The sequence below is a fragment of the Pleurodeles waltl genome, chromosome 8 (assembly GCF_031143425.1).
Source record: "Pleurodeles waltl isolate 20211129_DDA chromosome 8, aPleWal1.hap1.20221129, whole genome shotgun sequence".
In the NCBI taxonomy this organism is placed as follows: Eukaryota; Metazoa; Chordata; class Amphibia; order Caudata; family Salamandridae; genus Pleurodeles; species Pleurodeles waltl.
The window spans coordinates 191,684,257-191,756,345 of record NC_090447.1 but is presented as its reverse complement, the minus strand read 5'-3'; the positions used below and the strand labels follow the sequence as shown (position 1 = coordinate 191,756,345).

At 47.1% G+C, this 72,089-nt stretch overlaps 1 long non-coding RNA gene across 1 annotated transcript; it reads right to left on the bottom strand.

Annotated features, from left to right (window-relative positions):
- Nucleotides 1–18,097: 18,097 nt before the first annotated feature.
- Nucleotides 18,098–46,674, bottom strand: LOC138249079 (uncharacterized). Its single transcript, XR_011194701.1, has 3 exons — nucleotides 46,496–46,674; nucleotides 18,704–18,736; nucleotides 18,098–18,197 (listed from the first exon to the last, which is right to left on the bottom strand). It is a non-coding gene; the product is annotated as an uncharacterized lncRNA (long non-coding RNA).
- Nucleotides 46,675–72,089: the final 25,415 nt, after the last annotated feature.

Here is a 72,089-nt window from a genome sequence, read left to right as displayed (position 1 = left end):
CGGATGCGCGATTCCGGGAAAACAATTCTTTAGTCAATTGTAATATCCTGTCAACAAACTCTAGGTGCTCCAACATCCTTCTATCCATTGTCCACCTCCTTTCTACCCATACCTGCTTCTGCAGAATTTTTAGAATTAAGGCTGCATGGTCCGATAAATGGATGGGCATGTATTCTAATTCAATAACACTCTCCATCTGTTTATTCTCAATAAGGAAGTAATCCAACATAGAATAGTGGCCATTCTTCTTGCTGTAAAAGGAGTACTCCCTACTATCCCCTCAAAATTATCCATCATATCTAGGAGGTAAGCTCTCATTTTTGGAGAATTCATTTGTATTCTTTCAGAGGATCTATCCAAGGCATTATTTAGCAATACATTAAAGTCCCCTCCTAGGATAATCAGGGCTTTAAAAGCAAGCAAATAGTCAAACAGCTGAGATATTGCAGAAATATCATCCACATTTGGCCCATAATAACTTACCAACGTACATACTGCATCAAAAACCTTTATTTCTGCTATTATCCAATGCCCTTCCATATCAGCCTTAAATCTTACTAAGCTTACCCCAGAGTTTGTTTTCAGAACCAGAGTCACTCCTTTAGAACAATATGTTTGATCCGTTGCTAATATAGTTCCCACCCACCTTTGCCTAGAAAAGAGATCTTTACATTCCTGTCTTAATAAGTGAGTCTCCTGCAGCATCAATACCGGAGCTTTACTATCCTTTAAATATTGTAAGACCACATGTCGCCTTTTGGCATCCCGAAGACAATTTACATTCCAACAAAGGATCGACCAAGACTTTGTTGTGTTTCCCTCGCCCAGAGCCATCTTTTCCAGACTGATTCCTACTACGTCCTAACATAGCTGGGCTGGTTAGGGTTTCCTTCCATCTCCTAGTCACCATACTGGTTGTTTTAACAGACCACTTAGCTATGATTGAGGACCTTGATTTTTTTCTTCTTTTTTTCCAACTGCTCCCCACCACAAGTGCCCTTCTCCTAGGAACCGTCCCATCTATAACTAGGCATGTCCATAGCCAGTGGAAAAGCCAACACCGCTTCATTATGCTAACTACTGCTGGGATCCCCCCCCTTCATTATCCGAGAGATAAAAATATCCAAATCCGCTGGTTCCATGAGTTATACATCTTGTTTCGCCACATGACCTTCATGATGGAGGAAAACCTCAGTTGGGCGGTAACACCCAACTTCCATAACTCCTCCAGCCTCTTCCCCAACTCCCATTGAGACATCAGATCTAATCCTAAATAAGGCTCCTAGTGCTTGTAGTAACCCAGATTTTGAAGCTAAGCTCAACATCTTCTCCTTCACAGAGTATGGGAGAAAATTAACCAGAATCTTGTGGGGACTCTTCCGCCCCGAATGTTGTTTAACCGGGTCGCTATGCACTCACTGAATTTCTCCTTCTAAATTGTCCATCCAGTTGTCCTGCGGAAAAGAATTTCTCAGCAGATTGTTCACAAATGTTTTAATATCCATCACTTTCAGGCCCTCTTTCACCCCTAGGATCCTAATGTTGTTCCGTCCAGAATTATTTTCAAGTCTTACAAGTTTGATTTAAGAAGTGATACCTCTTGGGCATTTTCCTGCACCACTACTTGAAGCACCTGTAATCCCTCCTCTAAATCCTGTGTACGTTGGGCTAAATTCTCAACTTTAGCTTCTAAGCTAGAGCAGGTGGCCTGAATCCCAGTCTGATTAGACTCCGAAATTGCAAAACGTTTTTTAATTTCTTGGGACAGCTGGGCCTGGGTTCATGATCCTGTTTACCCATATTCTCTAATTCTCTGGCCTCTTGGGATCCTAGCTGCTCTCTGCTCCCTCCACCATACATCTCCCTCTCAAGGACATCAGGAGCAACCGTCCCCAAACCTGCGGAACTTTGATGAGTAGTTGACACTACTAATGTTGAAGGAGGGTTAATAATAGAAGTTTCTGTGGAAACCACCCCTTCAATGTCCATCCCTCTTGGTTTGTGACTTTGTTCAATTGAAGCTAAATGTTCCCTCTTATCCACTATCAGGCGGTCACTTGCGTCAGACCGAATGTTGAAATAGGACTTTAAAGAGGGCATAATTCTCTTAGGGTTCCTATATAGCACTCTTGGGTCCTCAGATAGGGTTTTTCCTACTACTGCTCTCATTTTAGAAGAATTTTTAGAGTAGGGGGACTTAATTAGAGGGTTCTTAAAGCAGGATTTATCTGTTCTTGCTGAAGCACTTTCTTCCATCTGTTCAGAATCAATATTAGAATTATTGCTGCCCTTCCGGATATTATGAGGTCTAATTGACCTCAAAGAGTATCTTGCCGCACAGCCCTTCTTCATTAGGTCCCGCAGTCTCTCCCTGCCCATTGAACCAACTCACCACCTAAATTTTGTCCAGCATTCTCCATTGACCACCTACCCCATTCATCTCCCTCATTCCGCCGCTCTCAGCGTTTTCCCTCGTTACTACGTTTAACTCTGCTAAGAGTCGTCACTTCCTTCTTCTGCTGACTCAGCCCCTCTTGCTCCCGACAAGGTCTCCACCTAGCAACACACTGCCCCCAGGACGCACTCGCCGCAGAGCTCCAGGCAAAAATCTCCGGGGCCACCATGGACAACAGCACACCAAAAACAAAGGTAAGAAGAGGGGAAACCCTACCTTACCCTGCCGCTTGCCAAAAAAGCTAGCGGCGTGCATTACTTCGTGGTGCGATGGACTTTTCCGGGGCGGGCATTCTGACCCCGCGTTAGCCGGCTGCCATGTTCCCGATCAGTACTTTCAATATTGTTTGACACCTCTCCAAGCTTGAGGAGGGTGGAAAATGATCTTGCATTTGTTCCACTAACATCTGTTACAACAAACAAGATCAGTACTTTCAATATTGTTTGTTGTAACAGATGTTAGTGAAACTAATGCAAGATCATTTTCCACCCTACCCAAGCTCGGAGAGGTGTCAGCGTTGCTGCTCAAAACTTGTAGAGGGACTTCTTGACCGGTAGTGAGAGGGATTCGGGAACTACTGGCTGCTCCTCTTGGTCTGCTGTGCAGGATCGGCCACATGGTGTAACTTGACATTGTCGATAGATACAAAACTGTTTTCTTTAGCACCAGCCAACGGTGGTAGAATGACAATTCTGGTACCGTGTATTCCCAAGGCTGGGACCAATGCACAATAAGAAGGACCAAATTCCTTTTTCACAATTACCTTTTCCCCTACTAGATCCCCAACATAAGGAATCCAGCCGGTAGGTGTTACTGGTACATCCTTAATTCCTGTGGAGGCAGCACTGGCAGAAGTGTTGTCGGAATGGAACTGTTGTAATTCCTGCAAGTCAGTGACAAGTTCATTTATGCCAAAAGGTGTTTCTGCCGCCTTCATGCCAGGACCATCAAGATCTGGAACATACATTTGAGTTCCAAACAGGCACTCATATGAAGTACGACCCCCCCCAAGGACCTTCAAGGCAGATTATTAAGTGCTCTCTGGACTCCATACAGGTGGTAAAGCCAACTATGATCCGTACCTAAGACTTTGGCTGGTAAGGACTGCTTTAAATCATGGTTTTGCTGCTCCATAACACTATTTACCTCTGTATGGAATGGAAACGAGTAATGGAGTTGGACCCCCAACGAAGCCATGGCGTCCCTGAATGCCCGTGAGGCGAAAGCAGGGTCCTGGTCCGAGTAGAAAGCCGCAACTGCATATGTACTGATAAAGACTCATAAATCTTTATTAACAGTCCGAGCGTCAGCTGAGCATTGTGGCCACACCCATAGAAATCTGGAGCATGAGTCAACAGTGACTAAAATGTATTTTTATGCACTATCCGGTGTTAGGGACCACAAATGTCCAAGTACACACATTGGAAAGGTTTGTTGGAAATTAGGAGGGGTGTCTGCAGTCGGCATTTGACGGTGGAACCCTTAATTTGTTGGCAGATGTCACAACAAAGGACATACTACTTGGCCTGTTTGTATAGACCTGGCCCCAATAACGTGCTTGCAACAATTATATTGTAGTTGCTACACCAGCATGGGCATATGCAACCCTCTCATGTGCTGCTTTAATCAACTCTGATCTTATGTCTTTGTTGAGAATTACTCAAACCCCTACGCCTGGTATTTTTACTTCGTCGTCTAGGCAGCCTCCCATTTGGTAGGAATATTTAGCAGGAAATGCTTTTGGATAGGGCGTGCCTTCAGCCGGGGCTTTCACAGCAGCCCATGTGTCATTGTCCGGTTTCGTTCCAGAACGGGTTACTGCAGCAACAGCAGCCGTACCTACTGCTGATTTGGCGGCTTCATTAGCCAGTGTATTTCCGGCAATGTGTATTCCAACGCGCTGGTGTCCAAGTGTATGTACAACATGGACGTTTGGTAGCCTTTCCTTCAGATCCGCTACTTTCCCCCAGAGAAGTCTGTGTGTTGATGGTGTTGCCTTAAGAATCTCTGAACCCATTCTGGCGCCAGTAATGCAGGGATTCATTGAAGGACTGGAGGCAGTAGTACGAATCACAAACAATAAGTGTTAACTGTGCAGGATCCGTATGTTCCAGTGCCATCACCAGAGCCTTTAGCTCTGCTAATTGGGCTGTGCAATCCCCTAGGGTTTACATGAATGTATGCTGGGGACAAAATGTATTATCCTCCATGTAGCCCCTTAGTATTGACGTTTTGTGCCTATTGCAGGTTGTGCTGAGCCATCGGTGTACATGACTCTTTGGTATTGATCAATAGGCAGTGTATTTGCTGGAAGTGGGTATTCTAATTCATATTGCAAAAATTCTTGAGCTTGTAATTTTAGGTCAAATATGTAGTCCACATCAGTGACTGTCAAAGATGTTGCCCATTGAATCCAACGTGGATGTAATGCTTTGGAGTTAGGAACGCTTGGTCCTTATTCCCCTAGCCCACAATCAACTTTTATCTGGTACATGTAATAAATAAATCCGCTATCTTTAAGCACCAGGCATTTTGCCCCCCACTAAATACATCCCTGTTTCTCCAGCGGGGAACTTTGTATTTCCAGTAATCGAGTGTAAGGTGAAGGGAAAATGGTAAGGCCACATTCACTTTGGCTTTATGTCTAAGGAGAATATTATCATTCTGTTATTCCCTCATGCACATCACTGGTGATTCAATTCAAACTTTGTTTCTCTAAATCCCACCATATCCTCTTGGTCGCCAGACCACCTGGCCCAAAGTTTCCACTTATTATAGCAGTGTTCCTTCTAAGTAAATTTTCTACTATTCAATAAATGTTTCTTTGAGATTTTAAGGTACAGGCAGACAATCTGTGTAAAGTGCACCTTCCAACTCCTGTCATTCATACTGGCTTAATCCCATTTATTTTCACTTCTTCTCGGAGGTCTAATCCTCTTATGAATATCAATACCAGGACATCTTGCAAACACCTAGTCATTAATATACTCTTCATTTTATTCTTCCCTGAATCTAAATAGGAATGTATCAGCTCACTGAGACTCTTTGACTATCTTAATGATAAAATACATACAATTTAGACATATTAGCCCCCAAAGTAGTGGAAGCACATCCCTAGAATACTTCTCTAATGTGTCTTACACCTGCATTAAAAAAGGGAAGGCTTAAAGGGCTCTAAACAATGAAGTTATGAGCACCCCTGTCGCTTAGGCTCTCATTATTCTAATGAGACTACTGGATTTGAACGGCAGAATCGCCTGCGGTGTGGGGGACTGAGTCTGAACCCACTACAGGTGACACCTGTCGGCCTAATCTGGCATTGCCTCATCTCTACCCTAGAGCAGGGATGATTGGGCAGCTGAGCGCATGACACAAATGAGTCCTCAGGGAAATCGTGGTCACTCAGATTGCATCCATTTCTCTCAGTTACATTAGTCTCACGTATATACAAGGACAATCAGAGGCAGTATGTTTCAATAAGGTTTTTAATTGCATGCATCTTAGATACCAAAGCATGTACTGCAATAACCAGGATGATGAATCATGACAGAATTAAAATTGTGACAAGGAGAGTAAAGCATAAAAATAACACTACCATATTGTCACTAGAGTCAGTAGACTCATTCCTAACTAGGCTATGTTAGAGCACAGCATGTTAAGCTCTAGTTCTGCCCTTCAGGTTCCCCTGGGAAGACATCATCCCTCATACCTGAGCAAGAGGCCTGAATTCTGCATAAGCAGCTGTAGCGAAGCGTTCAGCAATCAGCAAACAGTTGTGATCATCTGGATGGAATCTCCCTCTAACGTGTATGAGACAGAGAAGTGTTTTTATAATTAAACAGCTGATGTTGTAAGAAAATGTCCCTTAGTAAGGATGTGTATGTTTCTATGAATACCAGAGACAAACGTTACCACGTTTACCGGCAACCTATCTTACTGCAGCCTTGAGAAAAGCACAGAGTGAAAGAAATGTCTTGTTTAAGAACGCAGTGCTGGCCTAGGCAAAGAACAGCTAGACAGAGAAAAATAAAACAAGACTGCAAATGTGGCTATGGTTAAAATGATAAACGAAGCTGAATAAAATATATCTAGGTTAAAGTGCACAGCGGCAGGCCTAGTGTGCTAAAATAACGTGCATGGAGCTACAACTAAAATGGCTACACAACACCCCTACCTGTGAAATCCCAAAACAGATATTTCCAACATCTAACATACATCAAAATTATGCAGTGCTAACATAAAATCAGCCTATAAGGATTACAATTTCTGAAAAGTCTTTGAAGGTCGAAATTTGAAAGAACAATTGTTCCAAAATGTCTCGGGCTGATTTATATTGATGGACGTTAACAGAATGTCCGGCAAATATTGCCACTGTCTGTTAAGTGCACCAAAACAGGTGTGCAAAACTGAAATTGTACAGCAGTCAGCTGATCTAATAATCCAGGCCCTCTAATATACCTCCGTAAAAAAAATTGTCCAGAGATTTTCATTTTTGATTTGTGTCATTAGAGAAGTAATTTGGCTTGGGTAGACGTTGCTGATGTGGGTTGAATTTTTCTGGATGACATTTGTAAAACTGGCAGCTGTGTTGCAGTGATGATGTATTATTTCAGGAACTATGGGACCTGTATACCTAATTTTGGTGTCGAATCAGAAGTTTTGGAGGTCAAGTATTCCATCATTTTCCAAAATGGCAGCTATAATGGAGGAAGAAGAGACAGTTATAGAAATGAAACAAATAATAATGGTTTTTAATCCTTTTATGTATACACCAAACAATGTTTCTGATTTGAATATGTAAAATAATGTTTATCACTCCTGTTTTAGACACATTTTCATAGTTCACTTCATTCATTTGTTTCATCAATCATTCTTGGTACATTTGCAGACTGTTGACTATTTAAGAACAGGGACATCTTTTAGTAGCACACATTTTGCAAGTACATGTACGTGTAAGTTCTATGAATAGAGGATTTAGAAATGTCATAGGTTTTAGCATCCCATTACTACTTTCCCAATCAAATTCACAACAATCTTTCTCTACATATGCATGATCCAAAACATTTACACATCTTCTGATCAAGTTGAACGCTCTTTTAATGTGTCCACTCACAGAATGTGATGTTGGTAGAAGGTCACTAAGCTGGACTGATCTCTTGAACTCACTGTACTGAAGATTGTCAAATGTGTGGCAGTCAGAACTCGTTTTCCACAAACGCACAAGGTATTTTTCTACGTCTTTAAAGTCACATTCTTCTTCTGTCTCAGCACATCCTTTTAGAAACTTCCCAGGTCCAGCAGTTAAAGCTCCAGGCTTTGTTCCAATTTTGCTTATAGTGTCATCACCCGTAAGAATATGTTCTTTGATAAGAACACTGGGCATCTCCGGGTCAAGTTTCTTGTACAGAATATGAAGCAGGATCAAGTGTCTTTTCTTGACTGTTCCATAATGTATCCATAACTCTGACAATCCTTGACTTATGAGAATTGCAACAAATCTAAGTGTCATTTGACAGTACAATAACTCAAGTGGAACCATTGCGAACAGCCCACTTAACATGGGGCACAACACGAAGGTCAGCTTCCTCCAATTTGCTGTTAAGTTCTTGAACAATATGGCTGTACCTTTTTAATATATCTCTGCAGGCACTAACTCCTCATCGGCAATCATTCCACTCGCAATAATTGGAAATTCAGTGTTTACTGAAGCATCAGCCCTATTTTGGCAAGTTAACATCTCCACGTTCATCTTGTTCGATGTTGATGACCAGAATATTATCAAGTTGCACAGGTATAGGTTTCGAATTTTTGATGCAGGCAAGATCAATTGTCCACTTGTAGACATTTGTCTGATTGTCTCATATTCTTTGACAGATAGTTCAAGATAACTGTCAAAGACAGTGTGAAGTTCTTGCGAGGTGCACATTGACTTTGATATCTGTAGAACAGTCTGAATGACCTCTTTGAAGTTTTTAATGGATTAAATCTTGACCATTCACATTTGTGACATATAGGCCCTCATTCCAACCGCGGCGGGCGGCGGTCGCCGCCCGCCTGGCTGGAACCGCCATATGGCCGCTCCGCGGTCGAAAGACCGCTGGGGCCATTCTGACTTTCCCGCTGGGCCAGCGGGCGCTAGCCAAAATAGCGCCCGCCGGCCCAGTGGGAAAGAGGCCTGCAACACTGAAGCCGGCTCCGAATGGAGCCGGCGGTGTTGCAGGTGTGCGACGGGTGCAGTTGCACCCGTCACGCTTTTCACTGTCTGCTAGGCAGACAGTGAAAAGCATACTGGGGCCCTGTTAGGGGGCCCCTGCACTGCCCATGCCAGTGGCATGGGCAGTGCAGGGGCCCCCAGGACACCCGTTCCCGCCAGCCTGTTCCTGGCGGTAAAAACCGCCAGAAACAGGCTGGCAGGAAGGGGGTCAGAATCCCCAGGGCAGCGCCGCCATGGAGGATTCGCCCAGCCAGGGGAAATCCGGCGGGAAACCGCCGGACCCGGTTTTCCGACCGCAGCTTTACAGCCGCGGTCGGAATGGGCAATGAAGCACCGCCAGCCTGTTGGCGGTGCTTCAGTCGTCCGTGGCCCTGGCGGTGTTGGACCGCCAGGGTCAGAATGACCCCCATAGTCCACAATGACAGCAGTTTTTGATGATGACACTTTTTCGGATTGAAAGTCTTTAGGTGAAGCCTTTTTTGAGCTCTTGTACAAGTTTGTGCTTCACTGGTTTGTTTCCAGAATCTCCATCAAATAATGCGTTTGTTGGAAAAAGATCATGCAACAGAATGTCCTTGTTAAATTCACCTCTTCCTCTTGTTACATCCATCTCTATATGTGTTTGAGAAAGTTGTTTTTTGCCACCTTTTTTGTAGTGGCAGAGTGGACAAAACTCTTAGTATGGCAGCTAAAGTTTAACTTTAGTGAATATGTCAAACAGCTTTTTCTCTTTCAATACAAATCTCTCCTGCTTCAGTACTGCTTATAGTTTGATCCATGTTCCAGCACATCTAGTTGACGTGCCTTTATATCGTTATCCACATATTGCTTGGTCACAAAGTTGTGTAGTCTCACAGGCTCAGTAATTTCAAAGGAGTTTCTTTTTTGCTGCATAAAATGAAGAAGGCTGTCAACATGCTCATCAGAACGTTCCCTTCTCTTTCCCACAAGTTCATGGTGAGGAACAGTTTCATGATGGTCCATTAATTTTGAATTTGTAATCTCGCTGAAAACATTGCAAATAGAAAGGACTTTGTGGTAATATAGCTGCCAGTGAGCAGCATATTCACTATCAAGTGTCTGACCAACAATTCCTTGGAGCTTTTCAGTGATCTTTGGATCATCTGTTCCAGTTTCATGTCTGGAGCTACAGCATTGAACTTTCCCTCTCTATCTTTCACCACAAAATGCATTTGAATGAATTTTCTGTATGGTTTTTGCACCTCTGGCTTTTTCACTCTTTCTAAATACCAGGACCCATATCTCAGGTAGTTTATGCAATCAAGTTTGCAAAACACAGTAATCAGTGACTCAACAATCTTCAGGTGCAGCTCCCAATCACCTTTCCGATCAGCATGTACCACGTTTTTCACTAGAGCTATCATGTGTAAGATATTTTCCCAGTACTTGAATAAATTCATATTTTTCTTCACATTCTTTGACAAACTTGGTTTTCAAGTTTGCTGATTTTGAACTGAGTGTATTAAACATTGCCTGGCTTTGCATTATGTCTTTTGAATGAAGTGCGCCCTGTGCCTTTGTCACTTTTGACATAAGATATGCAAAACCTAATTTGTAATTCTTGTTCCAGAAAGAATTCCAATGCAATGTTTCTATGGCCTCATCTATGATGAGCATACCTTGTAACAAATTAGCACATTGAGTTCCACTCAATACTGACTGGACAGCTTTGCTTCCAAAGATTTCAGCCTCAATAGGAGCATTGTCTATGTCACATCACTGAGATAACTTCCTGCACACCGCAATGCAACTTTTGTCAAGTGGAAAACGCCCATCATTAGTTTAAGATCATCAAATTCTACTGGATTGCTAAAATAAAATGTCAGCTACAATACGGAAAACACCATCACTGTGGAAAATGGGCAGGATAGGCTGGTCTTCAGCATGCACATTTTGGAATTTTTTTAGAGCTGTGTGTACTGTTGCGTAGTTTGTGACTGGAGATGGTATTACTGGTAAAAACCAAACATACTTCAATGGGCTGGTATACTGAGAGATCAGAGAATGAATTCCAGTCCACAGAGGAACTGGCTTTCCTTCATCCTTCAGTCCACACCGAAAAAGCGATATGATAAATTCAGTTAAATCAGCTTTGCAGACCACAGCATCAGATAGAAGAAGATCCATGTCCTCAGCTGCTTTGAAACTTTCTGGTAGACTGGGACTTGTTGATGGCTTGTAGAGATTTTGCACATGGTGGCAAAACAGTTGGGTTATACGTTTGCAGCTGTTTATGCCTACGGCTGACACAGCTCGTTGTCCAGCATCTACTTCATTGGTACAGTCTTGAAAAAGCACCATGGCAGTATCATGTGTACTGGATGTTCCAGACAAAGAAGTGTTGTCTTCAAAATCAAAATTACAAAGAGCAGCAATTGTAAATTATTTCCCGGTAAAGTGACTTGGAAGTGGTGTGCTGTTGGATTGACAAGATGTTACAGCATGAGCTGCTAACAAGTTCCTGCTCCATACTATGTAATTATAAGTTGTTGACACAGCAGTCCTATTCATTGAAGTGATTAGCTCTCTTCTTTTGCACTTCTCATAGATTGGTTGCTCAGTCATCATGTGTAGTGGAGCTTTTTTTTTGCTGTGATGTAATTCATAAAACATTATTTGGAAAAGCATAAGTCAGTTCATGGGATTGTCTTCCACTTCTTCGCTTATATCTTCAAAGGCATCATTAATGTTGTCGACTTCTGTTCCAAACTCAAGAAATGTAGTTTGTAACAGTTTTGCTTTGCTGATATTAAACAATGATGTAAAAAAAGTTAAGACAACATCAGTCTTTTTGACTCCCATGACTTGCGGACCTCTGGGGCATCACAAAATTTGTAATTAAGTCTAAAACCTAAATCTTTCAGGATGTTTCTTAAAATGGTTCCTGCTGATTTTACTGCATTCTGTGATCCTATTTTAGCAGACGGAACACCATAAGTGGTTAATTCTTTTTGTTAGACTGTCAAAAACTAATTCTGCCATTGTTCATTCTCACCAGAAAAATCTTAATTTTTTTATTATGGATCAACACAGTTTCATCAATGTTGACCAATATTTATCTGATCTCACTGGGTGTGAGTCTGTAGCTAGCACTCAAGAATGGCTTTTAAACTTAATTTGCTTTTTTAAAGAGTGTAACTTAATTGAAGGCTGGTGGTGACGTTGCTGCTAGGAGATCATTGTACATTCATATTTTCGCATGTATGCACACATGCAGTTCGGGTGGGCATACAAATCCGCTGCAAATATATTCCCCTCACTGTTTAGATCAGCTACTCAGCTGAAAACCTAATCTTGGAAGAAATTAGCTGCAGATATCATATGTTTGCCCTTTGAGATTCACATACTCTGTACTTTGTTCTTCTGTCAGTCTCTTTCAACTATGTTCTGGCTAAACCATAGATAACACATTGAAGATCCTCTGTTTTCTGATCAGTTGTTAAGGGTGGACGAGGGGTAGCCATCGATCTTCTAAGTGGATGGGCACTGGGCTTGGCTGTATTTGTTTTCTCAGAAGACTTGGATTTCTGCACACTGCCCAAGCCGGCCAACATGTGCAGCTTCAAACAGAAAGTAAAAAAGAGCAGCATAAACCACAATTGATACGCAGCAACCCAAACATGATATATTTGTGAACAGCACATGAGAGAATCTCAAGGCAATGCAGATTGTAGCACACACACATCAAAATTGGTGCCATCAGACTATGGCCCTGATTCTAAGCTTGGCGGGCGGCTACAGGAACCGCCAGAAGACCGTACCGGCGGCGGTCATTCTGGGTTTCCCACTGGGCTGGCGGGCGACCGCCGAAAGTCCGCCCGCCAGCCCAGCGGGAAACACCCTTCCCACGAGGACGCCGGCTCAGAATGGAGCCGGCGGAGTGGGAAGGTGAGACGGGTGCAGTTGCACCCGTCGCGAATTTCAGTGTCTGCAAAGCAGACACTGAAATTCTTTGTGGGGTCCTCTTACGGGGGCCCATGCCACTGGCATGGGCACTGCAGGGGCCCCCAGGGGCCCCACGGCACCCCATACCGCCATCCTGTTCCTGGCGGGCGAACCGCCAGGAACAGGATGGCGGTATGGGGTGTCAGAATCCCCATGGCGGCGCAGCAAGCTGCGCCGCCATGGCGGATTCCCATGGGCAGCGAAAAGTCGGCGGTACACCGCCGGCTTTCCGCTTCTGGCCGCGGCTGTACCGCTGCGGTCAGAATGCCCGGCGGAGCACCACCAGCCTGTTGGCGGTGCTACCGCCAACCTCCGCCCTGGCGGTATTTACCGCCAGGGTCAGAATGACCCCCTATATATTATGCAAAAGATAATGAAAGACAAAAGTATTGGGAGAAGCCCAAGTAGCTGCCTGAAAAATCTCAGCAATGAAAATCCCATAAAATTCCACCCAAGAGGCCAATATCCCATGAGTGGAATACCCCTAAACCCCATGGGGAGGTGGGAACCCAGACAAAGAGTAAGCCATAGAGATCACCTGCTTAATCCAGTGACTAAGGGACAATAAAGAAGTCTTTTCACCCCCAATGGAGGAACCAAATGAAGCAAAAAGAGAGTCAAAAAGATGAAAGGATTTGGATTGAGACACATAAATCTAAAGAGCCTTCCTTACATCCAACTGCTGCCACTGAAAATCTCCCAGAGAGTCAGTTACCGTTAAAGCAGGCGCAACATTCTCCTGAGTCCTGTGAAATTGTGGGGAAACCTTTGGCGAAAAAGAAGACTCCAAACGCAGCACAACACCATTGTCACAAAAAGGGATCATCAGTGTCATCCCTGAATGCTCTAATAGCAGCCCACTGCACCCTAAAATTAGACACAAAAAGCTTTTTCTCAAACCCATCTAAAAAAACTGAAGTATATAGTTCAAAGGATAGTCCAATGGAGAAAGATTCAAAGATGAACACCACCGCTGAAAAGTACCCCAATATCTGCCATATGACTTCAGGGTAGAAGCTTTGTAGACTCCAGAATGGCAGTAGCTAGATGCCTAGGCAATCCTCTATTCTGTAAACCCCTTCTCCCAACCTCCACAGTGAGAGGCAGAGCCTTCAAAGCAAGAGAACATGGGACAGCCGCAGAGGAGAGGGGATTAGAGAAAGGATCCAAGTGACCTGAACCACAAGGGACTGGAGATGAGGGAACCATGACCGACAAGGCCAAAAGAAGTCCACCACAATCATGTTGTTGGATTCCCCCAGCAACCTCGCAAGGAGTTTGGGAACAGAGGAATGGGGAGGAAGGCATACAGAAGATATCGAGGCCAGGGCGACAGCAAAGCATTCACCCTCAGGCCCCCTCCTGAGGAACCCTGGCACAAAAGTGCTGAACTTGGGTGTTCAAGCGTGAGGCAAACAGATCGAGACTTGGCTTTTCAAACCTGGCACAAATTCGGAGGAAGGCTCCCCTGGAAAGGGAAATTTCCTGACATGACGGCAAAACCCTGAATCAGGGACTGGGACCTGGACTCCCTGTTTGTTGAGATATGCCATAACTGCCATATTTTCTGTCTGGACCACCAGTTTGCATCCTTCCAGAATGTGATGAAACCCCAAGAGAGCCTGAAAAACTGCCAGGAACTATTTCCCGTTGGAGGAGCGCCAGCTGTCTCGGAGGGACCACCTGGCCTGAAGAGACCTCCCCTCCAGAGTAGTCCCCACTAACCAAATGAGCAAGCATCTGTCATCAACATTTTGGGGGAATCCAGCTGCAGCCAAACCCCCTTTTCCAGAAAGGATGAGTCAATCCACCACCGAAGGTCCTGCTGAATGTCCAGAGTCACCAGAACCTGCACCTTAAAATATGTTGAGGCAGGATGCCACTAAGCATGTAGATGAATCCAAAACAGACAGAGGGGAAACCAGGGCCACGGGACCGTAAACACTGCTGAAGCCATATACTCCATGAACTTCAACCAAGCCTGCATTGATCGTGACTGGGTGCTAAAGGTTTGGAGAGCCAGGGACTGCAAGACCAACACCGTGTTCAGGTCTGTACAAAATCTGGTCCCAATGAAACAGAGATCCTGCAAGGGGACCAAGCTGCACTTCCTCAGATTGAGGATGTCTCTAGACATCCCTGGAAACTACCTCAAGTTCCTGACACAACTGAGCTTGGGAAGGAGCATGGAGAGGTCAGTCAGCCTGATAGGGGTAGATGCAAATCCCCTGAAGGTGGAACAAAGCAATGATGGGAGCCACTACCTTGGTGAAAACTTGTGTTGCCATCTTGGGCCAAAGGGCAGGACCTGAAACTGAAAATGCTGGTTCTGAATACAGAATCTCAGGTACTTCTGACCACTGGGCTGGATAGGCACATGATAGTATGCGTCCTGGAGATCCAGCGTACACATGAAATGGTTCTTGATGACCAGAGGAATCACTTGCTATCAGGAATCCCCCAGGTGCCTCCTGCGTTATCTGTCGGCATCCCCAGGGATGAGGGTTAAATCATATCTCTGTTCTTGGTTAAACCTTCATGTTTCTAAGTAAACATAATGTGCTGTGTTACACAATTGGTTTTATCAATGCTTGTTTTACCAATGCTTGTTTGTTATTGCGACCAGGTGTAGACATGTGCTTCTAATTGGGTGTGGTGTAGACATGTGCTTCTAATTGGGTGTGGTGACTCATCCACATGTGGAAACTCAACTACTTTTCTGATTGGCTATAAATAGGAGTGAAGCATGCTTTCCTGGTTGGCTTTGTTTTGCTTCCTGGTCTCAGCATCTGATTTGGCAGTCCAGCCCCTGCTGTCATCCTCCTATTCAGGACTTTTGAGGCAATTATTTTCTTCGTTCCTGTACCAGCTGACACCAAGCATTCCTCCAGCACTCCGGAAAAGACTACAGCTAAGTGAGTAGTATTCTCCAGGGAGGTTGTTCTTTGAGCGCCGTGCTTTCCTAGAACAGCTGGTGTATTTCAGATCTTGTATTTTGGCAGAGTGCTTATCTTGAAGAGACAAATGCATTTCTGAACATTCTACATTATTATTGTAGTTACTTGCCTAAATGTGCTTCAGGAAATCTGCTTGAGCTCAAGTACTACAAAAAGTGACAGAGCAATTTTAAAAGAGCATTTACGTGACTTTTCTTTCTCTAATAGCATAACTCTTGGATTTAAATTGTGTCATTTATGCCTGTGTTTCAGGTTTGAGGAATTTACTTTTGAAGGGTTTTCCACACACACAGTGAAACCAAACCACACCGTGCCACCCTAACTGTTTAAACCCAGAGTGGACATTTTTATTTCTTAGATTGTTTTTTGTTCCTTTTAGTGTAACGATATGCATGCGGGAAAATTATACGTGATATAATTAATGCCCTTGTTTGTCTTTCTTGTGCATGATAAGTGCAACCACAGTTCTAATTGTAGTGTGCAACAGTGAATCTCTGTGAAGCCAGCCCTAGTGTTGCAGTACTTATTGTTATGGTACTCAGTTTGGGTTTTTGGCAATGCAGTGTTTGTAATTGTGCCAAGAATTATTATTATCCAAGAAAAGTGCTGGAGCATCCCGGTGTTCTTCCACCGTTCCCTTGCCCATATCAGAAAGAGAGATTCAGTTTCAAGGAAGTTGAGTGCACTGACTCTACAATAACTCTGTCAACAACAACCTGCCCCCCCAAAGATACAGGGTGCCTGGCTGGACCAGCAAGACGTGGCAGTGTTTTGTCTCATTTTCTCCCACTCCCCCTTTCCTTTTGGGACACCTGCTGGCGATTCTGTGTCCACCAGGAAGTGCTGAGAGGTGTTCCAGGAGGTCAGGGTGCATACCATCGCCCCTGCAGACATCCTGCTTTTTTAAGGTGAGTGGCCCCGTCTCCACACTTGCTGTGAAGTCTCCATCTTGAAAAGAAAAGTCTGAATGAACTTGTTCAGAGACCTCAGATTCAATATTTTCTGAGATCCTTCCATCGATTTCTCCTCCAGAAAGACACCAACTAATATCCTGACCCTGCTCAGCCAGAGGCACCCTCACAACTGCTAGTTGCAGGAGCTAGGATTCCACAGCCTGAGCTAAAGCCAGTTGCTTCTTTTTCCAGCCTGGGCCTGGGAGTTGGCCTCCTTCTGGAATGGCAAGGGGACCCACAAACTCAATATTGTAACCCTCTAAGATGGTGCGAAGAACCCATTAGCTGGAAGAAGTTTCCTGCCACACCTCACTGAAGAGAATAAGTCTGCCTCCAACCGCACACCACAATAAAATGTTCATATAGTCCAGGATGCTTCGTGGGGACAGCTTCTTCTTCTGTCCACCCTTCCTAGGCTATTACATCCTCTGCGGGGTACGCTGCTGCTGATGAAGAGAGGGTTGGGGTAACAAGGTGGGCTTCTGAGGGATCACCTTGTCCGAACTCAACTGCCTTGGTGAAGAAAAATGTTTCTTTTCTTTGAACAATTTATGCAGGCAATCCTTCAACTCTGACCCAAACATCTGAGAACCCTGAAAAGGCAGTCTCAAGGCAGAAGACTTTTGGGTAGCATCGGTACGCTAATCCTTCAGGAATAGATTATACCTTGCAGCAGTACAAGCATCCCCAGTACAAACAGATGCCCACACCACATCAAACACAATGTCGGACATGAGCTCAGCTTGTTTCTCTGCATCATCCAGCAAAGAGGAACAATCAGAAAAGTCATCAACAGCACTGAGCAACTTCTTAATAATATCAGTCAACAAGGATTGAGAGACATAAGAACCATACATGCCAGCTCTCAGCACCAAATGAGAGCTCAAATAACCTTGAGGGCTGAATCAACCTTCTTATCTATCACGTCCTTAATAATGGCGTCCTTCGTTAAAGAGGTCCTGCCTGCCAAGCTAGCCATAAAGAAACCAACAGAAATAGAATCCTGTAAGATGCCAGATATCTCTTTCAGAAGGAATGACTTCAACATGAAGCAAGGTAACATACTCTTGTCTGGGTCCTTCCACTCCCTCTTCAGGACCTCCCAAATGAAAGGATGAACTGGAAAATCCAACTCTGAGGCACTGTAGAACTGCATCAACAAAAAAGATGTAGTGTCATGCACCACCTCCTCCTAAAACCCCATATGAGTCAATGATTCAGGCATGATAACCTTGCCTACATACTTCCCCTTTTGTTCATCTGGGCCACAGGTCTGTTCATCTGACACTGAGGACCCAGCAAATAGAACTCAAAATGACACTTCCTTTCTTCACTGGAGACAAGTCCAGTAAAGTCTCTCTAATTAAGCACTTCAGGTGCTCATCTGAACCAGGAAGAAGAGGAGTTTGAAGAAGAAGAAACTACTTGATTCCTTTTCTACAAGTGCTTCCCTTATTTAGTAGTCAATATGTACTGACCAGGCACTGAAAAAAATATGGCCCACAACGATCTACAGGAATCACCAGCAGATTTATTCCACTATGTGGACTTACCTGTAACTTCTGCCTTTAAAGCTCCTGCCGGCAATACTGGAGCCCGAAAGCAGCATCCCAATGCCCAAGAATGAACTCCCATTCTTGCCCAAGTGCAGTCTGTAACCCAGAAGAATAGTTACTCTTTACCGTCCGACGCCACAAACCTCAGATACCGAGGGCACCCAGCTACCCTCCAATCACACGGAGAGTGAAGCAATGTCAAACAGCTACAAAATACTGAGAATTGAGAGCATCTAGCTGCCCTGAATCCCCTCAACAAAGATGCATCTCTCTTGCCAAAGCCCATCAGTGCAGAAGAAATGCCAGAATATCACCAAGTCTGCCATGGACCAGGTACCTTTTATCTTCCTGAAATACACATCAGTGGTCCAAGCCATGCAGACTCCACCTTCACCTTATCCCTCTCTGCAAGACAGAAAAAACAGGAGGAATGCTGGGTGACTATAGCCTTATAGGCTACCGCCTGGGGGGAGGGGAATATACTTGGCATTCTTCTTGTTTTTTTCTGTCTTGTGAGACAGAAACACCTCATTAGTGACAAATGGCAAAAGGACAAGGTGAACCTGGGGTAATAAGCTGCCTATAACTCTAGAAATACTTACCAGCTGCTTTGAAGGACACGGGCAAGAGTAGCTCTGAAAAGAGGGGGAAAGAAAACATTGTTGAGTATGCTCTGGTACTGCAAAGGATTGATGTATTCTTGTACAAAATAATTTTTTTTAAAACAGAAAACTAAAGACCCATCACTCTCTAGGGGCCAGCAAATCAGTATGCAAGGAATCACACACATGGGCTCTGCTCCATTACACTCCAGTAGAGGGAAAGGTAAATTTACTGGGCTCCTTACTGTAAAATAAGTGCTGCTGTAACCATGGGGAGATAAAAGTATATTATAAATACCCACACTGCGCAGCCTCATTTCAATAGAGAAAAGACCAAGGGCCAGATGTTGCAAAATTCTCACCTTCCCAATGCCTCTGCAATGTAAAGTGACTGTCTTGAACATTGCAAGGAATAGGGGAGTCAAAAAGACATTCCATAATTCACTATACTAAGCACATCAATGCATCTGTTGTTTGCCGGTACCCCAGTGTTCTCACTACATTGAAAGATTACCATTTGTGCTGTTAACCTGCATGTGAAGGACATCTACAGTGTAAACAACAGCTGTGAGAATCGGTGACAGACGGCGGTCCTATAGGCACCTGCATTCTCCAAAATGACCCTTTTTACTGTTTATGACTTCTGGGGCTTTGGTTCTGTTCTTTGCAGGTCGGTCTCCATCTATGCACACACAATAGAGGTCAAGGATTTCCAAAAGGGATACATTTTCAAAAGCAATCTCCTAGATATCAAGGCTGGGCTTTAGTAAAATTCTGGTGATCAGGTTGAGCCTAACATAAATACAGGCAAAAGGGAGGAACATATCTTCTATTCAGTCAGCTTCAAGATTCATGATTTTCTTCAAAATTTAATTATACAAGAGCAGTGAGGCACAGCAAATTAGGCACTAAATATGGACATTGTGTAGGTCTCGTAATTGGCTTGGGCCTTCCATCACTGTTGCAGCTATTTTCATGTACTTTTTCCGTCACTAATGTATGCCCATTTTTAAAAAACATGACCTCAACAAAATCTTGTGATGGTTTGGTTCAGGTCACTGAAGTTAAAGGGGGGCTATTAAATGACAAGAGCTTTTCTAATCTTTATGCAGGTCTCTGTTCCCATCAAAGTAAACGCACATGGTGAAGTAAGCAGTGGAAGGGACCTTGGACCCAGTGAACATGATGGCTATTTATCTTTATGATCAAGGCCTATTATTCTTTCCAGGGTATGACTTGAGTATTTTAGTGAAGTCTTTCACAAGAAGTTAATTAGTACATAGGAACTTGTATTCGACCCAGTCATGAAGTCTGTGACAAGGCCAGAGAGCTGCTGTACACTAGTTTAAAGTTGGAGGGTGTTAGATAACAGTTAACAAGGTTTAATGTACATAAGATTAAGAAATGTTAAATCACAAAGTAAATGTTAAATTCATGTTTTTCACAAACCATTTACAGTTACTAAAGGTTTGCCTTAACACAAGGGAGAGATGCAGTTTTCTCTAGTCCATCTTAAAAGTATCACACTATTCTCAGAAGCTGTCACCTCCCATGCATCAGGCATGCTATATGTGTGCACATAAAAAAGCAAAGTCTCAATGTGTACAAAGTCTGCATGACCTTGCTACTCCACTTCCGTGACATAATATCACGGTTAAAAATATCCCATACAAAAATATAGTGGTACAGATATCAAGGACAAAAATATCCACTTTAATGTTGGTTAAATGCAGATAAAAATATTGAACCCAAGAATTTTCTGGACATCGTGAAAATACACAGTTATATATACGAATATGATTTAAAATTTTAAGTGTTGATTATTAACTCAGGAATAATAAAATTAAATTTTACTCATCACATTAAACGTGTATCAAATAATATTAATATTTAAATTTACTAATTTAACATTGTTAGAAATGGGGTCTTTGGTTGGCAGTCAGGTTACCCCCTGTCCAAGCAAGGACCCTCACTCTAGTCAGGATAAGTCACACACAATCCAAATTATCCTGTGCCCACCCAATGGTAGCTTGTACTGAGCAGGCAGGCTTAACTTAGAAGGCAATGTGTAAAGTATTTTGCAATAAATCATGCAATAACACAGTAGAACACCACAAAAATACACCACCCAGCTTTTAGAAAAATATATAATATTTATCTGGTAAGATGCAGGTCAAAACGATTAAGATTCAATAAGTACACGTTGAAATATCACTTAGAAAATGATATACAGAGCCTTTAGTTCTGAAAAAGCAACAAATGTCTCTTGCAAGCGCAAAGTACTTTGTTTGCGTTTAAATTCTCTAGAAGGGAATGCAGAGGAGGAGTTGTGTGGAAAACAGGGAGGTGCGTCGATTTTTCTGTTGCACACAGACGATGCGTCGTTGAATTTTCACACAAGGCAGGCTTTGAGTTGATTTCCGGCACATAGACTGGGATCCTCTTCAGGTTGTGGGGTTTTCGGACGCCCTGGGGACGATGCATTGATATCCTGAGCATGCAGGACAAAGTCACAGGGGCTGTGTCGATCCGGTGAGTATTGCGTGGAAATTTCTACTGCACGGCAGGGACTGCATCAATTACTCTCAGGAAGTCAGACTGCGCCGTTCCGGTTCGGCTACGCGTCGATCCAGTGAGCCATGCATCGAATTTCCGGGCGCAACACTGGCCCTGCGTCGTTTTCTTTTTCGGAAAGTTGGGCTGCAACAATTTGGTTCGGCATGCGGTGATTTCCTCACCACGAGGCAGGCAATGCATCGTTTCTTGAAGGCTGTTCGATGATTTTCACGCCACAAGGAGTTCTTGTGCAGAGATGAAGTCTTTTTGGTCCTGAGACTTCAGGGAACAGGAGGCAAGCTTTATCCAAGTCCTTGGAGAGCACTTCTCAGCAGAGCCAGAAGAAAGCAAGGCAGCAGGGCAACTGCAGGTCATCAGTCCTTTGCAGAAAAGCAGTCAGGTGAGTCCTTTGGGCAGCCAGGCAGTTCCTCTTGGCAGGTTGCAGGTTCTGGTTCAGGGTTTCTTCTCCAGTGGTATCTTGTCCAGAAGTGTCTGAGTTGGTAGGGTTAGAGACCCTGCTTAAATACCCAAATGTGCCTTTGAAGTGGCAGAGACTTCAAAGAGTAGCTTAGAAGTGCACAAGGTCCCATTTCAGTTCCATCCTGTCTGCTAGGGACCCCATAGGGGGTGTGGCAGTCCTTTGTGTGAGGGCAGGCTCCACCCTCGCAGCCCAGGCTCCACCCTTCCAGCACAGAAAGACCTATTCAATATGCATATCTGTACAGGTGTGACTGAACATCCTGTGTTTGGGGTTTGTCTGAGTGGAATGCACAAGGGAGCTGTCAACTAACCCAGCCAGACGTGGATTGCAAGGAACAGAAGGATTTAAGTGTAAAGAAATGCTCACTACCTAAAAGTGGCATTTCTAGAATAGCAATATTAAATCCAACTTCACCGATAAGCAGGATTTTCTATTACCATTCTGGCCATACTACATATGACCTGGTTACTCCTTTCAGATCAGAATCTCAAACATTATATGAGGGTCGCCCTAATGCTATCCTATGAAAGGAGCAGGCCTCACAGGAGTATAAAACGAATTTAGGAGTTTTACACTACTAGGGCATATAGAACACACATGTTCCTGTCCTGCCTTTTACCTAGGCAGTTCTGACTGTGAGTGCTAGATCATAGGAGCTTCAATTTTGTTTTGCCTTTTTTTTTCACTTGGAAAATTCCAATAATTAAGTAGGTCCGGAAGAAGCGTCAGGGGATTCTGTTGGACCATGAGAGACGCGAAACATGTCGACCGTATACTAACCATATATTGAGGGATTTCGGATAATTACCATCTCCCTCTTTTCTAATTAGTGTGTGAGTGTCTGAGCATTATCTCTTGTGTCACTCCGCTGTTACTTTTTTAATCTTGACCATTTCCCAACAGCAAATAATAAATTATTTAGTGAGGGTCTTGAGCCAATTTTATCTTTTCTTCTTGTTTTTCCGTCCTCTTTCTTGGACCCATACTTGGCTCCGTGGCATCATCGTTAACAAAAAGATCTCCGGCAAAGAGCCCCCCTTCTGGGGGTGCCCGTCAGGCATTGCAGCACCGGCCTGACGAGGAGCTGTCCGATGATGAAGCATGACACCAAATGTGGTGTGTGAGGACTTTTGCTCCTGACTATCAGGACTCCTTTTCCTTTCCTTTTCCTCTTGTTAGTTTTGAAACAGTGTATTATATTATATTATCAGGTTGACTGGAGGATATACACTGGACCAGAAAATCCTCCTATCCCTTCTCTTTATTTGTAATACTCAGGACAGCAGTTCTGCTGTGGGATTATTTACCAGATAATTTCTCTGAGATCCTCAATATGGATAATTTTCAAGGTCTCAGCTTCGATGATGATATTGTGTCTGCCATCTTGCAGACTCCTTCCATTCTTACTAACGATGGTGCAGGACCATCCGGCCCCACCAAGGAAGAATGGGACAAACTGTCTTCACTTAAACGTGACCTGGTAAAAACAGTTTTACATGGGACCATCATGACCGAATACCTCAGAGCTAACATAGCCCCCAATGGACTACTGGTGTCCAATATGCCCAGGATCTTCCTGCAGGACCTCGTCTTCAGGAAGGACTGGGCTCAGATTGCATGGAAGTGCACTCGGGACTGGCTAGTCTTAATCATTAACACATCCAGACGACTAGCAGAGTCCATAGCTATACAGATTACTTTTATGGAGAATACTCTTAAAACCACAATTTCGATAGCAGCATTCAAGAGCCGGTTAGCAGAAATTAATACTGACCTAAATGAAACAAAAGAGTTCTTAACACAACAAAAGATCACAAAGTTACAGAAAGATATCAATAAGTTTAATAGAGAGAAGGTCTACCCTTATATCAAGGAAGACTACGCTATAGATACGCCATCCGTCTCATCAGACGAATCTTCTACACCTAGTAGAAGACCCCGTAAATATAGCCATAGCTCATCCTCAGACGGATGGAGTACTGAAGACGAGAGACCACAACCTTATTAAAACTTTCCTCAATACCACCCAGGTCACCCGATGGCATGGCAACAACCCTTCCCTTTTTATCAACCACGCCCAATGCCACCATACATGCGTTTTTTAGGCCAGGGCAGGGGCAGAGGAAGAGGCAGAAGACGAGGAAGAGGCAGGAGAGTCCACTGGTCTCAGGAAGAACCACAGATGGTCACAAGGAGCCAGGGCAAGAACCCCCCAACCAAGACCTAGTGGTCAATTTGTCCTCTAGGCCTCTCTCTCTTTATGAAACAAGGGCATTGAATAAAGGATTGGGGTACGTTCCTACACCCAAGACTGACCCTTTCCGTTTACAATGTGAACTCTCTCGGTTCTTCAGAAAAATTCGTCTTCAATTCTTTTTCAAAGACAGACCCTGTGATGACTCCCCTTTGGACTCTGGTCTCAGATGACCTTCAAAGTTCATGCCTCCCTCCTCCTCGATGCCTTGTGAGGTTCTGGCTTTTGAGAAAGCGGTCACCTCCGACGTTACGAAAATACGACCTCAGCATAGATTTATCAATATACCTAAAGTTGAGAATGAGGCACTCCGAGATCTATCAGCTGATATTAATATTACTATTAAACCAGCGGACAAGGGAGGTGCGATTGTTGTGATGAACATTGAGGACTATAGACAGGAATGTCTTCGCCTTTTAGATGATTCCACTTACTATGCCCAGATTGACATGGATCCTACAGCCAATCTGCAAATAGAGATCCGAGGTATGATAGAGGAAGCCTACAGTAATACTTGGATATCCCAGAAAGAAGCAGAATTTCTGGATACCGATGTTTCTCGTATTCCGTACTTTTACTGTCTCCCGAAGATCCATAAGGGCAGATCCCCACCTCCTGGACGCCCGATAGTTTCAGGGATTGGATCTGTTCTTGAACCACTATCCATATTTTGTGACCATTTTTTACGACCGCTAGTGCAACAGTCTACTACTTACCTCAGAGACACCAAAGTCCATCAACTCTACAGTCCACGTGAATGCCCTCATCACCCTTGATGTCGAGGCTCTATACACTAACATTCCGCAGGCAGCTACACTGAAGGTAGTTGAGACCTCTCTTCTGTCTGCTGGCTTAGATTCAATGACTCCTGTTCACTTCATCATGCACTGTGCGAGTTTAGCTATGACCAAGAATTTTTTCCAGTTTGAGGACAAACTCTTCCACCAGATTCGCGTCACTTCAATGGGCAGTACCTTCGCCCCGAGCCTAGCCTGCATGTATATGTATGATTTTGAGAAACGTTTTATCCTACCTGAGTCCAACCCCTTCTATGACAATATAAAACTATAGCGCCGGTATATAGACGACATTCTTGTCATATGGCATGGTTCTATATCAGAAGTTGACTCATTTACTACTTGGATAAACGGTTTGGATCCCTTTCTGAACTTTACATCCTCTGTCTCTACTACAGAGATCTCTTTCCTAGACTTGCTGATTAGTATAGAGGAAGGCCAACTGAAAACCCGAACCTTCCATAAAGTGACGGATAGGAACAGCTTGCTACTATAGGACAGCTACCATCCAAAGGCATTAAGAGAGAATTTACCGTATGGGCAGTTTTTACGCCTCCGACGGAACTGTAGTAATCTGCAACTATTTAATACACAAGCTGCTGATTTACAGACTAGACTACGTGACCGTCACTATCCGAACAGAGTTATCAATACAGCTTACAAACGAGCCAAATACAGTAACAGGGAATCACTACTACAGTTGACTCCTAAATCCACAGAAACCAAACTTACCTGTGTATCTACATTTACACCATTTTCCAATCAAGTCAAAAAAATAATTAACAAAAGATGGTCAGTCCTCTGTAGTGGAGGTGAGAATATTCCCAAGCCTGTTTTTGCTTTTAAGAGAACCTCCAACATTAAAGATATGTTGGTGCATACCCGGCCAAGACCCACCATGACCCCGACCAGTCAAAGGTCACTATGGGACCTCCCTCCAGTTAAGGGTCATTTCCCCTGTGGAAACTGCAACGTTTGCTCTCTTACTAAACGGGTAGACACTCTTACACTAGAGCCCCTACTAACATGGCGATTGATGAAACATACTAATTGCAATACTCGCAATTGTATTTATCTTATTACGTGCCCATGTAATCTGCGATATGTAGGTATGACCACACGACCTTCGAAAGTAAGGATAAATGAACACCGCAGTAATATCCGGTGTGGACGTGCCACAACAAAACTTAGTATCCATTTCATTGAACTCAATCACACACCAGACGACATGTGGTGGGTAGTACTACAGACCTGTGCCCTTACAGGTACCCGTCCACTCTTTGAGCTTGAACAACGTTGGGTGTACAGACTTAACACCCATCGTCAAGGACTGAATGACGACATTCCGTGGTTCAATCTCTCAATATAGATGGTGATTGTTTTCCTGATGACTCACCCTTAGTCTTAGTCCTCTGACTGTTGCAAGATTGACTACTGACATGGTCTCTGACCACAATAAGTTCATGATCGGTGTTTTACATTATTTTTGTTGGTGGATAGCCCTTTACCCATTCTTCACAGACCACATTGGAGTACCCATTAACTCCCCTGTGACTATCCATTAGCTTAAGATGGCCGCCGCAGTGTCTTTGGATTTGAGCGATCTTTTTGGTTAAGTCCCTTCTCGCTCTCTGATCGCTCCTACCATACTGGAAGTGGTTGCCTGGCAACCAATCGAGGGATTGGACAACGCGTGCTCCGTACGCGTCTGATTTATACCTTGCGTTCCAGGTTTTATTCACATCCGGGAACGCAGACGCAGGGGTAGGTGCTGCTCCAAACGCCGGCAGTTAAACAAGTAAGTGCCACGGACCCGTGTATCTTATCGGTCGGAGCGCGATACATTGATCGCGTTTCCTCTTACATGTTCCCCACCCCCCGGGGTGGGGCGCGCTGCGTTTCCAGCGGCTCACTTCAATTCTCCGTTTGAATTGTAATGATGGGAAATACAGCCCACCACTATCTTAGCTCAGTGCTGCTTACATTCGTATTCGCTTTTGTTATGAATAGGGAGACCACCAGCTCAGATTGGACAGTCTGGTCCCCCTATCTCTACCACCTACATTTAGTGGTTTTTATTATCATTTAATAAGAATTCTTCTATACCAAACCCTCGCTATTTGACCTAAGTAACTTGAGTATTTTGTAGACTTCTCCCTGATGGTGGGCACTGTGCAGACCTCATGTACTTATACTAATAACCAGGGTGATTATTACTATTATTACTATGTTACCTATGACGACATATCTGTAATCTTATTGCTGTGTTTCGGTCTGTATTGAGGATGTGTGGATGCATACTACATTGTGCCTGTATCCAGTTTCTAATTCCGACTATGTTCTGCTTATTCCCAGTCACCTTGCCATAGGTCTGGCTGATGATTGAGTAACAGAGATACTCTGCTCTCCTGTTATTTGTTTGTGTTTATCTCATAACCAGATTCACTGTGAACCGGGCAACAGGCCTGCGTGATCCCATGAAGCCCCTTTTCTAATGGAGATGGTAAGCCCTCCTATATATCACTAGCATGGGTTGCTACCATCCACTTCATCACTATGTGCTGCACGGTTTGTCACAATTTTTTTTTTTAATAAAAATAAATACATTTTACATTTGACTCATACGCACTACTCTCTGAGTACAGATGAAGTAGTCATACTTATTGTTAACCTCAGTTTTCTCCCTGTATCTAGGGTGACTGATAGGAAAGGAAAGCCAGTCCGGTTGACCTCCAGTAAGTGACTGATGACGTTCTGACTGTGAGTGCTAGATCATAGGAGCTGCAATTTTGTTTTGCCTTTTTTTTTCACTTGGAAAATTCCAATAATTAAGTAGGTCCTGAAGAAGCGTCAGGGGATCCTGTTGGACCATGAGAGACGCGAAACATGTCGACCGTATACTAACCATATATTGAGGGATTTCGGATAATTACCATCTCCCTCTTTTCTAATTAGTGTGTGAGTGTCTGAGCATTATCTCTTGTGTCACTCCGCTGTTACTTTTTTTAATCTTGACCATTTCCCAACAGCAAATAATAAATTATTTAGTGAGGGTCTTGAGCCAATTTTATCTTTTCTTCTTGTTTTTCCGTCCTCTTTCTTGGACCCATACTTGGCTCCGCGGCATAATCGTTAACAAAAAGATCTCCGGCAAAGAGCCCCCCTTCTGGGGGTGCCCATCAGGCATTGCAGCGCCGGCCTGACGAGGAGCTGTCCGATGATGAAGCATGACACCAAGGGGGTGATTCTAACCCTGGCGGTCGGTGATAAAGCGGCGGCCAACCCGCCAACAGGCCGGCGGTCCAAAAAATGGAATTCTGACCCTGGCGGCAACCGCCAACACAGCCCGCCACATTAACACTCCGACCGCCACCGCGGTACAGACAAACAGGCAGGCGGCAGACAATGTACCGCCCACACTATCACAACTCACCATTCCGCCACCTTTTCCGGGGCGGGAGCCCCGCCGATAAAAACACGGCGGAAACAGACTACGGACGGGAATACGAGCACCAAAACACACTCCACGAGTACGGAGGACAGCATGGAACCCGAATTAAACATCCTACCTGCACTCGTCTACCTGCTCATCTACCACGAGTACGAACTCCGGCGCAGACGACAACGGTGAGTACTGCACCTACGACACACAGGAGGGGGGAGGAGGAAAGCTTACGGGCACATACATATGCGACCCCCACCCCCCCAAACTATGTACACACCAATGCAGAGCAACAATGCACAGTGACACCACCCAAACCCCCCTGAAAAATGCAAAGACAAAATTAAATTGTGAACCAAAATTTTATATAAAAAATAGACTCTGAGATGTATCGGCAACTATGCAAAATATCCATAACAAAATAATACTATACACACTGCCATGGAGAACCGAGGCAATTAGTTCGCTACATCAAAGTCAAATGGAACAGTCCGTGGGCTACAGTGTAGCGACACAAGGGCAAAGCCCACACAGGAGACCTGAGTCCTTTGGAGAGAACACTGCAGGGGCATCTGATGAAAATACTACAGGCACCTCAGGGGGAAGGGAAGGGGCGGGCACCACAGCCACATGAGTCCACGACGCAAGATCCACGAAGGGGCCACCATGCCCACTGTGCCATCCTGGGGAGTGCAAAGCCACAGTCTCTCAAGTCTCTACAGTGGGTGGCTTGCCCACTCTGCCATCCTGGGGAGTGCAAAGTCACAGTCTCTCAAGTCTCTACAGTGGGTGGGTTGCCCACTCTGCCATCCTGGGGAGTGCAAAGCCACAGTCTCTCAAGTGGATAACAGTCTCCACTGGTCAAGGAGGAGGCATGGTGGGCACAGTGAACCATAAACAGTGCTTGAGACGGCGGGGCCCAGCGGAGCGGTGCTTGAGACGGCAGGGCCTAGCGGAGCGGTGCTTGAGACGGCAGGGCCCAGCAGAGCGGTGCTTGAGACGGCAGGGCCCAGCAGAGCGGTGCTTGAGACGGCAGGGCCCAGCAGAGCGGTGCTTGAGACGGCAGGGCCCAGCAGAGCGGTGCTTGAGACGGCAAGGCCCAGCAGAGCGGTGCTTGAGACGGCAGGGCCCAGCAGAGCGGTGCTTGAGACGGCAGGGCCCAGCAGAGCGGTGCTTGAGATGAAGGGGCCCAGCGGAGCGGTGCTTGAGATGAAGGGGCCCAGCGGAGCGGTGCTTGAGACGGCGGGGCCCGGCGGGGCCCAGCGGAGCGGTGCTTGAGACGGCGGGGCCCAGCAGAGCGGTGCTTGAGACGGCAGGGCCCAGCGGAGCGGTGCTTGAGACGGCAGGGCCCAGCGGAGCGGTGCTTGAGACGGCAGGGCCCAGCAGAGCGGTGCTTGAGACGGCAGGGCCCAGCAGAGCGGTGCTTGAGACGGCAGGGCCCAGCAGAGCGGTGCTTGAGACGGCAGGGCCCAGCAGAGCGGTGCTTGAGACGGCAGGGCACAGCAGAGCGGTGCTTGAGACGGCAGGGCCCAGCAGAGCGGTGCTTGAGACGGCAGGGCCCAGCAGAGCGGTGCTTGAGATGAAGGGGCCCAGCGGAGCGGTGCTTGAGACGGCGGGGCCCGGCGGGGCCCAGCGGAGCGGTGCTTGAGACGGCAGGGCCCAGCAGAGCGGTGCTTGAGACGGCAGGGCCCAGCGGAGCGGTGCTTGAGACGGCAGGGCCCAGCGGAGCGGTGCTTGAGACGGCAGGGCCCAGCGGAGCGGTGCTTGAGACGGCAGGGCCCAGCGGAGCGGTGCTTGAGACGGCAGGGCCCAGCGGAGCGGTGCTTGAGACGGCAGGGCCCAGCGGAGCGGTGCTTGAGACGGCAGGGCCCAGCGGAGCGGTGCTTGAGACGGCAGGGCCCAGCGGAGCGGTGCTTGAGACGGCAGGGCCCAGCGGAGCGGTGCTTGAGACGGCAGGGCCCAGCGGAGCGGTGCTTGAGACGGCAGGGCCCAGCGGAGCGGTGCTTGAGACGGCAGGGCCCAGCGGAGCGGTGCTTGAGACGGCAGGGCCCAGCGGAGCGGTGCTTGAGACGGCAGGGCCCAGCGGAGCGGTGCTTGAGACGGCAGGGCCCAGCGGAGCGGTGCTTGAGATGAAGGGGCCCAGCGGAGCGGTGCTTGAGACGGCGGGGCCCAGCGGAGCGGTGCTTGAGACGGCGGGGCCCAGCGGAGCCGTGCTTGAGACGGCGGGGCCCAGCGGAGCCGTGCTTGAGACGGCGGGGCCCAGCGGAGCCGTGCTTGAGACGGCGGGGCCCAGCGGAGCCGTGCTTGAGACGGCGGGGCCCAGCGGAGCCGTGCTTGAGACGGCGGGGCCCAGCGGAGCCGTGCTTGAGACGGCGGGGCCCAGCGGAGCCGTGCTTGAGACGGCGGGGCCCAGCGGAGCCGTGCTTGAGATGAAGGGGCCCAGCGGAGCCGTGCTTGAGATGAAGGGGCCCAGCGGAGCCGTGCTTGAGATGAAGGGGCCCAGCGGAGCCGTGCTTGAGACGGCGGGGCCCAGCGGAGCCGTGCTTGAGACGGCGGGGCCCAGCGGAGCCGTGCTTGAGACGGCGGGGCCCAGCGGAGCCGTGCTTGAGACGGCGGGGCCCAGCGGAGCCGTGCTTGAGACGGCGGGGCCCAGCGGAGCCGTGCTTGAGACGGCGGGGCCCAGCGGAGCCGTGCTTGAGACGGCGGGGCCCAGCGGAGCGGTGCTTGAGACGGCGGGGCCCAGCGGAGCGGTGCTTGAGACGGCGGGGCCCAGCGGAGCGGTGCTTGAGATGAAGGGGCCCAGCGGAGCGGTGCTTGAGACGGGGGGGCCCAGCGGAGCGGTGCTTGAGACGGCGGGGCCCAGCGGAGCGGTGCTTGAGATGAAGGGGGCCAGCGGAGCGGTGCTTGAGATGAAGGGGCCCAGCGGAGCGGTGCTTGAGATGAAGGGGCCCAGCGGAGCGGTGCTTGAGACGGCGGGGCCCAGCGGAGCGGTGCTTGAGACGGCGGGGCCCAGCGGAGCGGTGCTAGAGACGGCGGGGCCCAGCGGAGCGGTGCTAGAGACGGCGGGGCCCAGCGGAGCGGTGCTAGAGACGGCGGGGCCCAGCGGAGCGGTGCTAGAGACGGCGGGGCCCAGCGGAGCGGTGCTTGAGACGGCGGGGCCCAGCGGAGCGGTGCTTGAGACGGCGGGGCCCAGCGGAGCGGTGCTTGAGATGAAGGGGCCCAGCGGAGCAGTGCTTGAGATGAAGGGGCCCAGCGGAGCAGTGCTTGAGACGGCGGGGCCCAGTTCAGCGGTGCCTGTCTTCACGGCGGGGCCCTGTTCAGCGGTGCCTGTCTTCACGGCGGGGCCCTGTTCAGCGGTGCCTGTCTTCACGGCGGGGCCCTGTTCAGCGGTGCCTGTCTTCACGGCGGGGCCCTGTTCAGCGGTGCCTGTCTTCACGGCGGGGCCCTGTTCAGCGGTGCCTGTCTTCACGGCGGGGCCCTGTTCAGCGGTGCCTGTCTTCACGGCGGGGCCCTGTTCAGCGGTGCCTGTCTGCACGGCGGGGCCCTGTTCAGCGGTGCTCTTCTGCACGGCGGGGCCCTGTTCAGCGGTGCTCTTCTGCACGGCGGGGCCCTGTTCAGCGGTGCTCTTCTGCACGGCGGGGCCCTGTTCAGCGGTGCTCTTCTGCACGGCGGGGCCCTGTTCAGTGGTGCTCTTCTGCACGGCGGGGCCCTGTTCAGCGGTGCTCTTCTGCACGGCGGGGCCCTGTTCAGCGGTGCTCTTCTGCACGGCGGGGCCTGTTCAGCGGTGCTCTTCTGCACGGCGGGGCCCTGTTCAGCGGTGCTCTTCTGCACGGCGGGGCCCTGTTCAGCGGTGCTCTTCTGCACGGCGGGGCCCTGTTCAGCGGTGCTCTTCTGCACGGCGGGGCCCTGTTCAGCGGTGCTCTTCTGCACGGCGGGGCCCTGTTCAGCGGTGCTCTTCTGCACGGCGGGGCCCTGTTCAGCGGTGCTCTTCTGCACGGCGGGGCCCTGTTCAGCGGTGCTCTTCTGCACGGCGGGGCCCTGTTCAGCGGTGCTCTTCTGCACGGCGGGGCCCTGTTCAGCGGTGCTCTTCTGCACGGCGGGGCCCTGTTCAGCGGTGCTCTTCTGCACGGCGGGGCCCTGTTCAGCGGTGCTCTTCTGCACGGCGGGGCCCTGTTCAGCGGTGCTCTTCTGCACGGCGGGGCCCTGTTCAGCGGTGCCTGTCTTCACGGCGGGGCCCTGTTCAGCGGTGCCTGTCTTCACGGCGGGGCCCTGTTCAGCGGTGCCTGTCTTCACGGCGGGGCCCTGTTCAGCGGTGCCTGTCTTCACGGCGGGGCCCTGTTCAGCGGTGCCTGTCTTCACGGCGGGGCCCTGTTCAGCGGTGCTCTTCTGCACGGCGGGCCCTGTTCAGCGGTGCTCTTCTGCACGGCGGGCCCTGTTCAGCGGTGCCTGTCTTCACGGCGGGGCCCTGTTCAGCGGTGCTCTTCTGCACGGCGGGCCCTGTTCAGCGGTGCACATCCAGTAGGTTCAAGGGAGCCAGACCTGGCCTGGACTCCGTGCTCAGACGCCCTCCGGCCGTGATGTTCCTGGGCCCTTCGGTGACGGAGTCCTGTGCCCTTTGGTGTCCTCCTTTACAGCTGGGATGTGGCATGTGGGGCCCACCTGCTCCGCGCTCCTGCTGGCTGACGTCTCCGCCCTGCTGCCCTTACGCTCCTTAGATGGGGCTCTCGGGCCCTTGCCTCCCCTAGACGTTGTGGCTGGTGAAGTGGGCGAACTCTGCTCCTTGGGGGCAGCCGTGTCAGTCTTCGCACGGCGGCCCTTGTGTTTCCTGGTCCTCTTGCCGGGGGGGTGGGGGGGGCTGGATGTGTCCTTGCTGCTGATGGAGGTGTCACTGCTGGCAAAGGGTGGGCTCCAGAACCCATGCACAACAGTGACACCCGAAGTTGGGCTGGTGGTGGCTGTGGTGCTCTTGGGACTCTTTACAGATGGAGGGGGTAGGTCATAGGAGGGGAAGAGGTCAAGATTAGCCAGGAAAACTTTTTTAGGGCCAAGGTAAAAGGTAGGAGAAGTGGAGATGGAAGTGGAGGAAGAGGATGTGGTTGTAGGAGAGTCAGGTGTGCTGTCATTGGGTGAAGGTGCAGGTGCTGTAGGCTGTTGTGAGGTGGATGTCTGTTGGGTGGGTGTCTGCCTGCGTTTGTGTGTCTTGGAAGGGGTGGTGACAGACACAGTGGGAGAGGACACAGGGAACGTGTAAATGGCAGTGGGGGTGGTGACTGCACGCGTGCGGACTGTACAGGAGGGTGTGGTGGTGATGGAAGCACTGGCTGATGTTGGTGTGCATGCAGGTGTGAGTGGAGACGTCACAGGGAGGGAGGAGGGAGACGAGGAGGAGGGGGACACAGGGGTGGTAGTGACTGTTGGGATGTCTGCATCTGTGTGTTGCTTGGGTGAGTGTTTGTGGGATCTGTGGTGCTTGTGTCTGGATGAGCTGCCCTTGGGAGTTGAGGTGTGTGCAGGCTGGTCAGATGGTGTGGATGGGATAGGCTGAGGAACAGGAGACAGAGACAGGGTGGAGGCAGTCAGAAGAGGGAGGCTGGAAACAGGGACAATGGCTGCCGTCAGTGCTGAGGCCAGAGCATTGAACGATCGTTGATGGGCAGCCTGACCCGAATGAATGCCCTCCAGGTAGGCATTGCTCCGATGCACCTCCCTTTCTACCCCCTGGATGGCATTCAAAAGGGTAGTCTGCCCAACAATGAGTGTCCTGAGGAGATCAATGACCTCCTCACTGAGGGCAGCAGGGGTAACAGGGGCAGGGGCTGAGGTGCCTGGGGCGAAGGAGACGCCCGCCTTCCTGGGTGAGCGGGAACGGAGCGTAGGCTGAGGGGCTGCTGGGAGGGCGGGGCTGGTGCGCTGGGTGGCGGCTGTACCTGTAGAGGCGGGGGGCCCGGATGTTGCCGCCACCGCTAGGGAGCTCCAATCCGAGGACGTGTCGCTGTCGCTGCTCTCACCAGCGGTCCCCGTCGTGGTGCTAGCCTCGCCCTCCGGCTCACTTGGGACCTCAGTGTCTGTTCCTGTGCCCACCGGGGCCTTGTGGCTTGCAGCTCCCTCGTGCTCCGATGCCAAATCTCCTCCGCCTGATGATGCTAATGCACACATGCACAAGAAGATGAAGAAGGGTGGGGGGAGAAAGAGAAGACCTGGTTGAGTGCATGCAATGTCAACACCGTTGGCGGAGAGGACAGACACAGGAGCCGCATGCACTAAGCCGCGCATTCGGGGCACACTACTCAGTACTTCTGACTCGGACAACAGGTCAGGAGATGAAAAACGCGCACATGTGTGAGGCTGGACCATCAATAGCTGGACTTGTCACCCTACGGAGGTGGGGGCCGGGAGCACAGGGCCATGCCCAAGGGAGAGGACTACACTACAGAAAGCGCCCTGGCCTAATGTCACCCCCAACCCTCCTCCCCACCCAGACGCCTCCACTGCGCAGAAAGATAGCTGAATGTGCTGATACTCACCCCCTTGTGTCTGCTGTGATGCTCTCAAGCGCCCATCCAAATCAGGGTAGGCCACCGCCAGGATCCGGGACATCAGGGGGGTCAGGGTACGACTGGCACCCCTCCTAGGTTGGGAGGCCATCCCCAGCAGTGACTCGGCGGTCTTCCTGGTTCCGCGGCGGATGTCCTCCCACCTCTTGCGGCAGTGGGTGCCCCGTCTGACGTGGACCCCCAGGGCCCGGACTTCCTTGGCGATGGCACGCCAAATCTCGACTTTCTGATGGGCGCTGACCTATGTGACATGTACAGGGTGGGAAGGAAACATTCATCAACTTACTGCAGGTTAGATGTGATTGGCCCCCCCTCCCCAACCTTGCAATATAGCACATGCTCTCATCTGTCGTGCGTTGCACTCCTCATTCGCCCCCCACCCCACCAACTTACATCCACCCCACTCCACACAGGCATCGCCCATTCCATGTGCACCCGGTGTACTCACCTGTTGGTCTGGAGGACCGTAGAGTAAGGCATACTGGGGGAGGACCCCATCCACGAGCTTCTCCAACTCTTCAGACGTGAAGGCAGGGGCCCTTTCCCCAGTCGCAGCAGCCATTGTCACTTCCAGACCGAGTTCACAGCAGCACTTGCAGTATAGGTCCTCTCCTGTGGATGATCAGGTCTCGAGTGATTAAGCAGATAGAAAATGGCGGTCACGCCCACGGCGGTGCGTACCGCGACCGCCGGCGCACATCGTCATTGGCTCCTGAAACCCATAGGCTTCAATGTTGTCCAATGCGGCTCCGTATAGCGGTCTTCGACCGCCTACCGCCACTGTGTGCTCCGCCAGCGCAGTGACCTCACATCCCATTGTCCCACTTCACAGGTCAGGCAGCCGCCATTTCAAGGGCCCACATGGCATAATCTCTACTGCGACACACAGGCCTAGGCCTCGCATTGCCACACATACACGCCTTTCAATACCTAGATAACCGTGTGCCATGCAAGCAGTGGTGAACGTACCAGTGATTATCTTGACTCTGTGCTCCATGTTGTCCTTCCTAGGCACCGTCCGCTGGGATTTGCGAGGAGAAGGATGAATCCTCGCGTGTACCGACCGCTGGTGGACCTGTCGACAATGGAAGAACGCCACATCATACTACGATACCGACTTGACCGTGCCACTATCCATGAACTGTGTGCCCAGCTGGAGCCAGCCCTGATGTCCCCCATCCGCCAACCCACAGGAATTCCCCCTCTGGTGCAGGTGCTGTCAGTCCTCCATTTTCTTGCAAGTGGCTCATTCCAGACAACAGTGGCCATGTCATCTGGAATGTCTCAGCCAATGTTTTCTAAGGTTTTGTCTAGAGTGTTGTCTGCCCTGACGAAACACATGCGGAGATACATCATATTCCCAGAGGAGGTTGATTTGCCCACTGTGAAGGGTGATTTTTATGCCCTTGGACATATTCCCAACATAATTGGTGCCATTGATGGGACCCATGTAGCCTTAGTCCCCCCAAAAGACGATGAGCAGGTGTACAGAAACAGGAAGAGTTACCATTCTATGAACGTCCAGGTGGTCTGTTTGGCTGACCAGTACATCTCCCATGTGAATGCAATGCTCCCTGGTTCAGTGCATGACGCGTATGTGATGCGTATTAGCAGCATCCCTTATGTGATGGAACAGCTACAGAGACACCGTGTGTGGCTAATAGGTGACTCTGGTTACCCCAACCTGCCTTGGCTATTGACCCCAGTGAGGAATCCCCGGACCAGGGCTGAGGAACGGTACAATGAGGCCCATGGGCGAACTAGGAGGATCATAGAAAGGACCTTTGGGGTTCTGAAGGCCAGGTTTAGGTGTCTGCATATGACAGGGGGATCCCTGATGTACTCACCAAAGAAGGTGTGCCAGATCATCGTGGCCTGCTGTATGCTTCACAATCTGGCATTGCGATGTCAGGTGCCTTTCCTGCAGGAGGATGGTCCAGATGGTGGTGTTGAAGCAGCTGTGGAGCCTGCGGAGAGTGAAGAGGAGGAAGACTCAGAGGACGACACAGACAACAGGGACAGAGTTATCCAACAGTATTTTCAGTAGCACACAGGTAAGAATCAAGCACGCCATTTTACTTTTCCTGCAAGCCTCCTGCTTCTCAGCTTTGTCTATGACCCCCCAGTTCTTTAAAACTGATGTTTGATTTTCCCTTCCCTTTTCAGTGCTGTATGACCCACTCCGTGACTACTGCTTGGTTAGCCCATGGACTAATGCTTATTGATCTCGGTATGTGTTCAGCACAAAGTTAACAGAACATAATTGATCGGTAATGTGTTATACATTTGTAAATAATACAGCCTGACTCCTGTTTGATTTAAGTGCATTGAGTGATTTATTTTTTGTGCTAGATAATGTTACATGATATAAACACGGTGATGGGTGGGGGTGGAGTAATGGCCATGGCAGAGTCCAGTTCTCAGTCTCACAGGTGCATTGTCCATATGCCTGTGGAAGGATGGAGCAGGGGCAGTTCAAGGTTGGACAGGGTGGCAATGTGGGACAGTGGGATGACTTCAGGGGGGGTCTCATGCTGGCGGGGGTCTTGACATCCTACTCTGTCGATTTCTTTGATCTCAGGCTCCTTTTGCGGGGTGGTTGTTCTTCAGCAGGAGGTGGGGTTCTGGTGGCCTGTCGTTGTGGTGGGGCCTCCTGTCCACTAGCGCCGGCGGAGGTGGTAGGCTGTTCCTGGCTAGGGACAGGGGCCCTGTGTGGTGCCACACGGTCCCGCAACGTGTCTTCTATACGGTTGAGGGCCTGGACTATGCTCCCCATAGCGGTAGAGATGTTGGTGAGTTGATTGGTGAACCCCAGGTAGCGTTCCTCCTGCTGTGCCTGGATCTCCTGGAACCTGGCCAGTACCGTCGCCATCGTCTCTTGGGAGTGGTGGTAGGCTGCCATGATGGTGGTGAGGGCCTCTTGGAGAGTGGGTTCCCTGGGCCTCTCCTCCCCCCCCTGTCGCACAGCAGCCCTCCGAGTTGCCCTGTTTCCCTGGGCCTCTGTCCCCTGGACGGTGTGCCCACTACCACTGCCCCCAGGTCCCTGTTGTTGTTGGGGTGGTGGGTTAGCCTGGGTGCCCTGTAGTGGCAGACACACCGCTGATTGACCTGTCCTAGAGACAGAGGCATGGGCCTGCTGGGTGGGAGCTGTGCTGTTGGTCCCAGAGGGGGTTGGGTCTGCTGTGGCCTGTGTGTGGGGAACCCACTGTCCAGAGGTCCCCGATGGTCCGGGCTGGTCATCAGGTTCCAGGTCGACAGAGCTGCTGTCATCACTGGGGGCCTCTTCCGGGGGGGGGATGGACATTTCTGGACCCTCCTGGCCGGTGTGTTGGCGTTCGGGTCCTGCATGGGGTAAGAGAGTATGGTTGTTTCTGTGTGTGCTATTGCGTGCCATTGATTGGTGCCCTTGTCCCCCAGTGCTGCCATTCCCTTGGGGGAGGTGTTGTGGGGGTGTTGGGGGGGGGGGGTATGTGCAGTGGTCATGCTTGGGTGATGGGTGTCCATAGTTTGTGGGGGCATGCAGGGGTTGGTGTTGGGTGGGTTGTGCTGGAGAGACATTCTCAGGGAGGATGTGTGATGGGGGGTTGGAGGTGAGGGTGGTGGTGGGGGTTAGCATGCTGGGGGGGGGGGGGGAAGTAGTTGAGATTGTACTTACCAGAGTCCATTCCTCCGTGTACTCCAGCGAGGCCATCAGGATGCAGGATGTTTAGTACCTCTTGCTCCCATGCTGTGAATTTGGGAGGAGTGGGTGGGGGTCCCCCGCCAGTCTTCTGCACTGCGATGATGTGTCGCGAGACCATCGAGCGCACCTTTCCCCTTAAGTCGTTCCAGCGTTTGCGGATGTCGTCTCGATTTCTGGGATGCTGTCCCACCGCGTTGACCCTGTCCACGATCCGCTGCCATAGCTCCGCCTTCCTGGCTATGGTGGTGTGCTGCACCTGTGAGCCGAAGAGCTGCGGTTCAACTCTTATGATTTCCTCCACCATGACCCGGAGTTCTTGGTCCGAAAAGCGTGGGTGCCTTTGGGGTGCCATGGGGTGGTGTGGATGAGGTGTGGGGTGGTATATATGGTGATGAGTGTGTTGGTGTGTGGTGCTTTGTGCTTCTATGTGGTGTGTGTGATGGTGTAGTGTGCCTCTGTGTGATGTAGCTCTCTATTCTGTGATGTGTCTCTCTCTCCTTCGTCTCTGATCTTCGGTCGTAGGGGTTTGTGGGTGATGTGGGTGTGTGTTTTATACTTGTATGGATGTGTGGGAGTGTTGTTGGTATGTGTGTCAGGTGTGTGTATTTCAAATTGCCCAATGTGGCAGTGTTTTGGAGCTGTGTGTGTATTTTGAGCGCGGCGGTGTGTACCGCCAATGGAATACCGCGGTTGAAAGACCGCCGCGTTGATTGGTGGGTCAGAATGGCATGGGCGTGTTTGTGTTGGCGTGGCGGTGGAGGTTTGGTCATCTCCAGTTTTCCGCGGCCCGCTGATGCGGCGGCCTTCCTTGGATGTCGGGTTTTTGGCGGATTCACAGTTGGTGGTCAGAATGACCGTGGCGGTTTACCGCGGACGCAGCGGTAGTATGGCGGAGTTCTGACCGGCGGTATGGCCCTTTTACCGCCAAGGTCAGAATGACCCCCCAAATGTGGTGTGTGAGGACTTTTGCTCCTGACTATCAGGACTCCTTTTCCTTTCCTTTTCCTCTTGTTAGTTTTGGAACAGTGTATTATATTATATTATCAGGTTGACTGGAGGATATACACTGGACCAGAAAATCCTCCTATCCCTTCTCTTTATTTGTAATACTGCCTTTTACCTACACAGCACCATGCCCTGTGGGCTACCTAGGGCCTACCTCATGGGTGACTTATATGTAGAAAAAGGGGAGTTTAAGGCTTGGCAATTACTCTTAAAATGCCAAGTTAAAATGTCAGTGAAACTGCACACAAAGGCACTGCTGCTGCAGGCCTGAGGCATGGCTAGGGGGCTACGTATGTGGGTGGCACAAGCAGTGCTGCAGCCCACTAGTAGCATTTAATTTACAGGCCCTGGGCACATGTAGTACACTTGACTAGGGACTTACAAGTAAATTAAATAAGCCAATTGGGTATGAGCCAATGTCACCCTGTTTTAAGGCGAGAGCAGATGCACTTTAGCACTGATTAGCAGTGGTAAAGTGCGCAGAGTCCTAAAGCCAGTAAAAATGAGGTCAGAAAAAGAGAAGGCAGAAGGCAAAAAGTTTGGGGGTGACCCTGCAGAAAGGCCATTTCCAACAAATATATACATATTAATATTTAAAAATACATTTTACACAGTTACTCATCTTCACTAACATTTTTAGTTTCATTTAATATCCATTAACCTTGATTAATTACAAGTCATATGTTTAAATGATTTAAAAGCTTCTTAATTTTTTTATAAACGTTTAATTACGGTTTTAGATTAGGTTGATCTTAACGTTTTTTTAAATGATCAAATGCATTTTTTATCATTTGAACCTTTAGGGCTGTAAAGACTCTATATGTGCCTTTTGTGAACTGAAAATGTTTTACTCTTTTTTGGCTGTCTGTTTAGTATTTGTGTGTCTCTACCAAACCCTTCCTTACATTTCTTAAATTTCATTAACACCCTTCCATTTAGGATTAGTTGTTCCCTATTGTCCTGCCACTCTTCCTAGTCCCTCCCCCAATTACTATTAACTCATATACCTATGTTTGTGGAAATATCCACAACCATGGTGGAGATCGATGCGCATAGCATCATGAGCATCAGAAGCAGAGATGTCTTGCAATAGGCATGTGAATTACTGCATGTAGGAAAAATCAAGTATACGTCCATAAAATAGTAATGCCCAACAGTTCACAAAAATAGCATTGAAAAATAGCAGTCTTTACTTTACCATTGCATTACACTAACAGAAGGAAAGAGTTACAACAATCTTTTACTTCTTTTACAGAGAAAATAGTCACTGACTTCAGGATTCAGAAGGTCACAACACTGGCCAGTGAGTAGAAATACCCAATATTATGTAGTAAAATGCACCTTACCATATTAGAAGAACAGTCAGTAGTTAGTAAATCCTTCTTTACCCCTTGTGTCTTTGCAGGTTTCAAGGGAGAAGGTAGCCAAAATCACAAGCACACCAGAATGTCAGCCGCACGTGAAACAGGAACTAAGACAATGCTGAAGGGTCATCACTGCTGCCATCGTGAAGCAACAGAAATGCATCAGTTAAGAGAAAATCAGGTACGTTTCACCTTAAATAACAATTGCAGGTGAAGAGCGACTCCTGGTTCAGCTTTTAGGCTGCCACACTCGATGAGTCCCACCGGGACTAGTGTGGACTTCTGGGAGGGGTGTTGACGCAGGAGAATGCAGAAACACTAGACCCCATCCACTTGCCTCAGTCCTCTCCTTCACTTTTATCGGCCATGCACCTGCTGCATGGGACACTTTGCAGTGTGCATAACAGTACATTTCTACCAAGACCCTTCCCACTGGCTTGGGCTTGGCAGGATATTGCACAGAAAACCTTCTTACCAACCAGGGTGCATGTACATACCTGCCGGCTCCCAGGATCTACTCTCTGGATCATAACCTTACCAGTTAATGAGATAAAAAAGATGTCCTCTAACTCTTTTTTAATCAGAAAATTGCCTTCACTTCATATTCTGGTTCGACTCCAATCTCTTCTGATGGAGGTATGGGGTCTAGGTGTGCCCCATCTATAACTGGTTTGACCAGAGGCACAAAAAAAACTGGGTGTACTGATTAATTGTTAGGTTATTCTAGTTTTAGAGCTATGAGATTGATTGTTTTGCAAACCTTAAAGAGCCCCACATATTTAGGCTAAAATGTATTTCATTCCTTTAGACATAAATGTTTTGTAGACAACCATACCTGATTCCTGACTTAAAATTCCTTCTCAGGTGTTCTCTGTATGTCAGCATATTTCTTAAATCTTTGTTTTGCTTGTTGTAAGTTCTCCTGAACTGCCGGGTGCATTTTAAGTAACGTGTTCCTGACATTGGGTGCAACAGGGACTATTTTAGGTGTTTGTGTTTCACTATTCATCATTTTTGGGTGAAAGTCATAAGTACAGAAAAAAAGAAGAAAACACCAGAGATTCATTTATGGAAATATTGTACTCAAATTTAGCAGTGCACAATGGAACTGTCTGCGTCTGTAAGGTTTGGAACCTAATATATTGATCCAAACAGTGGTTCACTCTCTCCATCTCTCCGTCCACCTGAGGGTGATGGCTAGAGGACAGCAACACCTTAATGCCCAACAGCTCCACATGGTTCTCCAGAAATGAGAGACAAACTGTGAACCACGGTCGGAAATAAGTACAGAGGGCACTCCATGTAATTGACTTATAGGCTCTGTAAATACCTCTGCTAATCTCTTGGCTATTGCGAGACCTTTTAAAGAGGAGAAATGGACCATCTTGGACAAATGATCTACAGTTACCAGAACTGTATTGAATCCTTTGGTTTCGTGGTGTTAATTGTACAATAAAATCTAATGATACAGCATGCCAAGGCAGTGGGGGAACAGGTAGAGGCTTAATTAACCCAGAAGAGGCTGCATGTGAAGCTTTACCCTGTGCACACACAGCACACGTTTCCTCAAATCCTTGGGAATCTTTTACTATGGCAGCCACCAAAATTGTCTCTGTAAATGTTCTTGGGTTCTCTTTGCTCCTGATTGATCAGCCAACTTACTTGAATGACTCCAATCAAGAGTGTGTTCTCATAACATAAGAGAAAGTGACCTTTTTCCTCTGCATGTTGTTCTAAAACTGGTCCATTTTTCGAGCTTTATGCTTGCTGAACCAAGGTCAAAAAGTCTGGGGTTGTTTTAAGCCCTACCACCTTGTCAACCGGTATTATGTATGGTGGGTCCTGCGGACATTCAAAAGGTTTGTAACCATAACAAGAAAGAGCATCTGCATTATTATTTTTATTTTGGGGTTGAAAAGTGGTGATACAATTGTAATTGGAAAAAAAACTACATCCATCCTAATTGTCAAAAAGAACAGATGATGGACATAATGCTGAACATTGCAAACATTCACCTCCAGTCACAACGTTCTGGGTTTAATCTATCCTTTTTTGTGCACCACGGTAACCCAGTTTAGACCCAGCCATACACATCAGTCTTGACCCTGCTCTCCATGGGAAAAGTTGAGCCCGAATTGCTAGGCCAGGTCCTCTCTGGACCAGAAACAAACATCCCAGGACCGGTTTCAGGGTATCACCCTCCATCAGCCAAGCCAGTGGCGTAGAAAGCATGGGACCCACGTCTGGGCATACCCTTCGAACTTAGGGCCACAAAAGCAAAAAGAACAGATGATGGATGGAATGCTGAACAATCCAAACATTGAACCCCAGTCACAAAGATCTGGGTTTCCTCTTAATTGTCATGCTGAGAAACCTGAGACGATTTAGGAAACTGTAGATTTTGATGATCTGTCAGTATTTTTACAGTATGTTGAGCCCTCAGTAACAAATGTTTCTTTTAGGTCCTGACATTTTTTTCTGCCTCCACATTCGAATGGAAACACACCCCTTTTTTCAGCAATCTATTGATAGGCAAGATCAAAGCAGAGAATTGATTTATGAAACGTCAATACAAGTTAGCAAAGCCTAGGAAGCTTTGCAAAAGGAAACCATGCCAGGTCCTTCCTGAACCAGAACACGAGGGAATAGAGTGAAACCACTCTTACGTTGCTTGTGTTCTGGTTTATGGAGGACCTGGCCTTGCATTTTGATGCATTGTTCTATTGTAGCAGGGTCAAGACTGTATCCAAACAGAGGTTGCATGGTTCGCAAAAATGGAAAAGTAAAGACTAGTATTATTTATTTTAGACTATTGTTGGAATACAACCCCAAGAGATTGTGAGTGGTTAGAAAAATTGCAAGCATTCTTCCTTGTTTTGTGGGTTTGATCTAATCTCTGATTCCCAGTGTGCTTTGTGTACCTTCAGAGGAAAATGCCAGCATGCTGTCCACTTAACACTTTGGCCTATATTTATATTCTGTTTGCGCCGGATTTGTGTCATTTCTTTTATGCAAATCCTTTGCAAACTTAACTCCATATTAAGTTTTTGATACTAGACCCGTCTAACATCAAAAATATGGAGTTTGTGTCATTTTAAGGATGCATGAAACCGCCTTGCGTCAATGAGATCCATGGTAGGCGTTCCCGTCCAAAAAATGACTCAAACACCTTAGCGCCATATTTATGCAACAGGGCAAAAATGACGCATGGGTGGGAGACAGACCTGAAAAAATGACACAAAGCCTGATTTGCATCAAATTTTAATGTGTGGGTCAGGGCACGCATTAAAATGAGGTAAACACACCACTACTTAAGGAAAACAGACACAAGCAACATCATTGCTCAATAAGGACAACATGGAGGTGCTACTGATGCAGCATGCTAGACGACGCAGAGCACAGGACCAACAGCAGCAGCCACCACCACCCCAACGTGGCCCCCAAAGGCAACGCAGAAGGCAGGAGAAGGTCTTCAGGACCAGGACAACCCTCCGGGGTATCAGGGAACAGGACACCATCCAGAAGTATAGACTCAACTGGCAAGCCATCCAGCAGCTGCTGTGCCAAATTGAACCACATGTAACAGCCAGCCTGCATACACCACACAATATGCCAGTGGGGACCAAGCTGCTAGCTGACCTGCACATATTGGAAACTGGCTCTTTCCAAACAACGGGTGCCCTGGTTGCTGGGGTATCACAACCATGATTCTCCACCTTCCTTCCCAAAGTCCTAGATGCTATCATCTACCTCACACCCCGCCTCATCAGCTTCCCAAACACCCAGCAGAAGCAGCAGGAGATCAAACAGGGGTTTTATCAAATACATGGCTTCCCACATGTGCTTGGTGCAATTGACTGCACCCATGTCCGGATTGTACCACCTGCAGCAACGGAGCATCTATACCGGAACAGAAAGCACACCCACTCCATAAATGTGCAGGCCATAGTTGACCACCAGGGATCATTTACCAACATCTTGGGCAAGTATCCTGGGAGAGTACATGATTCCTTCATCTTTCGACACAGCACCATCAATCAGCACTTCCAGGACAGACGATATGGCAATGGCCTTCTTGACGGTAAGTCCATAAACCTAGCAATGTACACATGGCACAGCAACCCTGTAGGACACACAATACATACACCACTGCATTGACACGTAGGCAGGAAGACATTGAGGTGTGACACAGGTAGCTATGTTATACAGCCTGACACAAAGGGAAGCACACCTATGGACAAATGACGGCTGCCAATAACATTAGCTGCCACTCTAGAGCTACAAGGTACCAATGTCATAGCACACAGTGACAATGACATGGCCTGCACTGAAAGTACAACTTGGAAGATGAACCATTTACTATTACATTAGGCCACATAGTCAATCCAACACCCCCCTAAGCAATATGTACCGTGGAAGGGGTGTGCAATATGTGTTGCTGCAGGTCAAACACCATGAGACACATAGCATCATGATGCAGACTCACATGTAGGTGAGTACATACTGTGGCACCCGTTGACCTCAAGTACACGCTCTAATGTGATAAACGAGATTTTATTAACGAATAAAGTACTATTATTTGTGCAAGAACCACCACTTTCTGGAAGTAACAATTCTTTTGAAATACACAAGTCAAGAGATCTTATATTCCTAACGTTTTAGGAATCTAGTTTAATACTCACTCCCACAAACTAATTACCCCATTAGTATGTCAATATCATGATAACACCAGTCCAATTTCATCAGTCCATCTCCTTCCAAATGAATTAGATATATTAGAGTTGTTCCATTGAAATCCAAAATCCATTTAGTTTGGCCACAATTGTTCCCAAAATCCTTTTCAACACCTTAAGTTCAGGTGAAGATCCATGGTAAACCAAAATTATCCAAGTTCTTTGCGACGACCTTACAGCCAACACGTGTTTCGTCACTTGACTGCCTCAGGGCTGGAATATAGTCGCTTCTCTTAATGAACAGTTCTGGAACCCAAGAGTCATTAAATAGACATTAAATATATTCTACATGGTAATGATAGGTTCACTAGACAGATTTGTAGAGCAGTGGTACACTCGTAAGGGTCCATATCCAAACAGGATTTTGTGACTAGATTAGTATCACTAGCCCAGATTATTCTGAGAGAATTCCAATATTAATCCATATGGGCACCCAATATGTGACTGTCCTTATCATGCACTAAAAATCATGCTATCAAAGAGTGGAAAGAAAAGACCCAAAACATGCATTATAAGTGTCCTGATAATGAAGAAACACCCATTTGTTGTCACAACACAAATAAACAGACCCGTGTGCCCACAATAGTAAAAAATACCCCGGGAAAACATTGCCCGGTCACACGTTACCTCAAAATATTCCAAAGTACACGCTACTTCAGTTAACACTAAAACCATAGCCTTTCTTTCACTCGGCCCAAATATGAATCACCAAAATTATCCTGAAATGAAAAAGTATATTTATACCTACTCTCATTTGCCCATCGTTGTCAAATACTTGCTAGTATATTAGTTCAACAGTAATTAGTCAAATTTACCACTCCCCAGTCAAAATCTGAGCTATATTTACATAACCGCGATCGTAACGCGCCACCTATTGCCGTGATATTAACCAAGAAGTTCTAGTAACTCCTCAGTTGTTTGTACCTTCTTAGAATTCCTCTGACAAACAGCACGAAGAAACCATGTCATGCTATGGGACCGCCTCCGAATTCTTTTTCCGCTTATGTCGTTCCCCAAAAGCAAAAACGCTGGTTACGTCCCGGTAGCGCTCCACCTAAGCTGTTACTGACTACACAGAAAACTGCCGTGTTCGGCGTTTTCCCTCTTCCACTAATAAAGACTTCGCCTACATTGAAACAAAGAAGGGACTATTCTAGTATTTCACTAGACATAAAGAGAGGACTAAAGACACAAGACTACCCGTTTAGACACTACTTCATCAAGATGACATTTGTATATTTCGACCATCATTTCCTAATTATAGAGGATAATACCTCCCTCTTGCTTGACACTTAGGGAATCATAAATAAGTCTCAATTAAAGGCAGTAACCTATACCACCCCTATTAGAAATAACCATTCTACCACACATTAATACACACTAAGTATTATATTAAAACCACGTCCACTCTCTTGTGCCGTGACAACAAACAGTTGTAAAATAAAAATTGAAAAAATTATTAATACATAACTCAGACGTGAGAAGTATAGAGCGTAATCATAGAGTGTAAAAAGGTGAATATACCAATGAAAAAGAAAGGTGTTTAGGTCTGATCCATACTATCCCTTCACATATATTCCCACAAACGTTAAAAGATAATACATGAGTAATACTTATATTACATTCCATCACATTTTTTGTCAAGATAATTAACAATTTATGGTTCATTTATATCAAATCTTTCATAAAACATCAACACATTACACTATACCCTACGTAAGTTACATCACCGTTTAAATCATACTTAACAGTGCTGCTTCTAAGATTACCAACCAAACTCTTGTGGATTAATATATTCAGGCCCCCAAAAAGTATTCCAATTCCCTATTTGAGTTCAGACCGTCTTCTACTGCCCTTAGCCGCATTATCCAAATTGCTTCTCTTCTTCGTAGCGTTAATTCCCTATTCCCACCTCTCTGATCTTTTAACACCTGTTCACAACCAAAGAAAGTAAATCCGACTCTTACATCTTGAGATACACAGTTGATCATATGTGCTACCACAGGATGTCTAATATCCTGCTGGGCTAACGCTCTAGCATGTTCTCCAATTCTTATTTTCAGAGGTCGGATTGTACTCCTGACATAATATCTCTTGCACTTGCATACCAAGATATAAACCACAAAGGAAGGGTTGCAATTCATACTGGACCTACTGGGAAAAGTTTCACCTAATACATTAGAGAATTCTTTCTGCCCATGGCAGGCCCACTTGCAGAGTCCACAATCTCCACATTTATAATATCCTATCCTCTGTGTTTGCAACCAATTGGCTTTAGGAACAGTTCTAGGAAAACTCGGGCTGAGAATCTGTTTCAATGACCTCCACCTACGAAAAGTAAAAATAGGTTTGCTGGTTAGAAACTTGGGGCCAGATGTAGCAAAACGCCAATTTGCGACTTGCAAATTGCGAGTCCCTGCGACTCGCAATTTGCAACTCGCAAATTGGAATGCAGTACGGTGTCTCAGACACCGACTGCGACTCGCTATGGGGTCGCAATGACCCACCTCATTAATATTCATGAGGTGGGTCGCTAATTGCGGCCCCATAGCGAGTCTAGGCACTCGCAAACATGGAGGCCTGCTGTCGTCAGCAGACCTCCATGTTCGTGACTGCTTTAAATAAAGCAGTTTTTTTTTTTTAAGTGTAGCCCGTTTTCCTTAAAGGAAAACGAGCTGCACTTAAAAAAAAAAACTAAACCTTTAGTTTCGGTATTTTTTCAGGGCAGGGAGTGGTCCCTTGGACCACTCCCTGCCCTGAAAAAATATTTGTGGGTCCATTCACAAAGTGGAAGGGGTCCCATGGGAACCTCTTCCAATTTGCGAGTGGGTTACCATCCACTTCAAGTGGATGGTAACTGCGACTCCATTTGCGACCGCATATGCGGTCGCAAATGGAATTGCATTCCACTCCGAATCGCAAATAGGAAGGGAACACCCCTTCCTATTTGCGATTCTGAAATGCATATTGCGAGTCGGTCCCGACTCGCAATATGCATTTCTGAATAGCAAAGAGGCTTTTGCGCCTCGCAAACGGCGATTTTCGGCGTTTGCGAGGCGCAAACCCTTTGCTACATCTGGCCCTTGGTCACTATTTCATCTCGAAGTAAAATATGCCAATGTTTGGTGATAATCTTCTTCAAAATCCCTGTACTACCTGTAAAGTCTGTAACCAGTCTCACTTTCTCTCCCTTGTGCACCCGTGCATTCTTGTTACTTGAAATCAAAGTTGGGTGCCTTGGAACACGGTTTATTCTATTCTGTGCCTTAGTAATTATGTTATCACTGTAACCTCTACTTCTAAAACGATTACCCATTTCTTCGATACACTTTTCAAACTCCATGCCATTACTGCAGTTCCTCCGTGCCCTAACCATCGCTCCATAGGGAATATAATTAATTTGATGTTTGGGATGCACACTTGCCGCATGTAGTAGTGCATTGCAGGCTGTAGATTTTCTAAATAATTTACTCTCTATACGACCATTCTCTATGTATAGTTCTACATCCAGAAATTCTATACATGTCGCACTATACTTGCACGTAAATTTGACATTCATATCATTAGAGTTTAAATATTCGACAAAATCCAATAATTGATTGGCACCCCCTGTCCATAACATGATACAATCGTTGATATAACGTCCCCAATATAGGATAAAGGTCTGCCAGCGGGCAGCACCTGGACCCCAAACCCACCTCTCCTCGTATCGGCCCATAAAGAGTCCTGCATACGAGGGGGAGAATCTGGAGCCCATGGCCACCCCTTGTTTTTGTCTAAACCAATCATGCTAAAAAAATGAAATAATTATTTTCAAGAATCATTGAAATCATTTACAATACCATCCTCGTATGTTGCCACCTATTCACAGGTTGCTTGTTCAAAAACAACTCTGTAGCTTCCAGACCCACATTATGTTGATACACGTATATAAAGAAATCACGTCTCATGTAACCAATAACATACCATCTTCCCATTCCACATCATTAAGAATACTTAAAATATGCATAGTATCCTTAATGTACGATGGTCATTTTTGTACTATGGGTTTTAGAAATACATCCACATATTCAGACAGTTTTTCGGTAGGACCGCCTATCCCTGAAACAATAGGTCTGCCCGGGTGAAAGCGCAGATCTTTATGAATTTTGGGCAGCGTATAGAAACAAGGAAATCTAGGCTTCGTTACTGTTGCATTTCATCTGCAATGACATATGTCTAATTGGATGGGATGTCCAGGCCATGTAGTGCAACCACGTTACCACCACATCGGAATCTATTGTGTGTGTGTAACTATCATGTCCCCTCCAGTGAAAGCACACTAAAACATGTTGCTCACTACACAACGCATGGTACATACATACTGACCAGCAGTTTTAAAACAAAATCATATATACCAGGTCGATGAGCCAAACACAAGTTGTCAAGTCAAACAACCCACTGCAGAAAAAACCTCACAGAAGCCCAGGATCTCACACAATACCACAAACACATTTGAGTCACAGACTACACCAGATATTACTGCCATGCTACATGATATTCCTGGTGCAAGCACTTACAAAATACTTACTCCTATTTTATTTTTCAGCTGATCAGGGTTACGGGATCCAGTCAGGGAACATGACCACATTCCCCAACCCATGCACAGCAGCAGAGCGTGCCTATAATGAGGCCCATTGGAGGACACGCACCATTGTAGAAAGGACTTTTGGCATCCTGAAGTCCATATTAAGGTGCCTGGACATCACAGGAGGTAGCCTCCTATATGCCGCAGAAATGGTCTGCAAGAGCATATTGACTTGTGCCATCCTGCACAACATTTGTGTGAGCAGGAACATTTCCCTATATGAACCCGAGCAAGATCTGCCTGAGGAGGAGGAGGATGGTGCCAGGGAAAATGAGGGGGCACATGCAAACACAGCTGCAGGAATGCGCCACAGACACCAGATTGTTCAAAACTTTTTTCACCAATAGTCACTCTAAACACCTTGTTAGGATATGTCATTAAACACCTCACTTTATCACACAATCCTGCTCTGGTTACTTATTTCTCCATCACATGTTCTTTAGGAATGTGAGCATTACCTCAGGGAGCATGTCTCAAAGACAAATCTGACTACTTCTGATGCAACATCACGTATGATGTGTATGATTGTACAGAAAAGATCCATCACACACATATAAAAGAAAATCATCTTTTGAATTTCACATATGAAGGACAAAATCATAGGACCACAGCATATGACACACATCCACATTGCCAACATGGTCTACTGTAGCACATGACGCACAACTATGACATCTCCAATCAAAAGGTAAATAAGTGCCTCATACATGAGGCAGTGGATGTGAAATATCAGTGGTAACAGGAATGTATGAACAGACCTCTGACATTAGTAAGTGTGACATTTGATATCTCTGCGAGGAGCTTGTGTGACAAGAGGTGCATAATTTCTGAAAATGGATAGCTTGAGTGTCCCAGGTATGACAAGCAATGTTCACAACACATGCCCTGCACAGTCCGTCCCTGGAAATAATTCCTACCACTGTCATGTGTTAAGTCTCTGCCCTCCCATCTCTTGGGGGCTCTGTAAATGGACTACCTGTAACATGGGAATCAACATTAACACTCACCCAGACTCCCATTCTGACTCCTGTTTGCTTCCCATTTCCATATGGCATGCTATAGAAGAACTACATTAGCTTGGATGGACTTCAGGTCCCATAATGCACTGCCTGGTAGTCGGTAAGACCTGTAATCTTCTGTCCATTGCTTCCCATGGGAAAAGTCCAGTAGTCCCTTTATCCTGGATTCTCTCCTCCAGGCCTTGTGAGAGACTGAAGCTGCACACACCTGTAACCTCTCTTGTGCAGCCCAGCCATGTGACCCTGCCTTGGCCTTGCTCCTGCCTAGAACTACTTAGAAGCTGCCTTGTTAGACCTGACAGCCTTAGGGTGGTCACCCCTAACTTTTTGCCTGCCTCCCTCCACTTTTTGGACACTGTTTTGCTGGTTTTAAGACTCTGCGCACTTTAGCACTGCTAACCAGTGCTAAAGTACATATGCTCTCTCCCTTTAAACTTGGTAACAATGGGTCGTACCTAATTGGACTATTTAATTTACCTAGAAGTCCCTAGTAAAGTGCACAATGTATGCCCAGGGCCTGTAGATTAAATGTTATTAGTGGGCCTCCAGCACTGATTGTGCCACCCTCTTAAGTAGCCCTTAACCTTGTCTCAGGCCTGCCATTGCAAGGCCTGTGTGTGCATTTTCACTGCCAATATGACTTGGCATTTAAAAGTACTTGCCAATCCTAAAACTACCCTTTTTCTACATATAAGACACCTCTAGGGTATGCCCTAGGTAACCCATAGGGCAGCGTGCTGTGTAGGCAAAAGGCAGGACCTGTACCTATGTAGTTTACATGTCCTGGTAGTGTAAAACTCCCATATTCGTTTTTACACTGCTGTGAGGCCTGCTCCCTTCATAGGCTAACATTGGGGCTGTCCTCATATATTGTTTGAGTGGTAGCTGCTGATCTGAAAGGAGTAGGAAGGTCATATTTACTATGCCCAGAATGGTGATATAAAATCCTGCTGACTGGTGAAGTTGGATTTGATATTACTATTTTAGAAATGTCATTTTTAGAAAGTGAGCATTCCTCTGCACTTAAATCTTTCTGTGCCTTACAATCCACGTCTGGGTGGGTTTAGTTAACAGCTCTTTGTGCATTCACTCAGACACACCCCAAACACAGGATACTCAGCCTCACTTGCATACATCTGCATTTTGAATGGGTCTTCCTGGGCTGGCAGGGTGGAGGGCCTGCTCTCACACAAAGGACTGCCACACCCCCTACTGGGACCCTGGCAGACAGGATTGAACTGAAAGGGGACCTGGTGCACTTCTAAGCCACTTTTTGAGGTTTCCCCCATTTCAAAGGCACATTTGGGTATATAAACAGGGCCTCTGCCCCTTCCAGCTCAGACACTTCCTGGAGAAGAAACTTGTAACCAGAACTGCATCCTGCCAAGAAGAACTGCCTGGCTGCCCAAAGGACTCACCTGACTGCTTTCTGGCAAGGCCTGCTGCCTTGCTGTTGTCCTGCCGCCTTGCTGTGGTGAAGAAGTGCTCTCCAAGGGCTTGGATAGAGCTTGCCTCCTGTTCCCTGAAGTCTCAGGACCAAAAAGACTTCTCTCTTGCAACTGGACTCTTTGTGCTGCAAGGATTTGACGCACAGCTTGCTAAAAACTACACACAGCCTGCCCCTCGATGAAAAATTCACCGCACACCGAACCGGAACGACGCAGCGCTTGTGACTTCGCTCCACAGGCCCAGGATTCCACGCACAGACCCCGGGCCTCAGAAAACCCCGCAGCCCGAAGAGGATCCACCACAGAGCACTGGAAATTGATGCACAGCCATCCCTGCATGGAAACTAAACGACACATCACTGTGTGCGCCCAGAGAAATCAAGGCACACATTCTTTGTTTCCACCCTTCTCCTCCTCTGCGGCCCATAGCAGAGATTTTTCACTCGAAACAGGTACTTTGTGCTGAAAAGAGACTTTGTTTTCTTTAACATGACTTAAGACACTTTGGGGGTCATTCTGACCTTGGCGGTCCATGACCGCCATGGCGGAGTGCGGCGGAAGCACCGCCAACAGGCTAGCGGTGCTTCCTGGGCGATTCTGACCACGGCGGTAAAGCCGTGGTCGGAAAAGGGGAGCCGGCGGTTTCCCGCCGGTTTCCCGCCGGTTTCCCGCTGGCCCAGGGAACCCGCCATGGCGGGCTGCTTGCAGCACCGCCATGGGGATTCCGACCCCCTTACCGCCAGCCTGTTTCTGGCGGTGTCCACCGCCGGAACCAGGATGGCGGGAACGGGTGCCGTGGGGCCCCTGGGGGCCCCTGCACTGCCCATGACACCGGCATGGGCAGTGCAGGGGCCCCCTAACAGGGCCCCACAAAGATTTCCACTGTCCACTGCACCCGTCGCACCCCTTCAACTCCGCCGGCTCCATTCCGAGCCGGCTTCATTGTTGAAGGGGCTGTCCCGCTGGGCTGGCCGGCGATCTTCTGGCGGTCGCCCACCGGCCCAGCGGGAAAGCCGGAATGGCCACCGCGGTCTCTTGACCGCCGTGCGGTCTTTCGGCGGGAACCGCTTGGCGGGCGTCGACCGCCGACCGCCGCGGTCAGAATGACCGCCTTTATATCACTTTTCAGTGATATCTCTACATTTACTTTTTGCATCTTTGATCGTTTTGACATGCAAATAACCAGATACATATTATATATTTTTCTAAACACTGTGGTGTATTTTTGTGGTGCTATATTGTGTTATTGTATGATTTATTGCACAAAATACTTTACACATTGCCTTCTAAGTTAAGCCTGACTGCTCAGTGCCAAGCTACCACAGGGTGGGCACAGGATAATTTGGATTGTGTGTGACTTACCCTGACTAGAGTGAGGGTCCTTGCTTAGACAGGGGGTAACCTGACTGCCAACCAAAGACCCCATTTCTAACAATAACTCTGTGAACTTGTCTTAGGTCTGCCACTGCAGTGTCTGTGTGGCAGTTTTAAACTGCCATGTCGACCTGGCAAGTGCACCCACTTCCCAGGCCCAAAACTTCCCTTTTTGTACATGTAAGTCACTAATAAGGTAGGCCCTAGGTTCGTTCATGGGCAGGGTGCAGTGTATGTAAATGGTAGCACATGTACTGGTGGGTTTTACATGTCCTGCTAGTGAAATTCTGCCAAATTCAGTTTACAATATTGCCAGGCCTATCTCTACCACAGGTTAACATGGGGATTACATTTAAATTTCTCTTGAGTGTAATTTCCCCTGGGAGAAGATAGAGATATGGACTTTGGAGGCTCTGAACTCACAATTTAAAAATACATATTTTGGAAGAGTTGGTTTTTAGGTTGTCTGTTTAAAAATGCCACTTTTAGAAATGTTGCATTTTCTTGTTTAATCATTCTGCGCCTCTGCCTTCCTGTGGAATCCAAATTTGGATCAAACTGACAGTTGGGCTGTTTGTGGATTCCCTCTAGACTGTAACACAAAGAGAGCTGAGGTGTTTCTTGCATATCCTGATGAATCTCCTGGGCTAGAGTGGAGAGAGAGTAGGTGACACCTGCACCTGAAAGAGCTGTGCCTGTCTTCACACAATGCAGTCTCTAACTCCCTGGAGTGTGTCTGGGGCCAGGTCTGGGCAAGGCAGGATCTTGTGAACAACAGAGAGTATGCCTACTTCAAAGACAAAAAGATGTATAAGTAGAGGACCCAAAACCCCATACTTTTAGAATACTTCTGGATCAAGAGGAACCTCTGCCAGGGAGAAGAGCTGAAGAGCTGGGGGAGGAGTACTGCCCTTTCGCTCTGTGTGCTTTTCTGGGTTGTCCTGCAGTTGCTGTTTCTGCCTTGAAGAGGGCAAATACTGGACTTTGCTGTGCATCCTGCTTGTGAAGTTTCTCCAAGGGCTTGAAGTAAAGATCGCCTCCTGTTGGAAGTCTCAGGGAGATCAAAGACTTCAGGTTCAGCTGTCTACAGCACTGATAACTGTGTATTTTTGTGCTACAACAGAAGAAAAACCACCATGACGGCATCAATGACGCCGCTGCCTGCACCGTGATCTGACAACGTCTCACAAAGCTGTGCCCCACTTTGCACCGCACCCTTGGTCTCACTGCCGCCGCCACCTGACGCAGTCACTGTGCTGCTGCTTGCACCGTGACCTATGGGCCCTCACACCACCTTGCTCACTCTGCTGCCTTGGTATCCCGACGCCACCACTCTACATTGATACCAACGCCGCTGCCTGCACCGTGGCCTGCGGACACCTCTCTTCAGGTAGATAAAGCACCGCCCATTTCCACACCGCAGCCCCTGTCCACTGACGGCAGTGGCATCAACTCCAGCATCGTCAACAGATGCCCCTATCTGGTGCTCGCTCCATGTCATACTGCTGCCTTGGGCTTACCGATGACATGCTTTACCAACGACGCCGCCGCTGCCTGCACCATAACCAATAGACAGCATGTCACACCGCCCCACTTCACAGCACAGCCCTGGTCTCACTGACACCACAGGGTGCCGTCACTGAGCCGCTGCCTGCACTGTGACCTGTGGGCAGGGCACGTTGCATCATCCCACTTTGCACCTCAGCCCTGAGGCCATCAACGCCAGCATTCATGGCTTCGTCGTCAGCCCCGAGTTCGGTATGTAATGCGTGTGACTTCAAGGGCCCGACAAGCCCTCCACTGACCGCTGGAACCGATGCCCACTGATGCCTGCCGACATCAGTGACGCCGCACTCCGAATCTTATTGCGAGGATCTTGACGCACAACATTTCCAGGACACGATGGGCCAGATCCTAGACAACGTGCAGGAGAACAGGCGGCTGCAGGAGGGACAGTATCAGGGGATCAAGGAGGACTTGCAGGCCATCAACAACACCCTGACCTCCATATCAGGGGTGCTGGCAGACATGGCCAACATTATAAGGGAGGCAGTGTCACATCAGCGGGCCCCTGTCACTAGCCAGTCATCTAAACAGCCCTCCACTTCTGCTGCCGCTAGTGGCCAGTAGGCCCCGCCACAGGACCAACAGGCCACCAGCACCCCTCCCCCTGCAGAAGGTGGACCACCCTACAAATGTTCCCTGCGAACCAGACAGAAGCCTGAGACTCTTGCCAAGACCACCACCAGGAAATGAGACTCTCCTGATTGTCCCCCTTATGTCCCACTCAGTCACCTTGTCCACCTTGAACTGCCATTGTTCCCTTTCCTATGTCCCCATGGGCAATGCACCTGTGCTACAAACAGACTTGAACAATACCCTGGACTTTCGTCTATCATCACCCATTCCATTGCACATTCCCCTCTATATTTTAGCACTACAATAAACACCCTTGGATAAAAATCAACTACTAGTATTTCATGTATCTCAAATATGTATTGATGGAACAGCTACAACCATTGCAATTGAACTGTGCATAGAATGAGCATAGAATTAATGACCTGTATCTGGCTGTTGTGATGACACCAGGAGAATTTGTCATATCACCAACATCTGCAAAATGAATATCCAGAGGTAACAGTAAGTGGGTAAAGAAGTGGGAAATGCCAGCATGCCAATGCCACACAGAATACAACCAAAGTCATAGAAATGTAAACTTGCACTGTCTTTCCTGTGTGTCATTGGAAGTATTGACGTATCACAGATGTTCTGTTGTCCTCATCCTCACTGTCCTCAGAGTCCACTGCTGCCACAAGGGCATCTCCATTCTCCTCTTCCTGCAGAAAAGGTACATGGCGTCTGAGGGCCAGGTTCTGCAGCATGCAGCATGCCACTACTATCAGGCAGACCTTCCCGGGTGAGTAGCACAAGGATCCACATGTTAGATGGAGGCACCGGAACCTGGCCTTCAGGAGGCCAAAGGTCCTTTCAATGATCCTTCTGGTTCTCCCATGTGCCTCATTATAACGTTCTTCTGTCCTTGTCCTAGCATTCCTCACAGGGGTCAGCAGCCATGATAGGTTTGGGTAACCAGAGTCACCTGCAAATATTGAGGGACAACATTTAGCCACAAACTATCCTACATGGCCAACACCATAGGCATACACAAACATATACTAGGTGGGAACCTGGGCTCACCTATTAGCCACACCCTGTGCCTCTAAAGTTGGCCCAACACATTTGGGATGCTGCTATTCCTCAGGACGAAGGCATCATGCACCAACCCAGGATACTTAGCATTGATGTGGGAGATGTACTGGTCCGCCAGGCACACCATCTACACATTCATGGAGTGGAAACTCTCACGATTCCTGAACACCTGTTCATTCTGGAATGGGGGCACAAATGCAATATGTGTCTCCAATGGTGAGTCCTTTCTCTTCTGTGATGTGTTTCCGCCAGGCTTTTGATGGCCTTGGTACCAACCCAGAAAAGGTGGCAGATTTGTGAGTCAAAATATGGTGGGCAGTACTTTGTCTTCTTCCTGGCGGTAGGTGGCTACCGCCGTGGTGACTGTTGTTTCTGCCCTGGCAGTTGATGTGTACATTGGCTGTCTATCAGAGATATCACTGCCACGGTCATAATTTAGGGGTAATTACCGCCGGCCTGTTGGCGGTATTACCACCACTTTATCACCGACCGCCAGGGTCGTAATGAGGGCCTAATATTGTGGTTAACCTATGGATGATGTAGCTAAGATCATCTACAACCTGGGGTTAGATCAAAAGATGACATTTTTAGAGCTTACATCACCATGTTTGCACGGACAACTCTCCACCTTTCCAATCCATAATAGTCTGTATGGTTTTAATGACCACAATAATCTCAACCTGTATGTATGATCCCAGTGTTAAGATAACACTGCATCTTAGACTGCTTGGTTTTAATGATTATGATTGCTGTCTATGAAATATTTTTATTTTGTATTGTATTTGTTGTGAATATATTGTGAAGATTTTAACTAATCAGACAATAAACTTAAAATTGAATTGAACTGAATAGTACACATATTGAGAGAAGCTGTCTTAGTTTGAGGAAGATAGCCTTTTAGAGGATGCAAGACCCAAATGGAAATTTGGGTATTGCGTCATTAATAATAAAATAAATGCAACCCTGACAAATAGGCACAGTAATAGCTATAATATATAAGGGGAAAGGTTAAGGGCTTCAGAGAGGTTTTTTTAAGACCCAAAAAGAAATCGGGCAGAACGTTCACTTATAATCCACATAACAGTGAAAGGTACAGTGAGCTTTTTGTGTGATTAAAGTACCTGATGAGAAGATTTTTTTCAAATAGACATTATATGACCCTGAAATGTTTTGGCAACTCTCTCCGTGTGACGATAACAGAAAGTTTAAGATTAGCTAGACGGGGAAAATGGATCACACACATTTTTAAATAAAAGTGAATTTCAGTCCCATTTAATTATTTACTTTTTTCAGAAGCAGGGCCTTGAAATCAAATTGAAAGCTGCTGTTCATTAATGGACTCTTTAGGACTGCAGTGCCAGGCTTGTACCTTTCCACAGGAGTAAAATGGACATGACATAGTGTTAGGAATGGGGTCTTTAGTTGGCAGTCAGGTTACCCTCTGTCCAAGCAAGGAACCTCACTCTAGTCAGGATAAAGGAGAATGAAACTCAGTTAACCCCTGCTCATCCCCTTGGTAGCTTGGTACGAGCAAGCAGGCTTAACTTCAGAAGCAATGTGTAAAGCTTTTGTGCCAACACACACAGTAATACAGTGAAAACACTACAAAATGACTCAATACAGGTTTAGAAACATAGGTAATATTTATCTAAACAAAAGAAGACCAAAACGACAAAAATCCAACATACACAAGTCAAGTTATGAGTTATAAAGCCCCACTAGCGTGTGTCGGAAAAGGCCAGCGATGCATCGATTTTTCACCTGCAAGCGTGAACATGCATCATTCCTCCTCCGGTCCGGTCGGCGTGCGTTGTTTTTTCTCTCCTGCAAGAGACCGATGTGTTGATCTGGATGGGCACCTCAAGTCTGGGCAGGCTTTGCATTGATTTTCTGTGCCCATCGAGGATGCGTCGCGATCTGGTTGCACGGTGTCAAGAAACCGTGCTGCGTGGGGGCTTGCGTCATTAACAGCAACTTCACTGTTAGGACATGTAAAACACATCAGTACAGGCGCACCTTTAACATACACTGCACCCTACCCATGGGGCTACCTGGGGCCTACCTTAGGGGTGCCTTAGATGTATAAAAAGGGAAGGTTTAGGACTGGCAAGTAGGAACACTAGCCAAGTTGAATTCGCAGTTTAAAACTGCACACACAGACACTGCAGTGGCAGGTCTGAGCCATGTTTACAGGGCTGCTAAGGTGGGTGGCGGAACCAGCGCTGCAGGCCCACTAGTGTCATTTCATTTACAGGCCCTGGGCACCTCTAGTGCACTTTACTAGGGACATACTAGTAAATCAAATATGCCAATCATGTACAAACCAAATACCAATACAACTTATACAGAGAGCATATGCACTTTAGCACAGTGGTAAAGTGCCCAGAGTCCTAAAGCCAACAAAAACTGGTCAGAAATAATAGGAGGAAGGAAGCAAAAATATTGGGGAAGACCCTGCAAAAGGGGACAGGTGCAACAGTCACACAGCAACATCTGTGAACAATTGGCCTCACCAAGCCCATGGGGATTTCAATCCCCTCAGGATTGGTGAGGCCTTTATTTTATTTATCAGAACATTCTGCCCTGTAGTGGTGGAAAGTTCTAAAAGCCCACAGGTTAACATGGGGGCTGCCATTAAATATCATTAAAGTGCAGATTCCCTTTGGGAGCAGATAGAAATGTGGAGCTTGGGGTCTCTGAACTCACAATTTAAAAATACATCTTTTAGTGAATGTGGTTTTTAGATTGGTATTTTGAAATAGCCACTTTTTGAAAGTAGGCATTTTCTTTTTTAAACCATTCTGTGACTCTGCCTTTTTGTGGATTCCCTATCTGGGTCAGACTGACAGTTGGGATGGTGTGACTTCCCTCTTGACCATGGGTACTCATAAACATTTTCACAGGGCTGTAAAAACTCTATATGTGCATTTTGTGAACTGAAAATGTTTTACTCTTTTTTGGCTGTCTGTTTAGTATTTGTATGTCTCTACCAAACCCTTCCTTAAATTTCTTAAATTTCATGAACACCCTTCCATTTAGTAGTAGTTATTCCCTATTGTCCTGCCTCTCTTCCTAGTCCTTCCCCCAATTACCATTAACTCATATACCTATGTTTGTGGAAATATCCACAACCATTGTGGAGATCGATGCGTATAACATCACGAGCATCAGAAGCAGAGATGTCTTGCCATAGGCATGTGAGTTACTGTATGTAGGAAAAATCAAGTATACGTCCATAAAATAGTAATGCCCAACGGTTCACAAAAATAGCTTTGAAAAATAGCAGTCTTTACTTTACCATTGCTTTACACTAATAGAAGGAAAGTATTACAACAATCTTTTCCTTCTTTTACAGAGAAAATAGTCACTGACTGCAGGATTCAGAAGGTCACAGCACTGGCCAGTGAATAAAAATACCCAACATTATGTAGTAAAATGCACCTTACCATATTAGAAGAACAGTCAGTTGTTGGTAAATCCTTCTTTACCCCTTGTGTCTTTGCAGGTTTCAAGGGAGAAGGTAGCCAAAATCATAAGCACACCAGAATGTCAGCCGCACGTGAAACAGGGACTAAGACAATGCTGAAGGTTCATCACTGCTGCCATCGTGAAGCAACAGAAATGCATCCGTTAAGTGAAAATCAGGTACTTTTCACCTTAAATAACAATTGCAGGTGAAGAGCGACTCCTGGGTGAAGCTTTTAGGCTGCCACACTCGATGAGTCCAACCGGGACTACTGTGGACTTCTGGGAGGGTGTTGACGCATGAGAATGCAGAAACACTAGACCCCATCCACTTGCCTCAGTCCTCTCCTTCACTTTTATCGGCCATGCACCTGCTGCATGGGACACTTTGCAGTGTGCATAACAGTACATTTCTACCAAGATCATTCCCACTGGCTTGGGCTTGGCAGGATATTGCACATAAAACCTTTTAACCAACCAGGGTGCATGTACATACCCGCCGGCTCCCAGGATCTACTCTCTGGATCATAACCTTACCAGTTAATGAGATAAAAAAAGACGTCCTCTCACTCTTTTTTAATCAGAAGATTGCCTTCAGTTCATATTCTGGATCGGCTCCAATCTCTACTGATGGAGGTATGGGATCTAGGTGTGTCCCATCTATAACTGGTTTGACCACAAGCACAAAAAAACTGGGCGTACTGATTAATTGTTAGGTTATTCTAGTTTTAGAGCTTTGAGATTGATTGTTTTGCAAATCTTAAAGGGCCCCACATATTTAGGCTAAAATGTATTTCATCCCTTTAGACATAAATGTTTTGTAGACAACCATACCTGATCCCTGACTTAATATTCCTTCTCAGGTGTTCTCTGTATGTCAGCATATTTCTTAAATCTTTTTTTTGCTTGCTGTAAGTTCTCCTGAACTGCCTGGTGCATTTTAAGTAATGTGTTCCTGACGTTCTGTGCAACAGGGACTATTTTAGGTGTTTGTGTTTCACTATTCATCATTTTTGTGTGAAAGTCATAAGTACAGAAAAAAAGAAGAAAACACCAGAGATTCATTTATGGAAATATTGTACTCAAATTTAGCAGTGCACAATAGAACTGTCTTTGTCTGTAAGGTTTGGAACCTAATATATTGTTCCAAACACTGGTTCACTCTCTCCATCTCTCCGTCCACCTGAGGGTGATGGCTAGAGGACAGCCACACCTTAATGCCCATCAGCTCCACGTGGTTCTCCAGAAATGAGAGACAAACTGTGAACCACGGTCGGAAATAAGTACAGAGGGCACCCCATGTAATTGACTTATAGGCTGTGTAAATACCTCTGCTAATCTCTTGGCTATTGTGACACCTTTTAAAGAGGAGAAATGGACCATCTTGGACAAATGATCTACAGTTACCAGAACTGTATTGAATCCTTTGGTTTTGGGGTGTTAATTGTACAATACAATCTAATGATACAGCATGCCAAGGCAGTGGGGGGAACAGGTATAGGCGTAATTAACCCAGAAGGGGCTGCCTGTGAAGCTTTACCCTGTGCACACACAGCACACGTTTCCTCAAATCCTTGGGCGTCTTTTACCATGGCAGCCACCAAAAGTGTCTCTGTAAATGTTCTAGGGTTCTCTTTGCTCCTGATTGATCAGCCAACTTACTTGAATGACTCCAATCAAGAGTGTGTTCTCATAGCATAAGAGAAAGTGATCTTTTTCCTCTGCATGTTGTTCTAAAACTGGTCCATTTTTCGAGCTTTATGGTTGCTGAGCTAAGGTCAAAAAGTCTGGGTTTGTTTTAAGCCCTACCACCTTGTCAACCAGTATTATGTATGGAGGGTTCTGCGGACATTCAAAAGGTTTGTAACCAGAACAAGAAAGAGCGTCTGCATTACTATTTATATTTTGGAGTTGAAAAGTGATGATAAAATTGTATTTGGAAAAAAAACTACGTCCATCTTAATTGTCAAAAAGAACAGATGATGGACATAATGCTGAACATTGCAAACATTCACCTCCAGTCACAACGTTCTGGGTTTAATCCATCCTTTTTTTGTGCACCACGGCAACCCAGTTTAGGCCCAGCCATACGCAAATCAATCTTGACCCTGCTCCCCCTGGGAAAAGTTGAGCCCGAACTGCTAGGCCAGGTCCTCTCTGCACCAGAAACAAACATCCCAGGACCAGTTTCGGGGTATCACCCTCCATGCGCCAAGCCAGTGACGTAGAAAGCACGGGACCCACGTCTTGGCATACCCTTCGAACTTAGGGCCACAAAAGCAAAAAAAAAGATGATGAATGGAATGCTGAACAATCCAAACAATCACCCCCAGTCACAAAGATCTGGGTTTCCTCTTAATTGTCATGCTGCGAAACCTGAGCATATTTAGGAAACTGTAGATTTTGATGGTCTCTCAGTATTTTTACAGTATATTGAGCCCTCAGTAACAAATGTTTCTTTTAGGTCCTGACATTTTTTTCTGCCTCCACATTCAAATGGAAACACACCCCTTTTTTCAGCAATCTAGTGATAGGCAAGACCAAAGCAGAGAATTGATTTATGAAACGTCAATACAAGTTAGCAAAGCCTAGGAAGCTTTGCAAAAGGAAACCATGCCAGGTCCTTCCTGAACCAGAACACGAGGGAATAGAGTAAAACCACTCTTAAGTTGCTTGTGTTCTGGTTTAGGGAGGACCTGGCCTTGCATTTTGAGCTGGATTGTTCTATTGTAGCAGGGTCAAGACTGGATCCAAACAGAGGTTGCATGGTTCGCAAAAATGGAAAAGTAAAGACTAGTATTACTTATTTTACACTATTGTTGGAATACAACCCAAAGAGATTGTGAGTGGTTAGAAAAATTGCAAGCATTCTTCCTTGTTTTGTGGGTTTGATCTAATCTCTGATTGCCAGTGTGCTTTGCGTACCTTCAGAGGGAAATGCCAGCATGCTGTCCACTTAACACTTTGGCCTATATTTATCAATCAATCAATCAATCAATTTGTAAAGTGCGCTACATACCTGCGAGGGTTTCAAGGCGCTGGGGGGGAGGGTGCTGCTACTGCTTGAAGAGCCATGTCTTGAGGAGTTTTCTGAAGGAAAGAAGGTCCTGGGTCTGTCGTAGATCTGACAGGAGGGTGTTCCAGGTTTTGGCAGCGAGGTACGAGAATGATCTGCCGCCGGAAGATTTGCACCAGATGCGGGGGATGGAGGCGAGGGCGAGGATAGCGGAGCGTAGAAGCCGGCTGGGGGTGTAGAAGCTGAGTTTGTTGTTCAGGTATGTTGGTCCGGTGTTGTGGAGTGCCTTGTGTGCGTGGGTGAGGAGCTTGAAGGTGATCCTCTTGTTGACTGGCAGCCAGCGAAGATCTCTTAGGTGGGGGGTGATGTGGCAGTGGCGAGGGATGTTGAGGATGAGTCGGGCGGATGCGTTTTGGATGCATTGGAGGCGTTGTAGGAGTTTCAATGGGATACCAGTGTAGAGGGCGTTGCCGTAGTCGAGTCTGCTGCTGATGAGGGCCTGGGTTACTGTTTTTCTTGTTTCTGTTTGGATCCATTTGTAAACTCTGCGGAGCATGCGGAGGGTGTTGAAGCAGGAGGAGGAGATGGCGCTGACCTGGTTTGACATGGAGAGTGAGGAGTCGAGGGTGAAGCCGAGGTTTCGTGCGCTGTCGGTGGGTGTCGGTGGGGGACCCAGCGTGGTCGGCCACCATGAGTTGTCCCAGGCAGAGGGGGTGCGCCCAAGGATAAGGACCTCTGTTTTGTCCGAGTTCAGTTTTAGCCGGCTGTCTCTCATCCAGTCGGCGATGGCTTTTAGTCCCTCATGGAGGTTGGTTTTGGCGGTGTGCGGGTCCTTGGTGAGGGAGAGGATGAGTTGGGTGTCGTCGGCGTAGGAGATGATGTTGAGGTTGTGATGACGGGCCACTTGTACGAGGGGGGCCATGTAGATGTTGAACAGCGTCGGGCTGAGGGATGAGCCCTGGGGTATGCCGCAAATGATGTTGAAGGCTTTGGATTGGTACAGGGGAGGCAGACTCTTTGGGTTCTGCCGGAGAGGAAGGATGTAGTCTATTTGAGGGCCTGGTCCTGGATTCCTGCTGCGTGGAGGCAGGATTTTAGGGTGTGGTGACAGACGGTGTCAAAGGCGGCTGATAGGTCTAGGAGGATGAGGGCTAATGTTTCTCCATTGTCGAGGTGGCTTCTGATGTTGTCTGTGGAGGCGAGGAGGGCGGTTTCAGTGCTGTGGTTGCGTCTGAAGCCGGACTGGGAGGGGTCGAGGATGTTGTTGTCTTCGAGGTACCGAGAGATGTTAAGTGTTGACGATTTTCTCGATGACCTTTGCCGGGAAAGGGAGCAAAGAGATGGGCCAGAAGTTTTTCAGGTCCTTGGGATCCGACTTTGGTTTCTTGGGAAGGGCGTTGATTTCGGCGTGTTTCCAGCTTTCCAGGAATCTTGCAGTTTCGAAGGAGATGTTGATGTTTTTCCGTAGGTGTGGTGCGATGGCTGTGTCTGCTTTGCTAAAGATGTGGTGTGGGCAGGGGTCTGATGGTGATCCGGAGTGGATGGAGTTCATGGTCTGGCGGGTTTCGTCATCGCTGATGCTGGTCCAGGAGGTCAGTCGGCTGGAGCGGGTGAAGTTCGTGGTGGGTGGGGTAGGAGCATCCGGATTGTGAGGGGAGTTGAAGCTGTCATGGATGTCCGTGATTTTTCGGTGGAAGGCGGTTGCTAGGGGGTCACATAGTTCTTGGGAGATTTGTATTCTGTTTGCGCCAGATTTGTGTCATTTCTTTTACGCAAATCCTGTGCAAACTTAACTCCGTATTTATTTTTTTATACTAGACCCGTCTAGCATCAAAAATATGGAGTTTGCGTCATTTTAAGGATGCATGAAACCGCCTTGCGTCAATGAGATGCAAGATAGGCGTTCCCCTCCAAAAAATGGCTCAAACACCTTAGCGCCATATTTATGCAACAGCGCAAAAATGACGCACGGGTGGGAGACAGACCCAAAAATTGACACAAAGCCTAATTTGCGTCAAATTTTAATGCGTGGGTCAGGGCAGGTGTTAAAATGAGGCAAACACACCACTACTTAAGGAAAACACACACAAGCAACATCATTGTTCAATAAGGGACAACATGGAGGTGCTACTGATGCAGCATGCTAGACGACACAGAGCACAGGACCAACAGCAGTGGCCACCACCACCCCAGTATGGCCCCCAAAGGCAACGCAGAAGGCAGGAGAGGGTCTTCAGGACCAGGACAAAGACTCAACTGGCAAGTCATCCAGCAGCTGCTGTGCCAAATTGAGCCACATATAACAGCCAGCCTGCAGACACCACACAATATGCCACCGCTGACCAAGCTGCCAGCTGTCCTGCACATGTTGGCAACTGTCTCTTTCCAAGCAACGGGTGCCCTGGTCGCTGGGGTATCACAACACTGATTCTCCACCTTCCTTCCCAAGGTCCTAGATTCTATCACCTACCTCACAGCCAGCCTCATCAGCTTCCCCAACACCCAGCAGAAGCAGCAGGAGATCAAACAGGGGTTTTATCAAATACATGGCTTCCCACATGTGCTTGGTGCAATTGACAGCACCCATGTCTGGATTGTACCACCTGCAGCAACAGAGCATCTATACCGGAACAGAAAGCACACCCACTCCATAAATGTGCATTCCATAGTTGACCCCCAGGGATTATTTACCAATATCTTGGGCAAGTATCCTTGGAGAGTACATGATTCCTTCATCTTTCGACAAAGCACCATCAATCAGCACTTCCAGGACGGACGATATGCCAATGGCCTTCTTGACCGTAAGTCCATAAACGTAGCAATGTACACATGGCACAGCAACCCTGTAGGACACACAATACATACACCACTACATTGACACATGGGTAGGAAGACACTGAGGTGTGACACAGGTAGTTATCCTATGCCTGCCGACATCAGTGACGCCGCACTCCGAATCTTATTGCGAGGATCACGATGTGCTACTTTTCCAAGGTACTTTCTACGGGGCTTCGCAATGCCATTGCTGGCTTGCGATGCCGCATTCAGTCTAACTGTTGGATTTGTTGTTGAGAACACTATGGTAGCCCCACATGGAGCTATCAACTTCAAGGAACTGTATTTTTGAGTAATATTTGCAAAATTCATATCTTTATTACAGTATGTTGGATTTTTCTCGTTTTGGTCTTTTTTTAGACAGATAAATATTGGCTATTTTTCTAAAGCTGGCGTGGTATCCTTTTGTAGTGTTTTCACTGTACTACTGTGTGTTATATGCAAATGCTTTACACATTGCTTCTCAAGCTCGTGTCAAGCTACCAAGGTTGTGAGCAAGGGTTATCTGAGCTCGCTATCTCCCTTGCCCTGACTAGAGTGAGGATCCTTAGTTGGACAGGGTGTAAACAGACTGCCAATTAGAGACCCCAGTTATCACAATACTGTTCAAGGATAGTGAACTAAAACAAATCAAAAGATTATGGTGGTCATTCTGACCCTGGCGGTCTTTGACCGCCAGGGCGGAGGACCGCGGGAGCACCGCCGACAGGCCGGCGGTGCTCCAATGGGTATTCCGACCGCGGCGGTAAAGCCGCGGTCGGACCGGCACCACTGGCGGGGTCCCGCCAGTGTACCGCCGCCCCATTGAATCCTCCGCGGCGGCGCAGCTTGCTGCACCGTCGCGGGGATTCCGACCCCCCCTACCGCCATCCAGATCCCGGCGGTCCCGGATGGCGGTAGGGGGGGTCGCGGGGCCCCTGGGGGCCCCTGCAGTGCCCATGCCACTGGCCTCCGCCGCCCGCCAAGGTCAGAATGAGGGCCTATGTCAACTTGCTAAAAGAAAGTGTGAAAAGCAGAAAGGCACAGTGGTTCTAAGACAACTAAAAGAGGCAAGGAGTACTGTTAGAAATGGGGTCTCTGGTTGACAGTCAGGTTACCCCCTGTTCAAGCAAGGACCCTCACTCTAGTTAGGATAAAAGAGAATCACCCTCAGCTAACCCCTGCTTACCCCCTTGGTAGCTTGGCAGAGCAGTAGGCTTAACCTCAGAGTGCTGGGCGTAAAGTATTTGTACCAACACACACAGTAACTTAATGAAAACACTACAAAATGACACAACACCAGTTTAGAAAAATAGGAAATATTTATCTAGACAAAACAAGACCAAAACGACAAAAATCCAACATACACAAGTCAAGTTATGATTTTTAAAAGGTTTAAAAATAAAAAGAGTCTTTAGGTAGTTGTAACAACACACTAGCGCTGCTAGCGTGTAAATGTACCTGGTTTGCGTCAAAAATAACCCCGCACGGGCGGTGTGCGTCAAAAATAACCCTGCACGGTTATATGCGTCGAAAACAGCTCGGCACGGCGATGCGCGTCGAAAAAGCCAGCCACGCGACGGTCCGAAAGTCCCGCGGCGCAGGTTGCGATCTCTCAGCCTTCGTCAGCGATGCTGCGCGTCGTTTCTCCTGCTCCGGGCGTCGATTCTCCGGTCGCGTTTCCTGCGGCGTCGTTTCTCAGCTGCGGAGCCGGCGTCGCGTCGTTTTCTCAGCCGCGATCGGATTCGCGTCGATCTTTTCTCCGCACGGCGCTCGGTGCGTGTATTTTTGTCCTTAGGCTGCCAGCCTCTCCTTTCAGGGTCCCAGGAACTGGAAGGGCACCACAGAGCAGAGTAGGGGTCTCTCCAGAGACTCCAGGTGCTGGCAGGAAGAAGTCTTTGCTATCCCTGAGACTTCAACAACAGGAGGCAAGCTCTACATCAAGCCCTTGGAGATTTCTTCTTCAAGATGGAAGGCACACAAAGTCCAGTCTTTGCCCTCTTACTCAGGCAGAAGCAGCACTGCAGGAAAGCTCCACAAAGCACAGTCACAGGCAGGGCAGCACTTGTTCCTCAGCGATCAGCTCTTCTCCAGGCAGAGGTTCCCCTTGATTCCAGAAGTGTTTCTAAAGTCTGTAAGTTTGGGTGCCCTTCTTATACCCATTTTAGTCTTTGAAGTCACCTTTCTTCAAAGGGGACTCACACCTTCTTGTGAAATCCTGCCTTGCCCAGGCAAGGCTTCAGACACACACCAGGGGGTTGGAGACAGCATTGTCAGAGGCAGGCACAGTCCTTTCAGATGAGAGTGACCACTCCACCCCTCCCTCCTAGCAGAGATGGCTAATCAGGAAATGCAGATTACACCCCAGCTCCCTTTGTGTCACTGTCTGGTGTGAGGTGAAAAACAACCCAACTGTCAAACTGACCCAGACAGGGTATCCACAAACAAGGCAGAGTCACAGAATGGTTTAAGCAAGAAAATGCTCACTTTCTAAAAGTGGCATTTCCAAACTCACAATCTCAAAATCAACTTTACTAAAAGATGTATTTTTAAATTGTGAGTTCAGGGATCCCAAACTCCACATGTCCATCTACTCTCTAGGGGAATCTACACTTTAATCATATTTAAAGGTAGCCCCCATATTATCCTATGAGAGAGAGACAGACCTTGCAACAGTGAAAACGAAATTGGCAGTATTTCACTGTCAGGACATATAAACCACATTACTATATGTCCTACCTTATCCATACACTGCACCCTGCCCTTGGGGCTACCTAGGGCCTACCTTAGGGGTGCCTTACATGTAAGGAAAGGGAAGGTTTAGGCCTGGCAAGTGGGTACACTTGCCAAGTCGAATTTACAGTGTAAAATTACACATACAGACACTGCAGTGGCAGGTCTGAGACATGATTACAGAGCTACTTATGAGGGTGGCACAACCAGTGCTGCAGGCCCACTAGTAGCATTTGATTTACAGGCCCTGGCACCTCTAGTGCACCTTACTAGGGACTTACTAGTAAATCAAATATGCCAATCATGGATAAACCACTTACATACAATTTAAACAGGAGAGCATATGCACTTTAGCACTGGTTAGCAGTGGTAAAGTGCTCAGAGTTGAAAAGCCAACAGCAACATGTCAGAAAAAAATAGGAGGCAGGAGGCAAAAAAGTCTGGGGATGACCCTGCATAAGCAAAAGTCCAACAAGTACACACAAAGGGCTCATGGAAATGGCTTGGTAAATAAAAACATAGGAAAGAATAATGCCCTTTCTGCAGAGAACTGGCTGGCCCAGGCACACCACCTATAAGTTAACACCAAGATACCAGCAGGGTCTCTCCACAAAACCCTTGAGTGAGTCTTTCACAGACGAGCAAATAGAGGTAACAGAGGTGGAAACTGCTAAAATCCTTAAAGCCATACACAGAGATGGGGCTCCTGGTCCAAACAACCAGCCCGATAGTGTGTTTAGGGGAGATACAGAATTTCTGGCTGCTCACTTGCATATTCTCTTTAAATACTGTCTGATAACAACCAACGTTCTAGATTCATGAAGGGATTCCATCATATATCCCATCCCCAAAAAGGGCAACAATGTGACCCCAGAAACGTATAAACCAATTGCTTTGGTGGATATAGAATGGAAAGCATTTGCCAGGCTTCTTCTGATCAAAGGCCTCTAGAACTGACAATGCCATTGACTTAACCAGGCGGCTACTCTTCTCGCAGAACAATACACGTTCGTATGAGTACTGGACTGCTCACCGCTTCGCTTCTTACTGGTAAGTTTTCAACTCGCCCCACTACTTATCTCGCTGCGTTAGCCTCACCGCCAGCAATCCATCTATTATTATTATGACTTTTCCAAATCATTACTCGCCTCTGTAAGTGTGTACACAGCGGTTTTCACACCGCAATTACCATCTCGTACGTTCGGTTTCATGACCACTACTCAATTTCTGATCCCTCAACTGCCGCCTACCATGATTCGGACTTTCTCTATTTTTCTAAACTTGGTGTATCTAATTTGGGGCCACATGCCCAGCATAGTATCACCGCGCGCCCCGACTCGGTTTTATTCAAACTAGTCGCAAGTTAACCTTTGGCGCACTTTTCCCTCAACTTAATTACCTTTGTTTAACCGTTTGAGCATTCGCTTTGTACCTTTTATACATGCCGGCTTTACAAGGCCTTTACTCCATATTCGCTTTACACTTACGTTAACACTCCGCTTTCCCCATTACCTTCTCTTTTATAGTTATCTCCATTTCTAGTCTTCCGGTGCCATTCATCCTGCCCTTTCAATATACTCTACTTTTTCTTCCCTGCTAAAACTTTAGGTTACTTTTCAGGCTTATCAGGGCCTCCCCAATCTTCATTACCAAACAAGCTTCTTACCTACGCACCTGTAGCTGCTTGGCGCAGCCATTCTAATTACAGTTCTGTACCATCCAACTCAGGTATGTTCTCATTAACCATTTTAATGTCATATCTATTTATATAGTTTTTCTTTTCTCTCCTATCTAACTTTTCCCACCAATTTCTCCTCCGGACTTGCTTAGTTTTACTTTCCACTATTTTCTTTTCTTTTTTCTTTCTCTACGCTTTTGTCCAACTGTCCTGTTACACACTATTACCTATCCCCTCCGTCTATTCCATTACTTTTTCTCTCTTTGTCTCATCACATTCACTTTTTTACAGCCCAATTTATTAAGTACAGAGATACTTCGCCACTATACGCCACCACTTACCTACTCAAAAACCAACGGCCCCAGGTAATTACTTTACCCTTCAACTATGCCCTTCGGGACACACCTACCTCAGTACTCCTTCTAGCTTTTTCATGCACCTAGCCGTATCTCCCCCTTTTGTGGTGTCTATACTTACTTTATCTCCCTGCTTTCTCTTATTCTTGCAATATTCTCCCACTTTGCATACCTATTGCGTGCTCACATCACTACATAGTGCCTACAATTTTAACTTTCTAAACACTTATGTCTTTTAGACATTTTTCACATTACCACGGGGTTTTACCTAGTATTTTCATGTTGCCTAATTGGGTTCCCGTCACTACTCACCTTTATAGCCATGTTTTTCTATTGCTCACCCACACAAACTCGCACCTAATAGTTACGTTCTCTGGTTTTTACACTGGAGTACAATACACAGATATGTATCCAATACTTGTTGTCATTACTGTATTACAGCCTTGATAAAGTCACCTGTGTGACGAAACACGTGTTGGCTGTATCTCCACGATGATCTAATGCTTTCTAAGCATCTACAAATAAAGACACCATCTACAAACCGGATTTGAGACTCATTTCAACACAATTCTTCTCCGAACCTACAGAACCACACCAGCAATATCTTTGCTTGTTTCATTGTTGGACATTACTCTCTGTGTGCTGTGGTCGTTTTGTCCCATAGAATGGAAAGCATTTGCCAGGCTTCTTCTGATCAAAGGCCTCTAGAACTGACAATGCCATTGACTTTCCATATCTGATTGCTAGAGCAATAAAAAAGCAGCAAGCCTGCTATACG